This window comes from Lytechinus pictus, chromosome 12, assembly GCF_037042905.1.
Source record: "Lytechinus pictus isolate F3 Inbred chromosome 12, Lp3.0, whole genome shotgun sequence".
In the NCBI taxonomy this organism is placed as follows: Eukaryota; Metazoa; Echinodermata; class Echinoidea; order Temnopleuroida; family Toxopneustidae; genus Lytechinus; species Lytechinus pictus.
Genome location: NC_087256.1, coordinates 1597338 through 1669426, shown reverse-complemented (window position 1 = coordinate 1669426; position 72089 = coordinate 1597338). Strand labels below are relative to the sequence as shown.

Sequence of the window (72089 nt, the reverse complement as noted above, 5' to 3'; positions counted from 1 at the left end):
TGGCTGAAGCTGTGCTTTAGTAATTAGTTTCAGCACTGCCCAACCCAAGCAACTTTGTAATACTGCATAACCCATGGGACAAAGTTTACCACTACTTTTAAAAGCAATTTCTGAACTGAAGGAATGTACAGGTTGTGTAATCTTATCAACCAATTAAAAGGTATCTGATTTAAGAAGTGAAGAAGAAGAAAGAAGATGTAGAAAAAACACCCACCAATCTAAAAAAAAAATCAGAAAATTATTAATTTCCCAAATTTCATTATAGAAAATTATACCAGTAATCCTCTAATTATCAGCACTTAACGCTATTGAAATGGTAAACATTACAGTATGAATTCATAGAGATTAAACCCAAATGAATAAAGGTATAGTATGAAATGCAAAGCTCTTATATAGACACTTCCTATTTGTATTGAACATTAAGAAGATAGCACAGAGTCTAGCCTATTTAACCTAGGTGGAGGATGCAGCTTTTGTTTTTGCCTTTACAGATCTGATGCTGTTATTTCAAACATCAGCAATATGTCTGATGCAGAAGACTATCACTCATGGCTGTGTAGCCACTCCGGTCTTGCGTTACTTCTTGTTGTTTTTTATGGAAGAATGTCCAGTGGCAGGTTTTAGTAATGAAAAAACCTGTAGCAAACCCTAGAAGATAAAACAACAAAAGCTAACGCAAGAGTGTATAGACCAGTAACCATGCTTCGTACTCTTCCACATCAGAAGTATTACTGACGTACCGCGTATCAGCACCAGACTCGTTAAGGCAAAGACAGAAGTGCGCCCTCTGTGTATGTTATAGATTACACAGAATCTAGAATAGCACAATATTTATCGTAGTGGCATTTTTCTCCTTCCATCTACCTAAATGCGTTCAGGGGCAGCATTCGTCCATGACCGCGAATCACCAGGTTCAGTATTTCTCACTACTATGAACTTGTATCAGCACTCAGCACAGATTGCAGTTACATCTAGATTTCATGCACACATTTTATTTTTAGTTGTTGTAAAATACCCACAGGATTTGAGTCTGCCAGCAAGTGTATTTAGAACATCGCATGCCTAAGTTTTCAAAATCCATATCCCAACCTAGTGTGCCCATACCCATGAATTCACAATATTCTATTGGGCTTTATCATCATTCCCTGGCATACCCTTCCCCCTCAGTTATTCCATGATCAGAATTTGGGCTGTGTTTAAAAGCATCAGAGTTTTTTTTTTGGGGGGGGGTTGGGGAAGGGGGCTTGGGTGATTTTTTTAGCTCACCTCCCCAAATTTGTTACATTGTTAATATTCCAGTGGACTCCTTCAATATTTCATGGGCTCTTGTGATTTAATATACCAGGGCTTTTGGGGCAATTTGGGAGTGATTTCACACCGACCCCCATGTAATTTTCCCCATGTTATGCATGCAAGGAATGAACAGACATTCATGATCCAAAATCAATTTACACTATATGTAGTCTACTATTTTGTCAGTTTACGTCCTCCATCCAGACTGTTTACCCTCTTTTAATTACTACACATTATGTTTTATTTTCAAACCTGCATCTCATTGTTCTAGCTTTATTGCCTGTTTGTTTGGCAAGTGTTCCATCAATTGATGTATAAAAATAAGAATTCCCTCCCCTCTCTCTTTCATTTTTCATTTTTAAATTGATTTTCTTTCTGGATCGATTGTTAGTTGGATTGACTTTTATTTTTAATAATAATGGTGTACATTTACTAGAAAATTGAAATAATTTTCAAGTTTGAGATAATAGCAGTAGTGGTGGTAGGGCTAGTAGCAGAACTAGAATTTATCAAAGCCAGCTCTGGGCTGAGTTATAGGTTTATAGCTTATGTAATATTTTGATCGTAGTGGAAGTTTCATTTTACCATTTATGATATGCATCACTACCGTCATTATTTCTTGTTTTTATTACCGGTATCTTTTATAGGTACATCAACGGGCTCTGTTCTTGTGTTTTCTATACCATCCCGAGGTACCAATGTCCAGCTGAGTGAGACGCTAAGCGGTCACTCTTATCCTATTAGTGCTGTAGCTGGTGCAGGGGATATGATGGCTAGTGGTGATGATAGTGGATGTATAATGGTCTGGCAGGCCGGACCAAAGTTCTATCAGCTGACCAGAATCAATGGGGGAGGGTCAGTATACTTACTTTTATTCAAAGATTTACTTAAAGATGCCAAGCTAACTTATGCTTGCAGATTTACAGATACAAATATAAATATTTGTAATGATTTGTGATGAATTAATTATTTTCTTTTTGGATACCTGGAGAGGGTACCTTTTTGATACGCTGAAGGGGAATCTCATGAAACCTGTTTATGAAATCTATTTCTTTATATTTTAAGCCTATTTCTATACTTGTGCAATCTATTCATTTATTTGTGAAATCTATTTCTTTATATTTCTAACAGGGCAACATGTTCATCTCTCTGCCTGTACAAGAACCTTGTGATAGGAGGATATGGAACGGGTCATATTCGTATCTTTGATACTCAGAAAGGAAACCTGATGACTGAAATATGTGCACATGCTAAGTGGATCCATGCCATGGATCTTGCTCCATCAGCTGGACTGGTAAGTTATCCAATTTTTTGTTAGAAATGTATTTTTTTGTGATAATATATGTTCATTTTTAAGATGATAATGTTCTATTAATTACAAGTCTGTAGATAATTGATGCAAATTTGCACTGGAGTGGGAGGTTGTTCAATTTCAATAGACTATGGTAAATATTAAGTATCAGTGCACACATGACATTAATCACATACTGTGCAGAGATGCCAACCGTTACGGATTCGCCGTATTTGTTCCGATTTTATTCCTCCAATTACGGTGTTACGGCAACAATAAAAAGGTTACGGAAAAAACAACTACAATACATGTGTATTGTGTAGTGCTTTGCTGTGCATGTGTATATATGCGTGTATTGTGTATTGTGCATGTATATGCGTGTATTGTGTATACATGTATCGTGCATGCAGCGTGTGTGTGGCCAACGGTAAACCAACGGGAGTTTCTCTACTATAATTTATAAACGCGCGCACTGCCTACTACGTTCATTGAGTTATGCTTTTATCAAGGCTTTCTGATTAGAATTATCGATATCCTGGCCAATCAATGCGAGCGACAAGTTCCGAACGCACGCACATAGACAAGCACAAATCAGCGGCACGAATCGCGGTATAATAGCGACTGGTAAATACGACTGTAAAGATGATGACGTCATCCAAGATGGCAACTTACGATGACCAACGAAGGAATCGAGGATGACTAAGTTTTGATCATCATTTGAAAGGAATTAGCGGTAACTGCGGTCTAAGGTACGATGTTTCTGAATTTTATATATTTTCTCGTAAGTTTGGATGTAATTACTTTTTCATAATGTGACATTTGATGTACCAAAAACGATCCGAAAATCGGGTTTCCGCCGAATGTTAGGTGTAACGTTACTGCTGCATGCTGATACGGAACTCAGGGAGCTCCGGCCCGAAAAGCGGGCCGGAGCTCCTTGGGTTACGTACGTATCAGCTAGCCCAGAGCTCCCTGGGTTAGCTGATACGTTGTCTTAATGTACAGACCAACAACTCTTCAGTCTATGTATTGGTGAGTGGAGCCAACGCGGTTCAGCTGAACAACCAAAATACAGAGACTGAAGCTTTTGGTCTAGCGTTCTATGAGAAACACACAACTAACTACCGTCAGTTTTTCAAACCTAATTGACTTCAAAGTCATCAATCACAACAAGGTAAGAAGCCACTTGGTCCTCCCCCCCCCCTCCCCTAAATTTGAGGTGGGGGCAGACCCCCCCTCCTAATTTTTTTTTTTTTTTTTTTTTTTTTTTTTTTTTTGCTTGTCCAATTTTTTACCTGTGACATGTGTCCATCCCAAAATTAAAGGTGGACCCCCCTAAATTTTTTTTTCTTGTACACTGTCCCGGCCCGAGATGAGTTTCAGTATTTTTGGAGGACACCTAGTGGCATCCCTGTATAAACGATGCTACTTCGCGGGATGTTCCTGAGAAACTCCCATTTGTTCCTGACAAATATGGTAAATGTTCCTGACAACCATCCCTTTAGGTTGGCATCTCTGACTGTGGTTAAGACACCATTATATCTGATTTCAGAAAAGTAAGAAATCATCCATTATATTATTAGTAACAAGCTTAAACCCTAGCATAAGTCTACTATAAGTTCTGCTTAAACATTTTCTCAGAGCTCAAAGGTGAATAAAACGTGTGCATAATGAATATAAACAGTTGAGATGGTGATACTTTGACTTCAGTGAATATCCATATACATGTATTCTGAAACTTGTTTACATTTTCATTGTTGTTTGCAGTTAATGTCAACATCAGAAGACACAATGTTGAGAGTTTGGTCTTTAAAAGCAGATGATAACCAAGCAAAGGTAAGGGCATGAATAACTCCACATTGGGTGGTTTCATACGTTATCCTCTCTCACAATAGATGGCGCTATCACTCACAAGTGGTAGTCATTTACATGTTATCATCACTTGCAATAGGTATCATGTATTATACTCGTCTGCAGCATTGCGATGCATGATGTGTGACTTCTGACATTGTCCATGTTGAACGTCATAATGCAAATAATAGCAACTTTTTTACGCAAGATCTAGGTTCAACTCCTTTCTGAAGTAAGAAAAGTGATAGACCTAATGCAATAAAGGAGTATTTTCATGTGTGATCTATTAGCTAAATCCACCACAATTTGGTGATATTGTTTGAAAGGGGGATTGTTTCATTATTGAGTAGCTTGTAAATACCGGACTTTTGTTATATTTTTATCAGAGCACTACAAACTTTTGACTTTTTACAGATTTTGTAGCAATTGATACTTTACATTAGTAATTTACACAGAGGAAAAATCATATAAAGATCTGACCCCCCCCCCCTAAAAAAAATAGACATATATTATTGGTTGCCTTTCTTAACCCTTAGTTAACTGGGGGAGGGTCAATTTGACCCCCCCTCGACAAATTTTGTCACTACACCATCGCACAAAAAATGTTTGACCGCGCCGCTCACTGACTTTTTATTTTCAAGTCTTGCGCATCTTTTGAGACCAAGTTTGCAATGCCCAGGTATGCGGTTCCGAAATTACGTAACATTTTGTAAGAGCATGTCAGAACCAAAAATAATAAATGCATGATCACTTTCACTTTTGTTGGCTTAAATGGATTTATTTCATGCTATTTATCATCGCAAAAGTGTCCCCGACAAAGTTCATTGGAAAAAACAATAAGAAATGAAGGAATCCATAAGAATTTTAAAAAAACAATGAAATACATAAGAAATTAATTAAATTTTGGCAATTATTTTGTAGATATTTGTTAGAAATGTAAAAAATGATACTCTCACCAATAATTAGCATTCTATTAGCAATATTAAATGAGTTAAAGGCAAAAAAATGCACAAAAAATCAAATCTAGGGCAAATTTCATACGCTTATAATTAATTAAAAAATATATACAATTAATTTTTTGAAAACTTTACATACAGACTTGTAGTTTACATCGGGCTCTATGCAAGTGCAAATTTTCGCTGCGGTCGTGCAATCAGCAGCCGAGATCTGAAGGGGGGGGGGGTGGTCAAATTGACCTCCCTCCCCCAGTATCATCCTGTTCTGTAATAGCCCAGTTAAAATAGGGCTAAACAAGGGAGAGGGGTTGAGTTTTTTGTTGTTGTTGCTGCTTTAGGAATAATACAAAACTAGTAATGTGTTGTTAATTTGTCTCTTTCTCTCTCATTTCTGTACTTACAGGTATCGCTTGCCTACCAAGAATGCATCACAGATATTCAGTTATGTGGAGCTAAATTCCTTGACAAAGAAGGCCATTCTTTCTGTGTGAGTGGATACGATGCCCCTGAGGTTGTATGTTTCACTAAAGGATAGAGGATACTATTCATGTCTGATGATGCTGGTATATCATTATTCCTCTTAATGAATAGTTGGACTTTGATCTCAGATCACATTTCAGGATCACATTTAGGGAAAGAAAGTTAGCACTTAGGAAACTTTTCTTGTGTTAAATCTGATTTTGAGCCAAAGTGGAATATTTAGTTCATATTTAGCAGATGACTAGCGGTAGGTGGAGCATTTCATGAAACTAATGGTTAGTAATGTTCACTGACGATTATTATAAGCTACCAATCCTAGCATGTGATTGGCTCAGAGCAAATTGATCATTTAAATTCACTGACTATTTTGTGTTATGAAACGCTCCACATGAGTGTAAAGTTTTCTTAAAGGGCTGATGTAAGAACAAGAGTCTTTTAAATTATGATTTTATTTAGGTAAGAGGAATAAGTATAATGATGAACATTCCTTTACATTTTGTCTTAAGGTAACTTTGATGCTGCACAACATTAAAGTTTAAGCAATATTTCATTGCATAAATTAGTTTTTATGGGTTACATGAGATTGTCTTTTTGAACTAGTGCATTATCTGGGCCAAACAGCACAAAGATTTGTCAAAGATTACAAACATGAAAGAATAGCTCGGATCGATTTCTGCTCAATATTTGGTTCAAAATGCACATGCAATAACAATCTTGCTAGAGTTTTGTTATTTTGTGATTGATTGCAAATTTTGCAGTGAAAAGCTGAGGAGAGCATTTTATGTAAACACTTGTAGATTTTTTATCCAACAAGTCTCATTTTATCAGACAGTTACCATAGTAACAGTGCTCCTTAGCCAATCATAATAAAGGATAGTTGTCAGATCTGACACCTTGTCTGGCAAAATGTTAGGTCAGATACTTTAATAGTATATACTTGAGTACTTTGAATAGGATGATTATTTGATTTACTGAAAACCATGACACCCCAAGTCAAATGTGTATTCATGTAATTGAGTGTAATTTTTAGCAATGATATTCAACATGTTGTGAAATAATAAATATTATGAAGGCTTGATACATTGCATTTTCTGTTACATATTTGAACAAATATTGCATTGTATGTTAGGTATTTTCATCACCTGAAAACGATTGAAAATGATTCATTTAATTTGTTTAAACTTTACATTTGATTATGTAATGATAAATACAGCATTATTTTATAATTTTCTGTTTTTTTTTCAAGAACTGAGAGAAACAAATTGGTAATTTAAAAAGAAGATTGCATACAATTTTTTTCTATCAAAATTTCAACAAAAGATAATGAAATCACAAATCCTGCAATTGAGCATTGTCCAATGAATAGCTATAGGCATGGAATGTCATGAATAGTACTGAAGGTTTCAAGAGACTTTCTAGATCATGTGGGTGTTTCATAAAGCTGTTTGTAAGTTTGGAGCGACTTTACGTATGACTGTAGTGTAACCATTTCTCGTGCTATATGACATATCCCTATGTCACAGACTTAATATTTAAGATCATGTTTCAGTGATGCATAAAGTCATGGGTAACTTAACCAACAGCTTAATTCAGCGGATATCAATCCCGAATGAATGAAGAGCTGAGTTTCTACTGATATATTATCCTGAAATATGTAGTAGGAATTAATATCTTGCCGACATCATTCAGAATATTATGAAATATTTAAAATTGATCCTAATGAAATGATTGCAAGGTAGTCTAAATGTGAATTTAGTTTGCTTTAGCACTTAATGGTACGTGTGTCGGGTGATGGGCAGTCATGATTAATCATATGGTCGATATGTCGTTGATTAAACGAATCCTTATGTTTTATGAAACAAATTATACAGATCAGTTTGTTCTGCCATTTTAATTACACCAATATGGCTCTTTTAAAGCAGTACAAGTTCCAAACATATTCTGCTTGTAATTGTTTTTATTGCACCTATTGATAACATCTTGTAATTTGCTGAACCAATAGGTCTGACTGTGGTCAATCTCTGACAAACATTGACATACAGTCTTCTTGTAAAGAAATATGCCAGAATGTTATGATGTTAAGGGGATGTGTGCCTTTATTCATGATTATCTCATAATGGTGTCATTTGAATTAAGAAGTAAAGTTTATCAAGGATTTTTGCTATTTGTTATTTTTTTTTGTTTCTGAGAGTAAAACGTTGGATGTAGAACATTGATAGGAAGCAATGGTAATGTTTCTTCATCGTTGCTACGGATACTGGCTTTCGTTTGATTGCCATTTCAGCTACAGAATAGATTTTCAGCTGTATTCATTAGATTTCAAACTATTAGTACTTCTATTATACTTGCACCGTCCTTATTTAAGATTGATATCACCTTGAGATATTGTGTATATTGTATCAAAAGTGAAATTATATTTACATGAACTTATTATTCCAGCAATGGTGATTTAGATGTACTAGATTGTTTATCTGTATATCTGGACTATAGGTGGATTAAAGCGTATATGTGTAGAGGCAGATGTAGCATTGCTTCAATAAGAATGAAAATGAAATGTGTGGAAATGCTATTTAGGATGTTCTAGAAATGGTTCTGAGTAGCTAGCTTTTGAGATGCTTATGAAGTGCTTAATCTTAGTGTAAAAACAGGCACATCAAGTTTATATAAAAATGTTTGGTCCAATAGAGTTGCACAGTTTTCTTTATTGTCATCTCTTGGCTAATTTTACTTGTGGCATTTCTGTTTGAGTAAGTCATGACATGCTTCATGCCATTCCTAAGCAATTTTTTGTTGACATGGAAGAAAATGGATTCATCTAATTTAAATGGATTTTCTTTCTATTGCAAAATATGTCCATTCTTGTACTGTATTCATGTACTTAATGCCCCGTCCTACTTGTATTTTGGAGACGATAGAAAGAAAAGTAAAATATACATCATGCCAAGTTTACTTTACTACCCGAATGAAGTAAGAAAATTATAAGGAATATGTCAACAATGTTTAGAGAAAATTTGATGGAGAAAGTGTAATAAATTGTCTTTATAGTACTACATTCCCCATGTGTTTTTATGAATGATCCCTATCCTGGTCAATTGTTACTTGATTTTTGTTTGGCTCTCCCAACATCCGTCAAAAGATTTCTTTTTCTAAACCACTATTTATCCCTTTTGTTTTCCTGCCAATATGAAAGCAGATTGGAAACCCAATTCTACTGTACATTCCTCTTGCTTATAAATCAATCTTTGTGTGTTGTGCTAGTATAAAAAAATGTGGCATTTTTATTTGCTAGTTATTATTTTTTATATTGCAAGATGTATTCAAATATGTTGTAGTGTTTCTTATTGATGTGCAATGTATGGTATGTGTATTTACCATTTTATTACTTAATAACATCAATGTTTTGACATTTCTTTGTTATTTGATGGTTGTTTTTCAATGTACAAATTGTAGTTTGCTTTTGTAATTCATACTCATTAAAATAATACATGTATATGGATAAGTAGCTATTTCAAGTCAGCTTTACATCAAATGAAGCCAATGTTTTTTTTTTTTTTGGGGGGGGGGGTTAATAGAAACTGTCAAATAGTTCTTCTTCAAAATGGAGAGATGACAAGTTTTCTCACTATCATGATTCTACTTATGAATGAATACGATACTTCAGATCCAGTTTGCATGCAATTGTTGCTATGTCTAGCAGGCCTCAAGCAAGCTTTCAGGTAGAGTGTACATCATGGATGTTAAAGTATTGGATCCAATCAAGTAGAAAACAATGAATAGCAAAAGCCAGTGAAATTCAATGCTTTCAAGATGGTTCAATTTTATGCAACAAGTTTGCAATAAAAGTGTGTTACAGACTTCTTGAGGTCAGAAGTTACTGTGGTAAAGGGGATGCATACATGGCTAGTTATCATTGAAACTCTGAGAATTCAATATTTCTCTTCAAATTTTATACCATATTCATCAAACATTTTAAGATGATAGAGGACAAACAAAGGTTTGAGTTATTTCAATAAAACATATTGTATTCTATGCATTGATTCTCAAATGTATTGTTTGCTGTTTGTGCTTTTCCTGTCATAGTATACAAATAGATTAGGATAATGTTATCACAACCTGTTTGATGTATCAATGTTACAATTCTTATCAAGAACAAAATACAGCACACAATTCATGTGGTATAGCATGATGTATATGTGTAGTATTCATTTTATTGTTTATTGAAATCAAGAAATAATTATTGTCGAAAAGATAAGTATATCTTTATATTTCACATTGTTGCTTGTATAATGTGTTATTAAAGTATGTAAATGTATACTCCGTGTTTTAATACGTTTTCTTTGGTTGTCACATTCTCTAGCTTCTTGTAAATCAGCTTTGCTTGTTAGTGCTAATACTATTATTTACAACAGATTATTCTTCTTCCAAAATGCAACAAATTTACTCCTGCCAAGGATACCAACCATTTTAAGGAACATCTAGCTCCCTCCACTCATTTTAGATTTTTTTTATTAAAAAAACAAATTGGGGGCTCAGTTTAGGAAAAAATGTTACCCATAACCTTAAAATTATTAAAGGAGAATGAAACCCTTGAAACCAGCTGAATCCATATCAAAGAGAAAAATCAAAGAAACATATTGTTGAAAGTTTGAGGAAGATTGAATGAATAATAAGAAAGTTATGAGCATTTGAATATTGAGATCCTCCCATTGGCAATGCGACCAAGATCTGTGATGTCACACACGTACAACTCCCTCATTACTTTAGTACTTATTTCACTTATATTCTCACTTTTATAGAGTCTATCACAAGGTGAGGTGTTCTCTTTATGAGAGGACAAGTACAGAGGTTTCTCAACATTATATAATTGATGAATCGTTTGTCATATGATTAGAATGAGCAAAAAGAGATGTTTTGGGGTATATTTTCAGTGTCCAAAAGGGGAGAGTTGTTCATCTGTGACATCATAGATCTTGGTCGCATTGCCAATGGGAGGATCTCCATAGCATTAGTGATCTCGACATTCAAATGCTCATAACTCTTCTATTGCTAGTCCTATTTTACTCAAACGTTTGATGATCTTATTCTTTGATTTTTCTGCTTTCACAAAAGCTAACTTGCTCCAAGAGTTTCATTCTCCTTTAAGTACTTTCCCCCTTGCCCAATAAAAATGTTTTAATGACGATAGTTTTTCACAAATAATGAAATAAATGTTAGGTTCCTGACTAGTGTTCATTTAAAACCCCCAAACTGCACCTTTCCTTTATCAGGAAGCGGTGAGGGTGTGGGGAGGGGGGGGGGGGTGATCCACGCTAGAGCATATCTTCTAAAGCCTACAATAATGGGGGAGGGAAGATAATTTTGACACCATCCCTGCCATAAGCCTATGATAAAAGGGTTCATATACTCTCCCATTTCCATCCCTACAGGGGGGGCATTTATATTTATCTGGTAAAAATATCAGCTCAAAGACGGGGAGGAAGCAAAATTGTGATAATTCCACAAATTTCTAGATGGCATTAAATATTTAAATTCAACAAAGTCTGGGGGCATGCTGTGGCATAACAACAATTGTGGGTCAGCTACGGCACAAGAACAAAAATCAAACATGTTTCAGATGACTTTCATATCCTTCTTCAAGACTTTTATTGATGTAAATTTCAAGATGTCTGTTCGCACACATATTTTAATGCTGAATATCAGGGCCCCGTCTTACAAAGAGTTACGATTGATTGGATCAATCGTAACTCTATGGAAATCCATCAGTGTCATAATTTTTTCTACAGAAAATTTGCAAAATGTCCTTTGAAAACAAAAGAAAACAAACCAAATTGTCAAGAAATCAATTAATTTATGGATATACATTCATATCTCGAATTTCTTTTTGAACATGCATTTTATATGTTGACTTTGCTGGCTTTCCATAGTTGCGATTGATCGGATCAATCGCAACTCTTTGTAAGACGGGCCCCTGGATCATTCTATCTATACAGTCATCGAATTGATACATGGTTTCATAGGTCAATATTAAAAAAAAATCATATCTTAAGTTCTTGTTCAGACATAGTGCAACAAATTTCATATTCTTTTTAAAATATTGTTCAGACTTGGGCGTTACATTTCCCAACTTATGTTAAAAGCCAATAGAAAGTTGGGTAGTTTCAAAAATAGGAATTTACATATCCATTCTATGATTGAGAAGTGATTTTACATAAAGAAAAACAATTGTATTGGTCAAACCTCTTTTTTTCATTTAGAAATTTCAAAAGTAAACTTTACCAATAGATATCAGATTCTAGATTACTTGCTCTTTCATACAGTATGTTTTATGATATACTCTTTCATTTCATCTGACACTGAATTCATAGTTTCAAATTGAATTATCTTACGACCGGCTTTAATGTGCTTTTAATATGTCATTTCCATTTTTCCAAATTCAGCAGATCCTTAATCTCATATTTTGTGACAACATTAAGAATTCTGTCACCCACTTTTTGTAGCAGAACAGCAAAAGCATGTCCTGCCTTTGCAAAAATTATGTGGTTGTGGGATGTCTCATCAACTTTGTTCACTTACACCATGTCTGAACAAGAAATAAATCTTTTTTAATCAAACAAATAGAGAAAAAGGACATTGGTAGCAAAAGTCTGACAGACACAGATACTAGAAAGCAATAGGATACAAATACATCGAATAAGAGTATCCATAAAATACAGAAGAAATGTCATTTTTATTACAAATGGAAGACATGGAACTGGAATTTTCCACAAAATAAATAAATATGAAGATAAATATAGTACAGAAGGTGTTAAAGGAGTTGGAAAATCTTGCCAGTATATAACATGTTCCTAAATTGTTACTGTGGAAGCCCACCTTGGTTATAAAAAAACAAGGAAAATGAGAGGGAAGCAAATCAATGATAATTCTTATTCAGATGAAATACCAATTATTCAGCTTTTCTAAGTTGAATTATTACGAGACAATATTAAAATTTGGCTCTTTTTCCCAATTCCCTGAAAAACCTTTTGTTATTGCTATTGATCACAAATAAATTTCTTATGTTTAGTCATCATGTTGAGTCAACAACAAATTGTCCAACTAGCTATGAATAGCAATATATATGAAGTAATTATATTTTCTTTTTAATAATAACTACTGGACTTATGAAGGGCTTTTTGCCTGAGGATACAAATGGTGCTATAAGCCAGTTCACGGTTAGCTCATGATCAACTTTTCTCAAATGACCTTTGTGATTTTTCATTAGGATAAGCACTATCATTTTCAAATGTAGATGTTGCGTAACTAAGCTTTACCGGTAGAGTATTCAAATTCTAAGAACAAAAGGCATTGTATAGACCAGGTGACTAGAATAGTACATCAGGGATAAAGTTTGGAAATCTGTTTTATTGTCTGCCTTTGGCACATTTGACTATTGTTTAGGCTACTGTCAAATACCAGTGATTATGAAGGCTCTATTTATTACTCTTCAGCTTGGATGTGATAAATATTTTGAAAGAAATACATGAATAATCATCAAATCACAAATGCCTATGTCAGTGAATTTGAAAGCCACCTTCATGGTTGTCTCCAATGACCTTTTTCTGCTCGTGCGCAGTTTACAACCGTGAACAGGCTTATTATTACCACAGCTTTAGCTGCACTGCCAGTATAGGTGCTCAAGCATTCAAGGAATTTCTTCCTGACAGGTACCCATTCACCTCACATGGGTTGAGTGCAGCACAATGTGGATGAGAATCAAACCCACGACCCTCAGATTGAAACACAAGAGTTTTTGTAGATGAATGATCTAAATACTATTACAACAAAAAGAAGCTTCTTCCCCTTTTTTTCATTGGAGCAAAAATGGTTGGAAATCTCATTAGATACGTTGATCAGAAGATTAAAACGACTGTTTTTTTTAATAATCAAAATTATTTCTAATAATTCTACCTCTGATTTATCTGCTTCCAGCATCAAACACCACATATACAACTTGTCCCTTTAGAGCTACAATGACATGTCATTTATATTACATTCACATAATATCAATTCTTCAACACATATAAACACATATACAGAAGTAAAGTTAGAATTCATAAATAGATATATACTGTAATCTCTGTTACACATAGATTTGAATACACCCTAACTTTGGAAGCACATGTAGATGAAAACATTTCATAGTAGAGAAAGACCAAGGTAGAAGGAAATAAATCTATTCAACATAAACAATAATGACAAATGTTCTAGTACTGCAGCTAGTGAAGATCAGATAAACAGATAATCTAAAGACATGATAAAAGCTTTGGTTTTAAGCACAAACAAGAGAAAATATTCAACAAAGACCAATGAACACATACATTAATTTAAACTGTCCCCTTTCAAGTCAGTTAAAACGAAAGTGAGTTGCAACAAACAAGATAATTAACACTACTATTGTTCATTTGAGTCAAGTTTTCAAAGAAGTCATATTTTATAATGCATTCAAATGATTCAATACTTCATTCCTGTTTTGACATTGCAGAATAATAAGCCAATAATTACTGTTAGTTGACATTGACGGAACAAAGAATTATTTGTGAAGCTTTTCTTAATGCTTATTTAAATGCGTTTAGAGCCAAGACATTACACAAATTCATTATTCACTGTGACAGTCAATCAAAGCTGTTAAAGGAGAATGAAACCCTTGAAACCAGCTGAATCCATATCAAAGAGAAAAATCAAAGAAACATATTGTTGAAAGTTTGAGGAAGATTGAATGAATAATAAGAAAGTAATGAGCATTTGAATATTGAGATCACTAATGCCATGTAGATCCTCCCATTGGCAATGCGACCAAGATCTGTGATGTCACACACGTACAACTCCCTCATTACTTTAGTACTTATTTCACTTATATTCTCATTTTTATAGAGTCTATCACAAGGTGATGTGTTCTCTTTATGAGAGGACAAGTACAGAGGTTTCACAACATTATATCATTGATGAATCGTTTGTCATATGATTAGAATGAGCAAAAAGAGATGTTTTAGGGTATATTTTCAGTGTCCAAAAGGGGAGAGTTGTTCATCTGTGACATCATAGATCTTGGTCGCATTGCCAATGGGAGGATCTCCATAGCATTAGTGATCTCGACATTCAAATGCTCATAACTCTTCTATTGCTAGTCCTATTTTACTCAAACTTTTGTTGATCATATTCTTTGATTTTTCTGCTTTCACAAAAGCTAACTTGCTCCAAGAGTTTCATTCCCCTTTAACTTGAGAGATCATTGTAAAGAACACCATCTACAATTAATCACATGACATACTCTTAACCAATCAACCAGCAACATTCTAAGCATGTGAAATACAATTCATTAACTATAACAAATTCTCTATATAAGACATATAATATAATAATAATTAGATGAACAGGTGACGTATTTAAATATTTTCATATATACATGTACGTACTGTCAGTTGTTATTAGAATGTCATTAACATTGTCAGCATATAGGGAAAAATATAAGAGACTTAATACTTCAGCTAATTCAACCACCCAACACTTATTAATTTCAAAACTCAATATCTCATCTATCGTCTACAGTGACTAAGTTGACATGTTCATATCTAGCGTTTGTTAAAAAACAAAACTGAGCAATTGATCATAATATAAAATCAATCATAATAATCCATCATACTATCAGTCACTAGGCTTTGTGTTATGAACCCAAGAACATGTTAACACCAAGGAGGTAGTGCAATATTGTAAAGCCCCCCTCACACCTAACCGAATTGCCTGAAATATGCCTTGCGATGGCTGGCGAAAGGATATTAAATCATATTTACCCTTCGTGTTTGGGTTCGTACACCTTCTGAACTACAGCTGCTATTATTCAAATTCGCGCGGAAATTTTGAACATGTTTAAAATTTCCAGACGAATTGAAAAATTGTTGGTCATCTGTTTGAATTCGCATCTCTTATTTAGTCTGAGGTAATCGTTCGTTTATCGTTTGTGTGTTATTGTCACGCATAGTCCCTCATCACGCTTTTGATGAGGGACTAGACATACAAGAACGCTCCATGACGAAAACCTCCATTTGAGAACACTATACCCCTGTTTCCCTCTTCATCAATTCTCTTCTCCAAGTACGACAAACCCTAACTGCCCCCAAGCAAGCAATTTAAGTATCAAAACACCTGTTTCTTGACCTCGGTCCGAAGATAACACAACAGCCCGGCATATACAGTCACAGCAGGGGGCCACACACGATGGGATGCATGCGCAGCGCTGAGCGCGGTCCCTGCAAAGCATGCCGTCATTTTTATTCGCTTACTTTCCTTATTTCGAGGTCGATTTTCTTCGTTCGAAATTGAAAATGGACTAACATTGGATTTCTGAATGCAATATGCCTTTGAAAACGTGATTAAATATCGAATACAAAAATTTCATTCCGAAGGTCCTACTACAGGCAGAGAAGTTTTACGTAATAGCACAGCTGTTGTTTATCATTTCGTCCTTGGCTCAACGCTCATATACTGGCCTGTGGAGGTGAAATTGAGACAGCAGGGATTACCTGGTCAAGCAGGGTTTTTCAGGGCTTAGAAATGATTTTTGGGATTTCCAAACGTAAAATGGGGTATAAACCCGCAGTTTGCAATCTGAACTGCGGTCTTTCTCCAAACGGGGGTTTGACGTAATGCAATCTATTACCTCGTCTTCGTTTCTAATCGCACGCCATATCAAACCATTGCTCACTGTTCGTTCATCTTATTTGGTTATATCAACCCTTCGCTCGCCTTCGGCTGCAATTTACTCAAAGGGGTGAACCGAAAGATCAATATCTTTCGCATGTCATATTAATCCTTCGTTTACCTTTCGTTGATAAAATTTGACAATAGTTACTGATCGCATGATTTGACGGAAATTTTATTTGAAATTGTTGAATTTGCGTGCATTTCTCCCATTCGTCACCCTTCGTCAGCCTACATTCGGTCAGGTGTGAGGTGGCTTTTAAAAACAATTTTATTCACAAGGGCATGTATTTAAAGGTCATGTGGTTTATAGGAATGGTCAATAGGAGAGGATGTCCTTAATCCAAAATCATGAAAGAGCTATGACACTCAATTTTAAACTGTTCCACTGAATGAGAACAATAGCTTTATGATAAACCCAATATAAGAGGTACAAAACATCCAATTTCCATTTGAGTGTGTTATGAATTAAATTAATTAGAGTAATCTGGATAATACAGAATTTCACATAAACATGCAATTATTTAGAATGTCTGCATTCTCCACCAAAAGTACCCATTCTTCAGCCTTTAAAATAAATAATTATGCAGCCATATAACATATCACTAACCTGTCACTAAGTATGATGTTACCTAAAACATCTTTGGCACAAATACCTAATTATGAAGTAAAGCACATGCTTTTATACATATATTTAATATCATAATCAATTTATAATGAATATCAAAATTTGAATTGAATGGAGAGAATGGACTCTCACTGGATGTGAGATACATGAAGTTCCATATACCCAGCTTTATTAGGGTTATAAGCTAGTGAAATCATGGCATTTCAATGGCTGATAGAATATCTATACCAGCTTGCACTACTAAGTCCCTGATCCAAACTCTCTTGAACTGAGGTATTATTCTCAAAGGCCACTTACAGACTTACAATGATTTTACATCCATTACTGACAGTAGAGTTTGTTTTTAAGAGCCCCCAATCATTTTTGATACTATTTGAGGTAATTCATCTGGTATTAAAGATCACTGTATTTCTTCATGGTTGCTTCTAGATCTTGAGTACGTCTTGCTAACATCTTGGTAACCAACCGCTGGTGAGCTAAGGCTTCACTTTTATCATTCAGCTAACAATGAGGGAAGAAAAGGACAAGGAATGTTGTCATGAATGTGTATAAAGGTTGTCTTCAAGATACCTTCTTATTCAAGCTGTGACCTGACAAGGATGAATTTTGTTTGTAGTCCTATTCATGCATTTCTATGTGCAGTGAATTTAACTCTTAGCAGACTTGAATTGTTAAAATTGCTTTGGTGATACCCATATCTCCATGCATACACTATCAGAATTTTTCAATTATTATGATAGTTTCTTCCACAATTCAAAGTCACAAATTAGAACAGAAGTTCATCATCAAGAGAGTATCAATAAATGAAATAACCTTTAAGATATTAAGAATTGTAGGCTCCTTTAATAAAATTAAAAAAAACTCATGAAAAACAGTTTGATTTGTCATGCAGGCAATTCAAGTTGCACCTTGAGAACTACTTGACGTAATATATTTCATTTTCATTATTTACCTCTTCATAGGCTATATATTCAAAATTATCATCTGTATAGAGTGTTCTAGCGATAAATTAAAAGCGCGTATTTTGGTCTGCATCAATTGCCGTGCAGTATCAGAGCTCAACAACGCTCGATGACGTCATAATGAACTACATGCAAAGTCGTATGTCAACAACCAAAATTGATCCTATGAATTTTTTTTTTTGGGGGGGTGGGATAGATGATAATAATTATATTGGATGGATTTCATGAAATACCAGACATATAACTCTCGTTAGGGCCAATATTCCACTCATCTGTGATTCGTGGAATATTTTTCCAAACTCTTGGAATATTTCTGGTATTTTATTCTGAGCCATCCAATATAATATAATTATTACCATATTATTATAACATATATTCTAACCTCAACAAATCACTACCAGAAGAAAAAATGGAAGAAGCATGTCAGATTGAAAGCTTGAAAATCACGAAAGAAAAGGTTGATGAGCATTTGATAGATCATCTGATATATTATCCATAATAAATGTGATATAAATAACACTTTCAATATAACTATATCAAATTTATAGAGATTCCTACCAGTTCGGCCATGTTCCTGATGAGATCAGGCATTGGTTGTGAGACTTGAACCCCAACACTTCTCGACCATTCATGATGGATCTCATCTAGTTCACTGACCACTAGAGCTTGTATGTCCAGTGATTCTGCTAGCAGCTTACCAACATCATCCCTTTGACAATGTCCTGAATTGGATTAGTTTCAAAGAATTTATTTATTAAAGTGGTACTCTAGTCTGAAATCTAAATGAATTGAATAACTGGCATAAAATGACACAAGCAAATGCATCAGATACTTGGGCAGAGAGACCATTATGGTTACATAATTTACAAAAAAAAACTTTTATCTACTGTCAAATTTTACAGTCATGTGATTCAACCAAAATTAGAAACAAGGATGTCTTTTACACTGCTTTAGGGGATTGCTGAGACAAGAGTTCAAAAGATCTTACACAGTATGCAAAATATATCATGCTTGCATAAACCTAGATATTATACCACTTTTGAAACTCTTTCCAAAATTCTTCTACATTAGATTAAGTGGTTATATAGATGTTAGTCAGTCTATCCTGTTTAGCTAGTTAAATATACATGTAATCTGAAAAGCTGAGGATCTGCTTTTCCAGACAACAATAACTCTTAATGTGCAAGTGAAAAGTAGTTATATGAAATTCATGTGTATTAACTGGTGTCAATTAGAGACAGCATCAGGTTAAGACTAAAAATAAAACTAGAATTTCTTTTTGGCTGACTTATATTTTTTATTTGGGCAGACCCATATATACAAATCTTCATTACCATTCTTTGACGGCGTCTTCTTCATCCATGGTAGGAGAGGTTTTCTCCTCATTCCATTCTTCTCAACGTCTTTTGCAGCAGAATGAGGAGGGGAGTCGGCAAGCTCTTTGCTCATCGATGAGTTTCGGTTGAGTTGTTCTTCAAAGGCTTTCCGGAAGGCATCGGCTACGAGGTAGGCTTCCTTGAGACTCTCATTTAACTTGAAATTCTGTAATTCATGGAGAAACAGCAAGGGAAGATTAAAAGAAGTTAAAAAAAGCACAAAAGAGGACAAATAGAAACAATGCTTGGTAAACATGGTCACACATGAATAAAAAGTGAACTGTTTCAACATAGAGTCACTCCTTGAATGATACTAAAACATATTTTAGCTTTTTCAGAACCAATTAGCTCAAACAAATAATACCAGTGTATAAAATTTATCATTTAACACGAATAAAGTCATTCTCATTCAAGCTGGCCAAGTTGCTAAAGCAACAGATCTGACACTACTTTCTACAATTACTATAAAATATTACAAGGTAATTTGAAATTTGACAGATATTTGATGTCCTTGATAACAAAAGCAAGAGTGGATCCAAGTATTTGTCTATAATTGCAATGAAATACAGGCTTTTCAAGTTGCAAATGTAATATGCATATACAAATCATTGGCAAAAATGAAAATACTCAATATTATAACAACCTTATTTCCATGAATAAAATACAGGTTGGACACGTGTTCTAGATTTCCTCATATTTCAATTTGCTGAGTAGTATGTAGTATTTCCCCACTACCACTATCTTGTTAATAAAACACAAATTTTTCTCACTACTTACCTCATCTTTGAGCAAACTGTTATCTTTTTTTAGTAAGGCAGCTGTCTTAGCACACCGGCAAGGCTCTGGTTTATTACCACGACACAAGCACGAACCAAGCACGGCCATTTGCTGAGGGAATAAAAAATCATGTGAACGTGGTATAGTCAATTTAACCACTTCAGATACAGGGCACACATATTTAGCATCTGCTATGTATTACAATACAGCAAGAAAAATAAACATTTTCATTTGATTGTTCTATGCAATGACCATGCTAATGTGTGATAATTCAAAATCAGTCATTGTAAAGTTTGTCTTATTTTAAGTCAGCCATCCCTCAATATTGCATATTAGCATGGACATAATAATCAAATTCAGGATCATGAATACATGTACTATGCAAAATGGTACAAGAGGAAGGGTGTATGTGTAGTCAAAATCTTCTAAACATAGTATAGTAAAACTATTCGCATCGAAGGAACATCACATAGTACTATTCTCCCGAGGGCCATCGGCCCGAGGGAGAATAGTACTATGTGATGTTCCTGAGTGCGAATAGTTTTAGCCTGTTCCGAAAATGGGTCATTGTATATTAGTTTTATATCCCTTCCACTCATACTATTTTACTGCGAAACGATTTTTAATAAGTCGATATAGAACAATCGTTGAGAAAATAGTAAGTCTTGCTGTATGGATCGTCTGTTAAGCGAGCGCACCTGGTTAGTGCAGCTCACCGAAAGTTTCCCGTGGCATGCAGTGCAGAGTACCGCTTGGCTGAGCAGCGCTCTGCTCGCATCGCGCTGCACAGCTCTCGAATCGCGAGGTAGGGGGGGTCAAAAAACGTATAGTTCAATTTTTCCCTCGGGAAAAAAATTGACTATGCGTGACGTCAGCAAGGAAAATGAACTATTTCATGGCAAACGTTTTTCGTAGTAAAACTATTCTTTTTCTTCTTGTGTACACTCTCAATACAACAATCTTAAGTAAGGGATATAATACATTATAGTTGTTGATATTTCTTGTCCCTTGACTCAAGAATTAAATAAATCCTAAAGAAACTTCTATGATATAGCCAAAGGGCAATAAATTTGAGTCAAAAGAAGTATCACACACAATAACACAATCTTCTAATAATTTTCAAATTTTGTTTTCAAATAGCTCTCCTTTATTTCAATCAATCACCTCATCTAGAATCAGCTTCATTCTTTTTTTTCCCTTATCACTCTGGTGACCTACCTCAGATATTGAGTTGTTTAAGCAAGCATCATTCTTGGAAGACCAATGTCTGTCGTACTGCAGTCTCTCATTTGCATCCATCATAGCCAATAGTTCATCCCTCTCTCTTTTTAAAGCTGTAAGGTAAAAAAGATCATTCCATAATCAATCCTTCGCTTTAACTAAAAGCAACTTTAAAGACAACCTTGCAGAAAAAATTGACACCTCATAAATCAGTAATTTAAGAAAAAAATGTCGCAAACACATAGTTATTCTATATAGCCTGAAAGAGTATCTTTTCTCAGATAATTTGATATCATATTTATGTTTATGTGCTTACACTTGGACAATGTAAAATTTGATTTATGCCAAAGTAAGGCAATGGCTGCAATGAATGAATCTAGATACCAATGATATCATAATCCTACATGAGTTGCAGCAAACATCATTATTGTAGTATTATGATATCCAACTGTACATGCATTTGAAATTCATTTATTCAGGGAAGAAACTGATGAGATACAGCCTTGGCCTACCACCTGTGTCTCCATCTTTAACCATATAGGCTTAAAAAAGTGTATTAAAAGTGTGGAACTCCATTTTTTATTATGCCTTTTCTTGTGGCTGCTAAAGATGTCCCTTTTTCAAATAAGCCATTTTGAATCAATAAATGAATTAAAACTAAACTCACCCATCTTGTCAGCATGTAATCGTCTGACCTCATCGGACCTGGCCTGTAACGTTGCCATGAGGGCAGTATTTTCAATACTCAGCCTGAAAAAATAACACCTCATGAATTATGTGAAAATTATCTACAAGACTTTTCATTCAACACTAAGTGATAATTGTATAAGGTGATTCCTTTCAAGAATGTAACTAAGGGCACTTGCTGACAATTGCGCCGATGTATCATTCTTCCTCCATTTCCCATTGATATCTTCTTTTCTAAAGCAGCATTGCAATTCCTATCATACACTGTATAAGCTGTTATTTTCGCGGATTTCGCAAATTGCCAATCGGCCGCAAATTTAACAACATGTGAAAATATTGAAACATTTAGTAATTGGTGCCAATGTCCCCAACAGCAAAGCTTTGCTATTGCAAACATCCTATGTAGTGAAAATATGGAGATAAGCACCTAACTTTATTATGTACAAAAAATAAGGTTGAAAAAGTATGGTTTGTAATTCAAAAAGTTAGCTAGAATTTCACTTTTTTATTTCTCAAACAAAATCAGAGCCTTAATTATTTCCTGACAAATGTTTATCAATATTTATTCACTCACTGCAATATTACAATGTATTTTCCATAAAAAAATAGATTTTATTGTCATCTGGTTGACTCTATACACATGCATTGGGAGCTATTTGCATACTCATTAATATTCACAAGTCACATGACCATAGGTTTTGAGGGTGTAAGATTTTGTTCATAAAATTCAACATTTTTGCACTGAAAAACCAACATTTTAACAAATAAATCTAACAAAACACAACTTCCAAAGATTACTCTTACAGATCAAACTGTGACTGAATTTTCAGATCTAAAGATACAAAAAAGTGAAATTCAAGCCACTTTTTTCACACTTTGTAACTGTTTTTTTACAGGGACATATTAACATACAAAAGACACATCAGCTTGGGAGTTTTGAGGAGCATATGTTTTGCACTATTTTTGCTTCTGAAATGCTGTGAAAATATTTGGTAGATCTTCTGATGATCGCAAATTCAACACTCCGCGAACCCCCGCAATTTGCGAAAAATTCTGTACGCGAAAATAACAGCTTATACAATACATGCATGTCTGACTCTGACCACATGACTTGTGTAATTAGTTATACTTTTTGGGTTCATATGAAAATGTATGATGCTTTAAGTAAACATGAGAGTTTTGGGCACAACAATGTTGGTGGCAGGGTATTTTGAATGAGGGGGGGGGGGGTGGGCTGAAGGTGACATATTTCTTTCCTCTCTCAATTACATAATACATGTAAGTGGTATATAGAGTTACAAGAACCAAACCTCACTTCTTGATACTCTTCTTTCTTTTTTTTCTTTTCCCATATCTTTTTCCCTTTTTCAATTCTTGAGAAAAAAGTCATAGGTAGGTTTATCCCCCATCCTCTTTAGTCTTACCTATCAAATCTTTCAGCCCATGTCTGCTCACTGAACATAAATGAACTTGACTTGGCATCCAATTCAAACTGTAACGCATTCACCTCCTACATATAACAAGAAAACATGGAAAATATAAACATGAAACAGGACAAGGAAAAGCAGAAAAAGATAAGTAAAAGAAATAACATCTTTGTGAAAAAAAAAAAAACGGGAACAGCATTATTTAAAAGCTCTGCTTTCAGTTTGTTTCCTTTTTGCCTCATCAATGAATAATGGATAATGAATTTTTATCTGATATATACATTGTTTGTTTTAAAAATTGGGAAAATAAATCTGAATTGAATGGATATTAAACCATAATTAATGAATATATGATAACTGAAATAACAGTAAGTTTCACATTTGAAGTAATACACAGTAGGTTTAATAGCCAGTACAGGTCTTTGAATTTAAAATAATTTTTATTTCTTTTAATAGTATAGAAAAAGTTCTGTTTATTTCGAAAATAACAACAAAAACAACAATGAATTAACAATACAAGCAATATTTAATAACAAAGATGTATGAACAGTGTGGAATTATGTCAATACCTTTTGAAGAACTTTGGCTTGATCTTGTACTGTATTGATATTTCTTTGTTTCTCAGCATTCAATGCAGCCACCTGATGGAGGAAAAAAGAAGAGAGAATCCCTTCTAACTTTTAAATAATAGTTAATTGTTGTTATTGACTAATGTTCTTCTGGATAACAAATAGAATGTAAAAATGATCTTAAGAGCAATAGTCTACCAATTCAATGCAAAAAGAGTGTCATGCAACATTTTTTAAAACATAAAGACAATGAATAAAATAGTAGTGAAATGGTAGAATGACATACACCGTATGGTCACACACGCAGATGTATTGATAATGCAGGCATGATCTGATTACAGAAATAATAAATTTAATTATATAAAATCCTAAATATCATAGATTGCTATACTATTACAATCAGGACAATTTTTTTTTATAGGGGCAGCGCTACATGGGACTACTACACATGATCATAGCCAAAAGGCTGAGAAGCGATGTGACTTTTCTAAGTGGTGAAGTAAATACTGAAGAAATATAAAGTGTGGTAAAAAATAAAGAGGAAAAGGGAAAAAGAATACGGTAAAGAGAAAATAAAAGAATAAAACAGTGGAGGAAAGGAAAAGAGAAGCATATTAACAACAGATGTCTGAAAGAACAATAATTTATGCAATGTTTTGCCCAATATCAAAATACCCAATGTCACTTCCGATAGCGGATAACAAGAATCTAAGAATATTTCATCCTTGCACTGAAGCTTTAAGATCGTCTTACCCTGAAGAAGGAAAAATTATTAAAAATTTACTTTTCAATGTAAATTTTTGCATATTATAAATTATATAATTATATTGTAGGCCTACCCCACACTAGATTTAAGTGCCTAGTACTGACACAAAATCACCTCTAAACCAGTATTAATGTATTTGAAATAGAAATCAGAAAAAAAATCCCATATAATATGGTTAATTTGATAACTCTATGGCCCGTATTCTGAAGTCAGGTTTAACTTAGACCATGGTCTAACTCTGTGCTAAAATTATTGGAAGCCAAAAGTGTCAAAATTTGTATTAAGTTGCATGTTTCTCATGTTTACTCTGCTCTTTCCTGATTCATTGATGGTGAAGACAATCATCTATTTATACTTCCTAGATAATTATGAATTATTTGAGAGCCAAATGAGCTGAAATATGATATCTATACTGTTAGTGATTTATGTATCATTTGGCTATCCATTCTTAAACCACAACTTTAAACCTGAGTTTAAGTTAAACCTGACTTCAGAATACAGGCCAATGAGTCCACAAAGTCACACAAATATTTAATTACAAGAATCTTGAAGATGATCAGAAATATGAACAGATGAATGAAACAAAAAAGCCATGTGTCTCTTTAAAATTCACAAAGAAGAAGGACTGGGCTGTGAATCATTATAGCCATATACCATTTATCCATGCCTGATTTACTACATGAAGTAATATCTCAACATTACAAACATACATGTATAAAAAGAAAACCCTAAACCACAATATGCCACACGACCTAAAGAACAGAATATTGACTAATAGCAAACAAATTAACTGAAAAAATACACTCACACTAAAGTGCACTCAAAGTACAGAATTTCACGCCTCACGTATTTTATATACATGCACATGTAGTACAATGTTTGTAACACTTGCACATTTGTACTTAAACATCTGCTATTTTAACACCTCTCTGTATTTCTCTATATTGAATTCTAGCAAGGAATGTACTTGGTCATGCCACTAATTTGCAAACTGATGTTTGTTTATTGATGAGACCAGAGATCCTCTTGACTCCATCTCTTCTTGCTAGACAGCGGATAATAATAAAATTCATGGGTTTAACGTCAAGAGCTACAAAATGTAGAATTAACATGAAGATGATAAAAAAGGAACTGGTAATAAAGAACTTGTGCCTGGTGTACAAAAGAAAATAGCTCTCATTTCTCTCATAGATATATCAAATTCTAGATCAGCAAATGCACTTGGTCATGCCAATTATTTGCGAGCTGATTCTTGTTTTAATATATGGTGATACAAAATGAAAGGATACATGAAGGTGAGGACAAAGGAACTGGTATCTGGTGCTTACAAAATATGAAGATAGCTCTGAATCCAAACATATAAAGCTTTATGATGTACACTCAGTTCATCAAAATGATGCACTTTGCTTGTCTAAGAGATGCCCATCATTAAATCTAAATGTTTAGATGCACTAATTTAAATTTGGTGGAGTGGGCCGTAGGCGATAGGCAGACTTTATACTCTGAAAGGCTCCTATGAGCCCTTGTAAGAAGATGGTTTATCATCAGCAATACTTTGATTAATTTCATTAATCTAGCTGGCTCAATCATTCCTCCTTGAGAATTTTCTTGATACAGGAGAAACCCTGTTTCTATTATCCCTGCTGAGGAATTAGAAGAAACAAATTCTTACTGAATCAAATTAAGTGTGGAATGTGACCTGGGCCCTCTTGCATAAAAGTTAATATAAATGAAAGTTACTAAAATTATGTTCACTTTATTAACTACCATGGTAAAATTGCTCAATAACCAATCAGAATCAAGGATTCCATGAAAATTACTTATTGGATAGAAAAGTTTAAACCTGGGGGCTGTTTCATATAGCTGTTCGTAAGTTAAGAGCAACTTTAAGAACGACTGGTGATCCTTTCTTACGCGCTAAAACATCGCCAATGAATATGCCAATGAATATACCACATACCATAAGGATCACTAGTCGTTCTTAAAGTCGCTCTTATCTTACGAACAGCTTCATGAAACACTCACCTGGGCCTAATGAGCATGCACAATGTGGGCTCAATGTTTGTATACAGAATGTGACGGCTTAGTGTCATTAATAAATTGTTTTTAATTTAAAAAACTAAGTGCATAAATTTCCCCTTGGAACTTAGATAAAATACTGTCTGGCTTTAATTGAAAATACTGATGATGATGCACAGCATTTGTATACCGCCATATAGCTGTCAAAGACATTCAAAGGCGCATTTTTGGAGGAGCCAGCCAATCTGGGTCGCCTAGAAGGGCGCGCACACAGAACTGTGACCCGCAGGTCTCTCCTCCCCGATATAACTGATTGGGGGGATGCAGGCGGACCACTTCACGGGTGTTTCCCACTACTCTACCCCTAAATACTGGCTCAATATCGATTAATACTTTTATATGTAATCTAGGAAATAACACGGTAACTGCATCTTTGCTAAAATAATCTTCGGATCATTCTAAGAATTTGGGCTGATGTAGACTGGTCTACAGTGATGCATTTTTATTTGCAGGTCATATTAGATCTCTCATGGGTGCACATCATAAATCTTATGTTATGACTCTCGCTTTGACAGTGTTATTTTCAAAGTTAATTAACGTTGAATCTGTTAGTAGAAGAAATCTGAATACACCTTATGGATAAAATCAGAAGGAAAATTTAAGTCACATTGCAAATTTTCATTTTTAACAAGTTAAAATTATTTTCTGAGCTCTTTCAAGATTGTAAATTTTTATACCTGAATTTAGGATTCTTGCCAACAGTAACTGAATTAAATTGACAATTCCAAATTCAATTACAGTGCATTTCCCTTTCTTGAAAATAATGAAGATAAAGAGAGAGGAGGGAACATAAAGCAATAGGTTTTTATAACAGCAGGAACAACAAATTCAATATAAAAGTTTCTATTAATGGTACTTCTTCATGTGAACTTTTTAACATTTTTTTGAAAAGTTGAAGGAAACATGACATGAAGAATCAAATAATACTCACATGTGAAAACTGTTGAGAGTTGTAAAGGAGGAAATTTGCCAGCATTTATAAGAAATGGAAATCAAAATAAATTACTAAAAAAGGGTGATAGTGAGATAGTAATCAAGACTGTATAGTTGGACTCTGAATTTACTCTTGATTTACTTTCTAAGGCAATCCTTTAATTGGTGAAAGTTCAAAGTTAAAGTTTGTTACCCTTCTGTGGGAGAACTCTTAAAACATATTTTCCTTTTTTCCCAAAGAAGTCACATTTATTTTATTCTTGCTACCATGAATCTTCCTTCCTTTTTAGTTCAAATATATGATGTAAAATATGAAATTATGATGATTGCATACACACTGTAGTTAGAACTAATACAAAGCAAAATATATGTTTTTGTGAATAAAATCTCTATTTTTTATTATTATTTTTTTTTGGGGGGGGGAGGGAGGTACATTCTATTGTAATTATTCAGTATATATACTAGTGGTTCTACAATCACGATTCGAAAGGTTCTACTTCTCTCTATTGTAAACCTCTAATAATAATGACTGGTTTACCTGATTTTGAAGAATGCGTATTGCCCTGTACTTGCTGTCTAGTTGAGATTTAGAAGCTTCCAATTCACTTTGTAAAACTATTACTTCCTACGATTGAAAAAAAAAAAAATTAATGTATAATGAGGGAAACGGTATAAATATCTTCTTTGAAAGAAATGATGACATCACTGTAGGTAACTTTACTGCGGCAGCCCGAACACGTACTAAAGACGTCGTGTCGAGGTCCCCGGGGCAATAGGTAACTATACATTGTTAATCACTTTATTCAGGTTTCTTTTTCTTTTGTTTTTAGTAAAATGGTAGGCAGATAGAACACATACATTGCAATATTGATAATCGTTGTCTAGACGACAAGTGTCCATTCCACTGTGTAACAGGGAGAGGCTGGAGGAGGTAGTATAATTTAAAGATAAACAAAGATGGGAGGTTGGAGTTATTGGAAGACTTTTTGCAAAAATAACAGTACTAGAACATATTTAACATCTAACATAAGTTTATGAAAAACACTACACTGTAAATTTCATATGTCTACATGGCTAATGAGCCAAAATTGAAATTCATAGTACATGTACATTAAAATCTGTCCTATTAATAATGCACATATTTTCATGTTCTCTTTAAGGGTAAAATATGTACAATTTGATTAATTCATACATTTAGCAGTTGGCAGGAAAGCTGGTGAATGTAGTGTGTTAAACTATGAATATACACAACTAGGTAAACCCCATCAAAGCATTTAAATGAAACCATAATAATCAACAGTTGCACAGATGGTTAATATCACTCTGATAACAATAGCCCAATCCTGTCCTATATTGATTGATAACACTTGGGAAGTAAAAATAAATAAAATGCATCCTCTTTTTTATTGGCACTTGGTGGTACTGTCAACTAACTTTGTTAAATTTTTGTTTGCATTCCCTAATTTTCTAATAAATGAGATGCACAGAAAAAGCTATATATTCTAAAAGTAGGCCTATATCAAGGCTCGACATTAGCGGTGGCGCGGGGCCACCAGAAATTCACCTCGGGCAACCATTATTGAAAAAATGTTAAGTTTTGGTGGCCGGAATCGGGCAACCAATTATTTTCAAAGTAGCGCAATTTTTCTCCCGATTTTGCATGCATTTATCAACTTTCTACATTTCAAATTGCAAGCCAATTCGTCATGCGCCCTACACACAATTACACACACACAAGGATTGCATAGTCATGGAGGAAAGGAACATCTCAAAGCAGTGGAGATTGTACAACGCCTACTTAGCTTGTTGTATGCGAGCAAATGGGAGTCTGAATGTCAAACATTCCTACCGTTGCACACAAGACATATCATCCAAAATGTACCGTTGCACGGCTTTAGGAGGTGACGTCACAATACGATTTAATTCATTGCGCTCAGTAAAATGAAGGTGCAATACGCGTATAAGCCTGCTGGCTAAATGCGCAATGCTGCCCATGGTCAGGTGCGCTTGTGGGATTTTGCTTTTTGCTTTCTGTTTCGATTTTTTTGCTCCTTTTCATAGATTACTGCAGGGAAAAACTCTTTGTTTTTTCACATTTTTGCTATATTCCGAGGCGTTGTACAACACAAATAGCGAATATTCTTATTCGTGCAATGGTGCGAGATTTTGCATTCGGTGAAAGAAAGAGACGCTCTATTTCTTTCTTTCACCTCATGCGAAATCTCGCACCATCGCACTCATGCCTATTTGCTAAATTTGTATATTGTACAACGTCTACTTAGCTTGTTGTACGCGAGCAAATGGGAGGCTGAATGTCAAACATTCGTACCGTTGCACAAAAGACGTACCATCCAAAATGTACCGTCCAAAATGTACCGTTGCACGGCTTTAGGAGATGACGTCACAATACGATTTCATTAATTGCGCTCAGTAAAAATGAAGGTGCAATACGCGTATAAACCTGCTGGCTAAATGCGCAATGCTGCCCAATTAAGAGCATGTGCACTTGTGGGATTTTCCTTTTGCTTACAATATTTTGCTCCCTTTTCATAGATTACTGCAGGGAAAAACTCTTGTTTTTTCATATTTTCGCTAAATTCCGAGGCGTTGTACAACACAAATAGCGAATATTCTTATTCGTGCAATGGTGCGAGATTTCGCATTCGGTGAAAGAAAGAACGCTCTATTCAACTCGGCTAACGCCTCGTTGAATAGAGCATCTTTCTTTCACCTCATGCGAAATCTCGCACCATCGCACTCATGCCTATTCGCTATTTGTATAATATCCAGCCGGCCGCGCCGGCCGTCTGGCGTTAGCTTTGCATGCATGAAAACACTATTCAGACTCAGGGAGCTACGATACAAAATGTTGCTGCTAAGAAATCTTCCACAGAACTTTGAAAATCTATGTCAAAGTCGCATTTTACACCAATGAAATGCCCTTCTACAGTAATTACTAAAATCTGGTGTAACCTGATTGTTTGCAAGCATGAAAAAGAGGAATTATGACTTCTCTTTTGACTAAAAAAAAACGATTTCCAAATACATTAATACACATAAAACACATAGGTGAGTACATCACAGTCCCACGTGTGCATTTGTATGTATGTTGATACTTGGTTTCTTTCGAAGCTGTGTCTTTTCTACCCAAAAATAAACAGACAGTTTCTTTCTTTCTTGTTTATAAATGACTTCTTAAACCACTCTTGGGGAAGTAAATATTTTTGGAAGGCATTTCATTGATATGAAATGTGAATTTTTCTAGCATTTTGGCAAATATGGGGAAGGACTTTTCTCACTGTTTTTTCCAGATATAACTGTTGCCATTTTCTTATTTTTTTTCCTTTCATTTTTTTGTATAGTGGTTAAACCATTAATACCCCTTCCCATTGAATATGCCTGATTAAAGAATATGTTTCTACTGAAAAATAATAATAAATTTCCCCATTTTTTTATTACTTTTGTTTTATTAATTTTTCTTTCATTTTCTTTTTTTTGTCTAAATTTTTTTTCTTCCTTTTTTTTCCTGTTCTTTGTTTTTTCTTTATTTTCTTTCTTTTGTTTTATTTCACTTATTTATTTTATTATTTTTGTTTTCTTTTTTAATATACTATTCTAAAAATTATTTTTGTTTGTTTCCCCCTTTTATGCATTGTTCTAATAATATGCTATAAGAGAAAATAAACTGTATTTGGGGCCTGCATAATCTCGGGTTTAGGATTCAAAAAGGAAGAAAGGAAAAATCATTGTTTTGTACATCTATCTGAGTTTGCTATGCACTATTTATTTACTTTACCATTATGAGTGTGTGTCTATACAGAGATTTAAAAAAAAGTCCACACAACCTGGGAACAATACAATTCTTTTATTCTCTTTCAATCATTTCATATTTACAATGATAGAACAATTTATATATTACCACAAATCAATTAGCACAGTAAAATAACAGCAAACAAGATAACATACAAGATGTACAAAGTGAAAGTAACTTAGTGGTAGTGGCTGCAGAATTAATATTTCAAGTTTGTTTTATTCATTTTTAATTAATGTTTTTCTTTATATTTTTCGGGCCACCAAAAAAAATTATTTGAAAGTTTTGGTGGCCCGAACGGGCCACCACCAAAAAAAGTTAATGTGGAGCCTTGCCTATATGATAGCAATACTACCACACCTAGTAGAAGTACACTGATTATTACGACTGCAGGCTATAGAACATGTATTTCACAGGTACCAGTATATATTTGTTAAGAGATTAAATGGTATTATCACTTTCCTTGTTTAGATTTAGCATTACAGTGTATGTATAAGAAAACTGTTTAAATTCACAATTCTTCTAAATAAAAATATAACTATAAACTTAAATGCACTGTATATAGCACACCCACATTCATTATAGTTTTTGTAAGTATGACTATATTCATGAATATAACAAAAGGAACCAATGTTTGTCAGTCAACCGATACTTCCACTATTTTCTAAGATGGACAGAAATGATATATGCCAACCACTAGCAGATCCAGGGGGAAGCCGGCCTGTGCCCCCCCCCCCCTTTGAGAGGCACAATTAAAATTTGCAATGTAAAAATGACGTTCAAACAGAAGTGTCCCCCCCCCCCCTTTAAAAGTGAAGACCTTTTTTTTCTTCAAATTTTTACTGGGGAAAATGTGCCCCCCCCCCTTTGGGAAAATCCTAGATCCGCCCCTGATGCCAACTTATAACTTGTTTCAACTAATTCTATCTGACATCACAGGCTCACTACTATCATTGTTAACTTTGCTAATAACAATTTTATAATTTTCCTTTACCCAAATCAGAAAACAGAATATTTTCAGCAGTCAGCATGCTATCCAATTCATAGGTGCATGATGCATCTAATATAATACTCTTCCCCATCAAATGAACTTATTGGAAAATATTGATGAATTCACAAAGCCCTTAAGTTTAAAGCATTTTCCCAGACTATCTGTAGCTTTCAGTTCATATCTCTAATCTTACCTGTTTTATCTTGTGTATACTGTAAGTATTACTGTTTCACATTTTGTTAATGTCTTTATTGTACGTCAATTATGTAAGTTTTTCCTTTCCTGCTTTATATATTTACTATACTAGGGAGTAGGGACCCCTCTGTAAAATAGCCTTGATTATGTTGCTAACACAGAAGGGTGACCCCTCTGTCTTTTTACTGTTTTTAATATCATCTCCGTTTTTAATTGACAGAAAATAAATACAATACAATAAATCAGTGATCCTTTTCCATCAAAAATGTACACATACTTTCAAGGTATTCTGACAAAGAAAATCAAATTGTTGTATGCATACAAAATTGCAGTTGTTTTAAACCAAAATTATACACCAGTTGGTCATGCTGAAATGCAAATTATTTTGTAACAAAGGACAATATAATGAGAACAAAAGAGAAAACAGTATATACATATATCATGCTTTTTATCTAAAAAAAAAGAAACAAGCAAAGAAATGAGCATAAGTTCCTTTTTATAATTGAGTGCATCACATCAGAAATCTACAAAGACAATCTGAGACAGAAAGTATTTTCTATTACTTATATTCTTATTCTAAAAAAATACAGTGTATTTCAAATAAACAAGGTTATACAAATTAAAAGTTATTGCATTATTAAAATAAAAATATTTTAAAGACTTTATTTATAAAGTTTTGTCCAATATCATGATCCAAGAAGTTTTCTTCAAAGTCCTTGTGATCAATGTTCCAAGAAATACTTTAATCAAACTTCATCACAGAATACTTCTTGACATTCATGTCTGATAACAAGTGTGATTAAATATAAATTATGCCACTTGTAATGATTTCAAAATAACTTCAAACAGAATCCAATGGCTGCCAAGTGTCTGTACTCTCTATGTTATTTAATATAAAAAATGTGGCAAAACATTCTGGAGGTAAAAATAAGCTTGTCTTTCAAGCCAGATACTGGGTGTTTTTCCAAGCAATGAGAATACAATGCCCCACATATGCTTCTCTGATTTTGTGATCTTCAATGTGATTGTTTTTCATTTTCACTTAGAAATTCATGATTTCACAAAGTTATGTTGCCAGATCTAGATCTATGATGATGGAGTGACCTTTAATCTTGATTTTAGGGACTTCCAAATAAAATGAGCATTTACTGCGCACAACTAAATTCATTTATTATTAGATAACACTTCTTTCATAATACAGGGGGCCATTTCATAGAGCTGTTAAGAGTTAAGAGTGACTTTAAGAACATAAGAATGACTGGTGATCCTTTCATAAATGGTAAATGATATTATTTAGCGCGTAAGAGAGGATCACCAGTCGCCCTAAGCAAGGATCACCAGTCGTTCAACTTACAAACAGCTTTATGAAACACCCCCTGGCCTAAGACCCACTTTCCATTAGTTTAAAACTGACTTACATTTGATGCTTCTTGGAGTCTGTTAACAATAGATTGCTGGACAGCAAAAAATGAAGCAGGAACAGCAGACCCTGTCAACAAAATGATTAGTAAGATCAGATAAACATCACATGAAAATAACATTTAATCACTTCATGAATTAATAATATTTTTCATTCTAGTGTATCACTCATCTTTATAATGTTAATAAAAGTGCATATTTTTTATCAGACTGTTACAACAATTTCCAAATAGAGAATACTTTGTTTTTATTTGTATGGTATTTATTTAGTTTGATATTTTAATAATTCCTTATCTGATTCATTTAATTTTCCGGGAAATAAAACAATAACTAATAGTTACTATCGCAAAAATCAAGCAATCAATCCTTTATTCATTTTATTTAATTTCAATTCAAATTTGATTTAAAGGAATTCAAAGGAATAATAAAAAATATCAGCTTTGCAGAGATGCTTCTATTTTTTTCTTTTTGGGGGAGGGGGAGGAACTATCACCAAATATACAAAATTTCAGAGAAAATTGCGCCTGAAAGTGTTGGCATACTTTGCGTGCACTTACATATTACCGCCCCCTCCAAAATTAAATCCTGGCTACGCGGTTGCCTGACATTATATATTGGTTTTAACAAAAGCATTTAAATGAGAGGCTTTTGATAGCAAAATCATTTTTGATGAATACACATCATGAATAAATGAATTATGAATCAATTTCAGAATATTGTGATTCCATGCCTCACAAGTTATTAATATATATTCAAGAAATTTCAATTTGTTTCACAATGATTGGTCCTAAAACCATTATGATTTCAGGGTGAACTTCCCCTGTAATGTCATAGATATAAATACTCAAATTGAAAGACAACGTATTCAAGAGAAATTTGAAGGGTAACTGATTGAAATTTGCTTTCAAGTTTGCATGTTCAAATGACTGTAACAGGTATATGACTATGAGAAATTGCTGTATATTTTTACTGTCAAAGATGTGTTTTATCATTTGGTTAATAATTTCCAGCTACATGTATTACTAGAAATGGTGGGACATATTTTCTTAATGACTCACAGCCACCGACTGCAAGATTCTATTAAAAATTCAGAGTAAGAATTTTTCCTGGAATAGCCCCCCCCCCCCAAAAAAAAAGTACTGCAATTAAACAACAATTGCTACCGGGAAATGTCATTCAGAATTTGTGTAGAACGAGAAGGTTAACATTAACTCATGATAGACTGTAGGATGGGGGGTCAGGTGTCCGGACACTTTATATTTCTGAAGCCTTCTTTTTTGTCTTTGGAATACACTAAAAATATGAATTCAATAGTTGTAATCGTCTTCTATTTTGTTCTCTATAATATTTCCTAACATTTTATACTAAAAATTTATGAAACTTTGCTTGTAATTTTTTCCAAATGACTTTCTAAAATTGATCGTCCGGACACACAACCTGTCCGGACACACAACATCTGGGTATACAGAAGTGTTTGAATTAATTTCCAAATGAACTATTATCATATCTATCTATCTATATCACCATTATTCATTTGGAAAAGAAAAGGCAAATAAATAATGAAAAGTCAGGAATACCTTTTACATCAGCAGATAGCTTTATCTTGTCCTTCTTCTTGAGGAAATCTGTGATGTTTTGACTGTATAGAACTTTCTGCTGTCTGAATGATGTTCCCATTGGCACTCCTGCAAACTCAGGAATCTCCTCCCTTTCATTCTCACCATTTCTATCCCTTTTTATTGCTGAACCTAGACTGTTGCTCCTCTTAAGTCTCCTGCTAGAGCCATTGCTTTTTCTTACCACGTCTGGTTCTTGTTCTCTTGATTCTGAATTGATTTGTAGGTCTTGTTGCCGAGGCGATAAGTCCACATCTTCAGTAGATGTAGAAATAGCTCCAGGTTTCAATCCTTGACCAAACCCCAAGTCTCCTTCTTCCATTTTTGAAGTAAAATGTTTCTAAAGCATTTTCAGAAGAAATTATATCCAGTTGTGAGATAGCATCCTCACTCACATGAAACAATATTTTAGGCACTTCCGACTGCTGAATTTAGAGTCCAATTTCGCCTGGAAGATAAAATCTCCATTTCTGGTCATCATTAAGACTTAGACCCTGCATTGATTTAAATAATAAGGAAAAATTAAGAAAATGTTAATGTGGAAACAACAAACAATAATAATTTAAAATCAAATTATTATTAACTAGGTGTAGATCTACACCTCTAAAAGTTATATTGCTACTTGCACATTAACCCAGGGAGCTCCGGCCCGCTGTGCCCAGGGGCTTACCATGTATTTGACCATACTCACGGGACTTGCATGATTTATGGTCTAAATATTTCTCCAAATGAATTGTGAAAACATAAATTATGCACTTACCGCGATTATATGGATGAAGGTCTAACGAGTGGCAGTTTCCTGACATCGAGGCACATACTGGAACTTCAAAAAAACGAAAAGTTCTCTCCTTCTTTTACCCCCGTCTCGATCGGCCATTTTTGTTATGAATCGTAACAAAATGGCCGATCGAGACTGGGGTAGGAGAGAACTTTTCGTTTTTTTTAGTATGGTCAAATACACGGTAAGCCCCTGGGCTCCGGCCCGCTGTGCGGGCCGGAGCTCCCTGGGTTACTTGCACATCAGATATATGCTGGACTGTCTGATGTATCAATTATCATCGTGATATTCATGGTGTGTGTATGTTCCCAAGTCAAAGCAGTTTCCCTTAATCTTTAAAAATGAACAATTGAGAAAACATACAACCCAGCATATAATAACACAACTACAAACTAAAATATTCTGAGTAAAAAAATGATGAAAATGTAATTAAATGTTACATTTCAAGCATTCATGTATAAAAAAAAAGGGCCTCAAAAAGACAATATGGGGCCTGGGGTCATCAACTTCAAGCAGGCTTGCCCCGAAAACATCTCCCGAATTGTGTGATAATATATTTTGCTTTAAAATAGATATCAGGGGATTTTGCCATGATTGCATTGTTAACCCCCTATTATCAGCCTAAAGACAAAGTAATGGCAACTGCACGACCGCGAGCCGTCTGTTTAACTTTAACAAGGAGAAGAAAAAAATGTTTAAAAACTCATCGAAACAGACGGCTGCCAGCTGTCTACAGTAGAGGCGCTGGTCAGAAAATTGGGATCGTCCCAGAATACAGGGACTGTCTCAGTTTATAAGGATTTCTTCACACAAGAAATCTAGGAAAGTTCATTCACCTGTCAAGTGCCGACACCAATCAAGTGTGCTAGTCAATGTAAACATATCAGGTTTCATAACAAGATTATTGGAAGACGGTAAGTCATGAAAAATAGACGGCGAACTGGGGGGAATTGAGGTCACTGAATCTATTTTTAGCACTCTCAATTTCCGTAATTGCTGTCTTTGTCCCGTAGGGAGAAGTGAAAAAAAAACGTCCCCATAAACAAGGACAGTCTCAATTTATCAAGACATGATTTGTCTTGGTTTATGAGGATATCCTTGTTTTCTGGGACAATCCCAGTTTTTGGACCAGCGCCTCTACTGGTCTAGGCAATGCTAATGGCCTGCCTGCCGAATGACTCCTTCATTGTTTCATTTGATAAAAGGAAATTTGCCATTACGATATTCACCTATTCACTTGCTTGCCAAAAAGACACGCACGACGAAGGCCGGCCGAAGGCGCGGCAGGGATAAAGCAGCGGATAGTGGCCTTCTGGAGCACGGGGCTTGCCCGGCGCTGTCATCAGGTACAGTCCGGTGGGTCCCCCAGCAATAGGCGGTGAGCCTTGTGTAGGTAGCGCGAGCAATAACAATAACATGAATGCGATCATCCTGGAAGAAAATCTCTACCATAACGTTAGAGATTTATTTTTTAGACTTAGATCTGTTTAATACTTATATAACAATTTTGTTTTTTATATTATTTTAAATATTTAAAACCTATAAATTATATTTTTACGTGATTATAATCTAGCATGAGTTATTCAGGCCGCATTATATTGATTTGTGAATATAATTTTTAGTTGGCAACTACCCTCAAGTACACAAATTCTAGTGTAGACCTTTAAAATATTATGAGTCATTCAGAATGACGTGTCGACCGCTAGCGCTGCGCCCACGCAAGCGACCAATTAGCGCCCGATCACCACAGAAATATGAAAGAGCTTGTAGTGTGTCTTCAAAAAGGTGCAAAAGACGGGAAATGTCCTCTTTTCTAGATGAGATACTGTCAGATTTGATTTATTTTCTATTGCTTCGCTCACAATGTTCATAATTTAAAAATTTCAATTGCTAAAAATCAAAATGTATCAATATGAGAGCTATGCCTATCATTATGAGGATTTAATGATAACTAACACTCAAGATACATTCATGCGGGATTTCGGTAAAGTGTCCTTCGCATATCGTGAGTTTATTGTCCAACCCCATTTGTAGGAGTGCCTCTGTACATTGCCTCTGTATCATATAGAGGGGGCCTCGCGGGTGGCGTAGGGGGGGGGGGGATTGTGCAATAGGGCCCACGGCAAAAATTATCACCCCTGACAGGGGCGGATCCAGCTTTCGCCAATAGGGGGGGGGGGCCGAAAAATATTTTCATCAACATTTTTCTCGATTGGCCGCTATAATCTGATTTTTTTTTTTTTTTTTTTTTTTTTGGGGGGGGGTTCAGGGGGTAGTCCTAAATAGAGACTGAAGTTTTAAGTATATGTTAGTTTTTATTGTTATAAACTAGATAAGGTATATCATGTGGTCTTAATATATAATGCGAGCGCAAAGCACGAGCTCAAATTCTTTGATATTTTATGTCCTTAGACCTGAAGATTCTGAGGAGATTTTATAATCATGAAAAAGATAAGTATCCAACTAAACAATGCGAGCGCGAAGCGCGAGCCGAAATTTTATCATAGTAACGTGAAAAGGGACTCAATTAGGACTGTTTTTATTGATTAATGAAGAGGATACAAGTATCACCAATTAAATAATGAGAGTGCGAAGCGCGAGCTCAAAATTTTTGATATTCCGACCTGAAAACTGGACAGTCTAAGCGCGTTTTTATTTAAATACAGAAAAAGCTGTGTGTCTCAAACAATAAAATGCGAGCGCGAAGCACAAGCTCAATTTTTTTATATACTGACATGATAAAGGAGCATTTTGACAAATTTTGGTAAGAATTTCCAAAGAGGATAGGTAACTCACAAATCAAACAATGCGAGCGCGCAGCGCGAGCTGAAAATTTTGATATAAACAATTTGTGTAAAACAAACAAAATAATTAAAGCTTGATGTGCGAGCTAAAATATTGTGTGCAAATTGATTTCAGATCTGGATATATAAGTGTCATTTAATCCTCTTGAATGGGATTCATTGGCACAGGCAATGCGAGCGCAAAGCGCGAGCGAAATTTTTTATATAAAGTTCTTTTTTCCAATTCTTCCCCTCACCCTTTTCTTGTTTCCTTTTGGGGTCGGGCCGGCCGTTACGAGGTTGTAAACTACACATCCTGGGTATGATACCTCTTTCCTACTTTTCTTTAGTGCTTTTCCTATAGTACACTTTTTCTGCAGGTTGTCAAAAAATAGGGGGGGGGGGCCGGCTCGGCCCCCTCCTGGATCCGCGCCTGCCTGACGCATTGGGCTCAGGACAAGTCCATCCCAATAAAAAGTTAATAAAGGAAAAAACGAAAAATCCAACAAGCACAACACTAAAAATTTCATCAAAATCGGATGTAAATTAAGAAAGTTACGACATTTTATGATTTTCTTTTAATTTCACAAAATAGTTATATGTGCATTCTGGTCTGTATGCAAATGAGGGAACTGATTGCGTCACTCATTCACTATTTCCTTTGTATTTTTTTATATGAAATATTTTAATTTTCGTCTCATTAATTGTTCTGTGTATCAAATTCCTTCATAAACATGTGGAATTGCCATTGTTTTAACATTTTTATGGTTCAGTCAAGTTACACTCTTAAAACAAATCATGATTGACTAGACCAGTATAGCGGCTGGGTGCAACTGATATGAAAATAAATGATTATCACATTTCTGACATATCGAAATAACTCTGTTCTAGTAATACGACTAGAAAAAACTCAAATATGACTAGAATAACAGTTGCACCCACTGCAGCTGACCCTAAGTCATTTTTGACTGGTTTGTCTTTAGAGACGGTGTGGTCCTTTTTGTCATATCTGTAAATTCAAACAAAAAAAACATTAAAAATGTGATGGACATCATCGACATTCTCATTTGCATATCACTGAGTTGTGCATATAATTAGGAAAAATAAGTGAAACTTTGAAATGTCATAACTTTCTTATTTTACATCCGATTTTGATGAAATTTTCACTGTTACGCCGCTTGTTTGATTTCTCTATTTATTCAAATCAACATTGAGTCCTTCAAACACAGGCTGGACAAACATTGGTCTTGCCATCATCAAATTCTCCCCTACATAAAAAAAAATAAATATCCGTCCACCCTCCACGCAACATGCATGCATGTAATCTACAAGTCATTTAAAATAGTCAAGTTGGAACAAGCACTATCAAAAGGAACGACCGGAAGTCTCGACATCAGGCTTGCCTTCTTCTTCCGTACACTGATGATGATGATGATGATGAACATTTTTCTGGGGTGGACTTTACATTTATCAACTAGACCATAAACTTAAGTCTGTGTACCATTCCCGGGTACCATTGACTGCTCTGCTGAACTACATTAGCTACACTTTCCTAGTTTAGAAGGGTGTGTGAAGTCTAATATCAATACACTTTTTATTATTTTTGTTTGCTCTTTTGTAGACACCATAATATAATAAATCGATTTTTAGGTCTGATATTTTCAGGATTATGCGCTAATGGTCGCTAGAAAAACCGCACAGTACGGCGTAAATGAGTAATCGCTCATAAACGTTGACAGAAGAAGCTACAAATCCATCGTTATCACCGTCCTTCGCTACGAGACCACCCATCTGATTCCAAACAAGAGAAGTGACAGTGAATTGAACGATCTGCGACGTGACGTGCCCAGTGATTAGTCAGAAGAGAAAGAGAAATAGTCAAGTCATTCTAACGTTACGTTAGTTTCTACCTCCACTGCTCAGGCTCCATGGTCAAGTGCAGTGTGAGTGTAAATTGTAATGATGAACGACAACTAACAGAGGCTCTGAGTGAGAGTGGAACAGTACTGTCAGTGGAACGTGAACTGGAGTGGAAGCAGTGACGAGTCAGCTCAGAAGATAAACTGAACTGAACGGAAAAAAAGGTCAGGGTAAGTTTCAGACGGCATGGAGATTGGAGGGGAAGGGGGAGGGGGAGGAGGCGACAGCGTATAAAATAAGACAGTCACTGAGTCAGTTTCGCATCGGCCGGCCTCAACTTCAAAGTTCAAGTTCAATTTTTTTTTTCAACTTTCAATCAAGCAAATTTCCCTACCAGGGGCAGTAGGCAGTCTTCAGGTGAAAATTAGGAAAGGCTGTTCCACTTCCACTTCCAGCATGTTTTTTATGCTCACAATAAATGAGGCTCAATATCTACGATTCACAATCTGTTTGAATTTTCAAATTCCGACTTCTAGAAATCGAGTTATTGTCATCTTTGTGATACAAAATGACTTTTTTGTGGACAAAAGATGATTGCGTAATCCAGGGCCGTAATCTTATTATTCTCTTTGTTTTGGGCATGGCACACTTATATTATAATGCATAGCTTATGGGGAATGTACAAATATTTTGAAAGCTTTTTTGCAATGATTTTGACTACCCCTGGACGATTACCCCCCCCCCCCCCCGGACAACTACACGGTACCCCATCCAAAAATCTACACCTAACCCTATTTCGGGGTACTAATTGTCCTGTGGTACTGGTACTCATTGGTAGGTTTGTGCACAGGGTAAACATGACTTGATATGGATTTCTTTTGCTTGAACATTAGAAATTAAATTTTCAATGAATATAATTTGAAATAAAAAGAAAGAGAATTCAAATAATAATCTCAGAATTTTTAGAGAAAAAAATAAAGTCAGATTAATTTCAATTATTTATTATGATTATCGCATTATTGTTATTATGGTCTCAATAATATTTTAAATATTAGTATTGTCTCATTATCATTGTTTCATCATTGTTGTCAAAATTATTGTTAGAATTATAATTATAATCATAATTATAATATCAATAATTATAATATAATAATAATTATTGTCTAATTAATATTATTCTCAATAATTATTACAATTATAATTACTATCATAATTGTTATCATAATTATTTTATAATTGTTTCAATAATGATAAGGCCTACATAATTATAATTATTTTAATTATAATTATTATAATAATGATTGTTATTGATGTCTCATTAATATTATTGTCTCAATAATTATTACAAAATGTATAATTACTATCATTATTATAATTGTTATAATTATTTATAATAATTATAATTGTAATAATAATTATTATTGTCTCAATAATTATAAGGGCTATGATTATTATAATTATAATTATTTTTATAATAATAATTATTGATGTCTAATTAATAATATTGTCTCAATAATTATTACAATTATAATTATCATTATAATTATAATTGTTATCATTATAATCACTTTCTAATAATAATTACTATTGTAATAGTAATTATTATTGTCTCAATAAAATTGAGCTCTTCATCCACAATGACACCAAGATCATCTTGGTGTCATTGTGGATGAAGAGCTCAATTTTAATCAACAAGTCTCAGCAGCTGTTTTGAAAGCTAACCAAATACTTGGAATAATACACAGAACTTTTTCTCAAATAATCTCTGAAATATTACCAATTTTGTTTATAAGTCTGATTCGACCTCATCTGGAATATGGGAACATTTTATGGCATGTGAGATTCAAAATGGATGCAGACAAAGTAGAGAAGGTGCAAAAGAGAGCTTCTCGCATGATTCCTGGTCTCCAGATTTTAACTATGAGCAACGTCTAGAGAGACTCAACCTTCACTCACTGTTTTATAGAAGATGAAGGGGAGATATGATCACTGTTTATAAACTGTCAAATGGAAAGTTGGGGATCTCTAGTGACACATTCTTCACACCAGCAATGCACTCAGCAACAAGAGGTTACAAGTTCAAGCTTTTCATACGACGATCTCGGTTGGAACTTAGAACTAGAAGTACATTTTTTAGCCAAAGTATAATTTCTGATTGGAACAAACTGCCTACAGAAGTAGTGGAAGCTAAATCAGTGGAATCAGTGAAAAGATTTAAAGATCTGTCGGACAAGTTCTGGTGGGGGGGATTGAAAACCTCTATTTCTCAACGCATGTAAAGATTCATAAGTTCAAGCTGTATAGATATACTTGTAAAATACCCAAAGTAAAGACCAGAAAATCTACAGGAGAAGTCTTCATTTCCGTTCCTGATGTGATGAGAGACTTGCTATGATATTTGCAAAGAATTACTGGTGGGGAAATTTGCTTGAAGTTGGCCGATGCAAAACTGCATTTGCGCAACCCTTAGCCTTGATAAATGTTAATTATATTGAATCAAGCTTAACTAACTATCTTACAAAGGTATAGATCATCATTTTATGATAATTTTTGTTTCTAAAGTGATTCAATTGGTACACCTTACATGTATTTGTATATTGATCATGAACAGTGTTCCCAGGTCCAAGCTGAAGAAAATCCGCAAAAGGCACTCGAAAATTCCACCAATTGGAATCTACATGTATATCCCCAAATTTTTCAAATCACAATAATTTCTGAAAAAGTGAGGACATTTACCATGATTATTGCCCAAAACTAGTTAATATGTGCTTGTTTGTTCACACCATACACAGCAGATTTTTATTATTATTTTTTTATTTTTATTAAAGGTTTCGATGCAAAGTAGATTGGCAACACTACCATTGTATCGTACAACCAACTAAGTTCAATGTATCATTCGAATTGCGTAGGAAATGCGCTGATGTACATTCTATGATCTACAGTAGATCGTATTTTTATTATTAGCATCACATTACTGAAAAATAACAAATCTTAGTGCTTTTTATCAAAACCTTCAAATATCCCCTAAAATGCATGAAATTTCCCCAAATTTATTTTAATCCCCATTCCCCAAATAATTTTTTCCATCCCCAAAGGCTTCTCAAAATCCCCAAATTTTCAAAATTTGGACATGGAAATCCCCAAATGGCAACACTGATTAATCAAAATCCAATTATGAGTTTTCATTCAGAGCAATATCTTTCTGAAAAACAATTTAATCCTATATATAGTTAATTTTCTTTTCTTTTCTTGACAGATTTAGATAACTACAGACACCCAAGTCTCTGAAGCAACATAGGCCAGTTTCTTTTCACATGAGATTATAATCATCACTCCTTTTGTCATCAGAGAGACGTTACAAGAAAAAGTAATCTTCATTCCACCTCCAGAGATTTTCTTCTCGCAGTCCGAACTTCCAGCATCATCATGAAATTATTCAGTATCGTCGTCCTTTACAAAGGTCCCACCAAAGTGACAATTTTGAAGTCAGCAAGTGACTTGTCTTCTTTTGGCTATTTTCAGAAATCAAGGTATTTATGTTTTTGTAATGAGTGAGTTTAGAACTCTATTAAACGATTTATATGTATTCAAACACCACCTGATTTGTTTTTTTAAGTATGTATATCATTGTATTTTGCTAGTTTTAGTTATAGTGAGTAATATTCTATTTAACATACTATACCCTATGCACATAGAGATCAGATATATTTGGAAAAAGATAAATTAAATATGTTGACAGGTTATTTTGTTAATAACTCACATTTTGGAGTAGTTAATTAATTATTCAGGACTTATTAAGTTTTAAAAGTAATGGATTACACTGGTATTACTGACCATATATAGGCTCACATTTTGTTTTCTTTCACATTTGATACATGTTAGCATATTGTGTGTTGCAGATATGCAATTATTTATGTTCTGTAAATTTACATAGCAAATTCACTTGGATTTACAAGTTGAAATTCTATTACTTGTGATCAATCTTAGTAGACCTTGATACTTCTGGTAATCCCTGTTTTTTCTATACTCTCTCTCCAATCCCCATTCTTTTGATACAGTGTTCAAGAGTTCATGAACTTTACAAGCAAAATTGTTGTAGAAAGAACGCAGCAGAAGATGCGCGCATCTGTGAAAGAGCAAGGTATGTTTAATGTATGACATGATATTATAATCAAACCATAAAGAGAAACAGTTTCAGATGGTTTGATCGAGAGGGTGGAGTAAGTGTTACACAATTTAATGAAAAATGCATGTACATACATGAACATGTACTTGTGGAAATATTCTGCTTGTGATACATCCTTTTCCTATGTTCAGGAAATCAAAACTAAAGTCTATTTATGTACAACGTTATCCGGGGGCCGTTTCATAAAGCTGTTCGTAAGTTAAGAGCGACTGGTGAACCTTTCTTATGCGCTTAACCATCGCCAATGAATATACCATTTTCCACAAGTAAGGATCACCAGTCACTCTTAACTTGCAAACAGCTATATGAAACACCCACCTGGGCCCTATTTCACAAAGAGTTTCTTTGATAGCAACACTTGCAGGAAATGTCAACTTTCATTAGAAGAGCCAGTCAGGAAGCATCATTTTCACTTTTATGGTACCGGTAGTTGACATTCCAGCAAGAGTTGCTGTCATCAACCTTTTTTTTAAATGGGGTCCTGTACCTTATCAAAAAGAGAATGATGAAATTTTAGTAGATGAATCCATAGTAGAGTTCTGTATGAAAAATTTGATTAGGAACTATGTTTATTTATTTTGTTCAACATTTTTAGCTTTTTCGTTATTATTGCTTGCTTTGAATAATAATAATAATACCAACATGCTTATATAGCGCATATCACTGCCAAATGCGTCCCTATGCGCTTAATTAGATATTATTACCCTGGCTTTAGCCCCGCAGCCTTTTACAGCGCGGTGGCATTTCAAGGAATAAATTCCTGCCAGCTACCCATTTACCTCACCTGGGTCGAGTGCAGCACAATGTGGATAAATTTCTTGCCGAAGGAAATTACGCCATGGCTGGGATTCGAACCCACGACCCTCTGTTTCAAAGTCAGAAGACTAATCCACTGGGCCACAATGCTCCACTTTGAAGAGTATTTAGTATTCTTGAAAACCTATTTTGAAATTGAATGATTTTTTTTCTTCAAATGAATCATTACAGATTACATTTTCCATGTCATGTGTAAAGAAAGTAATCTTTCAGGAGTTATCATCTCAGATGGGGATTATCCCCCACGCGTTTCATTTACACTCTTGAATAAGGTGAGTTTTTGATGTTACATATTCTTGAAATTGAACTCCATCCCAACAGCAAGTTAAAATGATACTAATAAAACTAGGCCCAGACAGAAATAAAACTCTGAGTTGAGTCATGTTGAATTTCTGTCATTTTACATAATAATGGATGGATTTTTAAAATGGGCATAACATTGAAAGTTCCTACATGTACAAACTTTGATACAATATGTTATAACTCTTTATAAACTTTAATTTGTTCACAAGGGATTGACATGCATATACGAGAGCTAATGATGTCATACCATATCTTTTTTTGTATTCTTATTACATGTACATGTATATGAATTTCAAATATATATTTTAATATTTGTAGATTTTGTTATCAAGGTGTTCATTATTGAATTGTAATAAGTTACAATAATGGTGATTGCACATGTTCGTATCAAAGCAGTGTTTCTGTTACTAGAGGGAAAAAAGGTAATTAGCATACTACCTACTCTCTGTGTTTAACTGTTTCAATGTAAAATTCAGCCAAAAAATGTGTGTTGTTAGGCAGAGCAGCGGTTTGTGACACAGAGTTACCCCTACCAGACGAAATCTAATGGTATGGTAGTACGCTATTAAAACATGTATGTACAGTGGTAATTATATTGTTCTATGCATGAATGCTTTCAGGAGTCATTAAAGCCAAAGAGTATTCCTGTCTGACCTAAATGTTTGCAAATATTACGATAACTACACTACCTGGAAAAGTGATTTTGATTTTTTAATTCTTGACAAAAAAGATGTCTTTAAAACCATTCATACATGAAATTGGGACATATTTTGTTATTGCAAGAAGAGTGCAAATTTGCTAGCCCCAATGATTTATACCCATTCTTGAGTTGACATGTAATTTGAAAGAAAAGAAAATGACCGTGACCCTAATTATTGTAATTTTGTCTTTTCTGCAGATACTAGATGAGTTTGCAAGTGCTGTGTCACCCTCAACATGGGGAACAGTCAAAGAAAATAGTGCAAATTATCAAGGACTTGAATCATATCTTTCCAAGTATCAGGTATTTGTTGCTACAATGACCTTTGATGTACATTTTATGCATGACAACTATTGGTGTACTATAATGCTGCAAGAAGCTGTTTAGTTTGAAACCATTATAAAGGTTGGGTGATTGAGGTCCATTTATGGGAGGGGAATTGGTTAGAGCAGGATGCCTGGATAGGTGGAGAAGGTTGAGCAAGACTCTTTATCACATGCTGTGTTTGCTTAGGGTGTAGCAGAGAATATTGCCCCAAACATTTAGGGGCAGATCAAGGTCCTTTCAGGGTGAATGTTTGTCGGAAATTTTCCTTAAAGTTTTATTGAGGTCATGAGAAGCTTTGTGGGTATTCCACATTTGGCCCAAATTATTGATTTGGTGTAGTTTAATATGAGGGTGAGTGTAGTGCTTGGGGTTTCAGTGTAAACTAAAGTGTTAGGAAAGTTACAGTGTGCCCTACTTATCCATACTTATTGTCCATAGTGGAGGATGGCTTGGTAAGATTTACTTCAATTTCATTCAGTTCAATTCAATCATGGTTTATTTCGTATAAAAACATTACATGTTACACAGCCAAAAGGCTGAAATTAGCATGTTTACAATAACATTAGCAGTGCAAATGTTACAAAAGAGGATGATACATCATAAACGGGTTAGTATTGGAGTACTGTTTTTGCAAATTCAATCAGATGCAAATTCTTAGTACAATATAGATGTCTTTGTTCTCTGATAGTTTGATGTGCCATTGGATTTTATTGCCATTCAAAATGAAATTGCTGAGATGCATACGTAAGCCTGTGACTTTATTCTATTTGATATTACCAGAAGTCCGTACAAGAGATTGTTTTGTGTGATTGGGGTGTTTCTTCACTTCATTTTCTTCTTTTTTTCTTCAAATTTTCATAGAATCCATCAGAAGCAGATCCAATGATGAAAATTCAGAAAGACCTTGATGATACCAAAGTTATAATGGTAAGTTTTGCATTCTCTCAAATTATTGAATGTACCCAAACAACGTAGGAATATCCGGTATATAGTGATTTGCTTCCAATTTTATTACAAAGTAAATGGGAGAGAAATTTGGGAGCTTGAAATGTGCATTTGATTATATACTCAGAGAGGGTGCTGGTTTGGAAGAAAATTGACAAGCCAATAAAAAAAAAAGGTTTTCACTAAAAACGAAAATGATTTTGGTAAGGAAACATTTGACAAGCAAAACAAAAACACAACAACAAACAAACAAATTAAGAACAAAATAAAAAGGTTTTCACTCCAAAATGAAGGAGATTTGGATCAAATTTCTATATTGTAGCAAACCAACCTGATTTACAGGTGGTGCTGCCAATGGTGTATAACATACATACGCCACATACCCCAAAACATCTTTGTGGTACACCCCTAGCACCCCTGCTTCCAGAGGGCCATGTCTCACATCTAATTATGTGGCAATGATGCTGCGTACATTTAAGACTTCAGTTATCTCCACAAAAACACAATTACTTCAGCAGTATAGCACTTGGCATATTAAATTCCTGAAATTGTAATGCAATTGTCACTTTGAAGATCTTTACAGAACCATTATGACACATGTATACTATACTTTGCACATGTATACTATGCATATGTTTACTATGCTATTCTTGTTTGTTTTTGTTTTTGATTGTTTTGTTTTTCATCTGCCTACAAATTTAATTGCTGCTTCATTTTTTTTCTTCTGTCCCTCTTCTCCTCACTTTTGCTATTCTGCCTATATATTTTTTTCCTCCTTATCTTTCATCTCTTGTGTATTCATATATTTAATTTATTCCTTAATTGTATATGATCTGGTACTTTTGTGCATAATTTTTATGTCTCATCTATGACTTTGTATTTTTTGTTTTAGTTCTGTGATTCTTGTAATTGACGTCAACGTCATATTGAACACTTTTTGTCTTGTAATAAGTTTTTTTTTTTTTTTTACCATATTTGTTGTTTTATTGTATTATGTTTTTTTGTTGTTATATGCCACACTTTGCTTATTCCTTATAATTTCAATCTTTTATATTGTAAAAACTTTTTGTAATTCGGCTCTGTGCTGTGATGGAAGTTTTTTATCTGAATAAACCATTTTGAATTGAATTGAATGTATTTGTTTTAATTGTTGCTTCCTTCATAAGCCAATGAAAAATAACGATAATTCTGGTACTGAGACAAAACATTATTGTGTGAGCTGTACAGAAACACATATGACCTGATTTGCGCACACTATATTATCAAGAATATGATATTTTTTATTTAAAAATTTTACCAAAAGTAAGTAAAAGCTTTAGAGGTGTTTACATAAATGTCCAAGGAACAATATTTCCCTATTGACAAGTAGTGGCTTGTGTCTTAATCACTTTATATGTTAATTGTACATGTATATATCGAAATATGCCATTATTTTCTTATTATCAAGAAAAATGTCATTCCTGGATTATTATTCTATTTTAACTTTTTATCACTTTGCCAGCACGATACGATAGAATCAATGCTGACCCGTGGAGAGAAGTTAGATGATCTAGTAGCAAAATCAGATGACTTGAGCGCTCAATCAAAGACATTCTACAAAACGGTAAGCAACCAAAACAAAGTCTTTCTGAAATCATTGTTCATCAATTAATTGAATTAGAAGCACAAAATAAATGTATTGCTTGAATCTAAACTGTGCATGGTTATTATGCTTTGAAGTTGATTGAAGAGAAGAGCCGTGGAAGAGCCGTGGAAGAGCCGTGGTGTAGTGGTTCTGACTCTCGCCTTGTATACAGAGGGTCGTGTGTTCGAATCCCACCGCGGTCTAGCGTCCTTTGGCAAGGCGTTAATCCACACTTTGCCACTCTCGACCCAGGTGCTAAATGGGTACCCGGTAGGATGCGAAAGATAATTATTGTATGTTTGATTTTGCCAGCGCCATAATGAGGCTGCGATGAATGCAAGGAATGCTCCCCAGGGAGTGGAAATTGTGCACTTTTCGTGCGGGATTGAAATGAATCCAATGACCGGGGTAATAATATGCTGTAACGCGCTTTGAGCCATTCTGGGAAAGCGCTTTATAAAAATTGGCTATTATTATTATTATTATTGAAGGATATGGAAGGCTCACCTTTTAAAGTAACTTTTTTTCACCAGTATTGAAATATCAATAAGAAATTACTTGTGATAGAATAGGAGATGTTTTTCTTGTGTTCTGAAAGAACCCCCCTCCCCCCCAAAAAAAATAATGTTCACATCTCATAAAGGTAAAAAACAAATATTTGTTTTCTCTTACACAGGCACGGAAAACAAACTCCTGCTGTGTTATACAGTAAAGAACATTTCTGTGATCAGCGACACCTCATGTAAGCACTCGTCATTATAGATGTTGGACTTATTCAGCAATGCACATGTGGTAAAAAGGCATGGCTTGTATCTCTCTATATAAAAAAGAACATGCCAATGATCTTTGTAAACTGTTGATGATGATGATCTCTGGATGGATATGTGATGAGAGAATCGGATGATGGTAGTGACACTGCATTTATGTACCGAACTTTGAAAAAGCAAGCTTGTGCTTGCCAAGGGACCTACAGCTGTTAAGAATCATTCCTATCTGAGGGACTAGTAAAACTCTGATGAATATCATATGAGATGACAGATGACCACCAAGCTTGTATTGCAATGTCCTAGACACCATTCATATTGCCTCTAGTGCTGGTGTAATTGAATAGTATTATGGAGCTTTTGTTTAAGGCGACAATGAAGTTGATGACGTACATTGTAAAAGCATGTTTTTGGTTGATCCTTTTGTACGTGCTCATGACTGGATGTCCGTCGGTCATCAGAAATCTATTATGGATTTTAGGGTTCTGCCATGATAACACAGCCAAATTTGTTGTTGGACCTATGTATAACTTACAGTATTGTATGCTGTGGTGCCATCAGATTCTGGTCAGAAGATATAGAGATGTAAGCTTAGCTATTTTGTATTAACAATCGTTGGACCCCCTTCCCTTTGCTCAGAATGTTTAGGCACCACTGATGTCATAGAAATTTGATAATCTATACAGATTTAAGACCTTCAGCCATTCATTATGTAAGATTTTTATAGTTTTAGATATGCCATGCAATGGCATGTTTTCTGGAGACTTTGCAAACTTATGCTTTACTATTTGGCTGCCATTGAGAGTATATGCCTGGCCAGTTGCAGTCCTGGGGGGTGTTCCACAAAGATTTAAGTATGACTTAGAGTCGCAATTAAATGCCTACATGTAGTTGCATGAGTTATGAAAGGCATGACCACATTGGTCAGATCATACCAAGAGGACGCACACTACTGCGTATTGATCAACGGGATTGCACGTTGCTTATCCTGTATGCATCAGCATTTAATTGCGACAATAAACACCCCCCTGAATACATAATGTATTCGCAGAATAGAAAATCAATGTCACAGGTTCAAAGCTAAACTTGCTGGTAAAATCGTATGTGATGGGAAAACACATAATTTGAGGCACAAGACCTATTACATTGTGATTGGAGACTGGCTTCAGCCACAGATCTATATTTATTCTTATTAAGATTGTAATTTCCCATGAAACATGAAATATTTTTCTAATGCCTTTGAGTGTAAAATAAAGTAATATTCATCACTAATGTTGCAAAGTAAATGTATGGGATTGAATAAAATATAGTGGATACACATGTCGTTATGTAATTATGAATTCATGGGAAGACATTTTGCAATGACAATTTATTGGACCGTGATGATTGGATCTCTTAATCATTAATTCAGTGCTCTTTTTTTTATAAAGCTGTTTGTAAATTTATAAATCACATTTGACTTGAATATGAACTTTTCATAATATGCTCCCAAATTTCTCTAGCATAAGAAAGAAAGACTATATTTCATTATTTTCATAACCTCATCTAGTTTTTGGTCCCATGTATTTTATTCCAAGGTAATATAAACAATGATGACTGAAAATCTGTAAATCTTTTTCCTTCAGCAAGAAACTGATCCACAGTGTGCTGCACTCAACCCAGGTGAGGTAAATGGGTACCGGTAGGAAGTAATTCCTTAAAAAGCTGTGTGCGCTATGAACGCCTAGCTTAGCCGGGTAATATAGGAGCGCCTTGAGCACCTAACAAGGTGGATATGTGCGCAATATAAATACCCTATATTATTAAATAAATTGTGAGCAATTCTTTCCAGCTTTATTTTTCCCATAAATATTCCTGAATTGTAGCAACCTTTATGAAAAAGGACCTTTATTTTCAACATGCAAGCCTGTTTGCCCATTATTTCCTTTACAATGATTACCAAACTACATGCACATTGCAATTGTCTTGTGTGCTTGTTCAGTGGTTTATATCTTGCAGCTATCAGCAGCTACCCAGAATTTTCACATTTATACAGTATGAATATTGTTTAACATTTCATCATTTTATAATGACTTGAACACAAATTTTGTTTTGCTGCTTTTATTTTTGTATGAAATATTTCACTCAAAGGAAATTGTACTTTGCTATGGTTCTTACTTTTTAAATCAAAGTTATTTTTGCTGTCAAAGCTTGCTGAATATATATTTATTACACAGAAATTACATGATAAATAAACAGGAAGTTGAAGTACAGAATAATCCAAAACAAAACAAGTACTGCTTGTTGCCAGAAGCTGTCATTTGATACATTTTTGTTATAGTTTCAGCCAGGGACTTGATGAATTGATACAAAGTATAAAGAATGACTCAAACAAGAGTCACACTTATCCCTTGTGATTTGGTCCGGGGGGGGGGGGGGGGCAACTACATTGACGAATGGATACCATGCGCGACCAAAAAAACACAAACACGTAAAAGGATGTCTTTTTCAAGATAACGTGATAAGGGTGTCAAACACACAAAAATAATGAAAAAAGGGTATCTATTTCGCTAGAAAAGCTACGTGTTTAGGGTCAAATTTGCGGGGATGATAAACAAAATTAAAATGTTTTATAAAGGATGTCCTTTTTGCCCCAACACTACGTGTTTAGAGTCCGATTTGCGCGAGGTGTGAAAGGTGGGGTCGTACTAACCAAATGGTGTGTAAAGGTAAAACCGACGACCGACGGACCTGTGACATAACGATAAAATATCGCTGTACTTGTTTAGGGGTTCATTTCAGAGAATATACTTGCCAAGAGTATCGTTTTGTTTCCAATACTTGTTAAGGGTAGGGTTTAAGACGCCAATACTTGTTAAGGGGTGCATTTTAAGAGTATGGAAAATATGTGTTTAGGGTGCTTTTCGAGACCCCATGGTCGCGCATGGTATCCACTCGTCAATGGAAGTGGCCCCCCCCCCCCCCACGGGATTTGGTATATACTAGTTTTACTACTGTCATTCATTAATTGGAATATATGTATGATAAAGGAACATTGATAATTTTACTTGAGAGTATTGCACTATGGAAAGTAAAAGTAAAACATTGTGACTAAAAAAAATTGAAAGTAATGTTTTAAGAAGATAATATATTTATAGAGTATGACTGTTGATAAAATATGCAGTATGTATATTTTATTTGCTTCAGTGGTATATTTTCATTACATATTTGATGTATTTTTGTATGTTTTCTTCACCTCCTATGTTGTGTTTTCCTGTTGAAACAGATGAAAAAGAAAAAAAGAAAAAAGAGAGATTTCAATTTTGGAGGGTTCAAAATTATTTTTGATTACCATTCTCTGATGTAGCTCATCTTGTAAGGAAACCATAAAATCAAGTCTTTAGGACTTGTCCATTCCATGTTGTAGACTTGCCATACAGTAAATTTGTGCAGTGATTCAATAGTAATACTAATTATCATAGCCTGTTGATTGGATTGTATTCTATTTCAGTACATTTCATGGATCACAATGTTATGAATCACGATTTTGTCTCATATTTATTAGTTGAGTTCAGTGTCAAAAATTTAGTGATCAAATACATAAATTGAACAGAAACCATTTTTTATGAAAATCGTTCCTTTGCTCAAAGCAACCGATTTACACTCTCCACATATTTTTCCCCTTAACCTTTTTTGTTAAAGTAACAAAATCAAATAATATTGAACCCTACTTTGTCATATATTTGTGATTGGTAGGTGTAAAATTAGGTGACACAACATTTGCTTCTGTGACAATTGCTCCGGTCATATTATCTCAGAAGCCAGGCATAGGATTAGAGTGAGGATTTTAATAGCGTGTTTGGTTCAGAATAATGTAAAGATTAGGATTAGGGTTTATCTAATTTTGGAGGTTAGGTTTTATGTTTCGCTTAATGTGCAGATTTTCCTTCGGAGCAATTGTTGCCAGAGCAAATGTCATGGAACCATAAATTCAAAGTACATTTTTACGAAGATGACCGATAAATCTTTGATAATTTGAATATTGATTTTTAAAAATTCAAAACAATGAAATGATAGAAGACATTCGTGTATGACAGATCATTAAGATGCAGATATATCTACACATTGTGTGTCTATTAAAGTCAATGTGCTGGGATCACAGAAATCTTTTCATCTTGAGAGAAATAGGAATTGGTATAGGGCAACTGGTCTGGTATTTTTTAAAATTTGACTTTCAACTTTTGTGGTCTTAACTGTATTGTTAAGTATCAATAAGCTTGGGGGTTGTTTCATAAAGCCTGTAATTTACGCTTGACTCGAGCATGTTCTTGGGTGCTGAATCAGATTTATTAATTTCATATTCCCATTTTGATTCCCATCACATTAAAGTTCTTGTCGCTAAAATTCAATGATAAAAGGGAAAGAAGTTCAGGCCCATTTTGTCAAAACACTGGGCAATATAGTATCTCATTTAGCTCAAGAAGAGCACACCACTCAGTCCTGCATCAAGTCAGAACTAATGAACAGTTTTATGGAATTCCTTCCCCCTACCCATCTTTTTTGCCATTCTTTTCTGGTGCTTTTCATCTCTCTTCCAAAAACCAACATTTTATTACTAGTGGCCTTTTATTTTTTCCTCTACTTTTAATTAAGCATGAAGCACACTTTCATAATTTTAAGTGTCAGGCATATCTAATGCTCAATGGGTTATACTGTTATTTCTACTCAATTTGCATTTTTTGACTGTATTTTATGAAAATTTGTTTGGGGCTACATGTATTTTTTTTCTTGGTTAGCTATAAAGCACCCTTTTGAGGAGATATATCTATATTTTTTTTCATCCAAAATCAACACTATGTGTGTATTTTTTCCCCTTCAAAATGTTGTCTAAATTTGCAGACTAAAGAAGCTGTCTGGGACTGGTTTATGGGAAATGTGTAGTTGAAATGGATACAATAGGAGGCTTGTGAATCAGGGTCTTGTTTTTGAAGACTATTTTACACTCGACTCCCTAGCACTCACAATTTAATATATAATACAGGAATTAATTGAATGAAACAGATGTTATGAAATTTTACAGGCATGTCTTAATTGTCCTATAGGATATGCTTTGCACATGGTGGTTTATGTGAACATGTATGTGTGTATAAAGTGATGAAGGTATGCCCAGTCAATAATATTGTAATAATGATGAAGCCAATCATATGATTCTATGAATTTACAAACAAATGTGAAAATAAATTTATGTACATGTATTATGAATCTCAGTCTACATGTTTTGATTTTCATTTCTCATTTTTGTTGAATCTTTTTACAAATAGTGATCAAAACAAAGCATCATAAACATACAACTCTTCAGATAGTTATACAATGTACTAGAAACTTTATTTACATTTATACAAATTTTACATCAAGGAATCTAGTGCATCAAAACATATTCACTGACATACTCAAGTATACAACACATGAAATTTACAGCGTATGTGAAGCAAAACAAAAAGGCTAATATTCTCAAAATAGGTTTCAATTTTACCAAGGTACAAAATCACAAACTTTGCCGATTTCTTGTATTATCGCGCATAAATTTAGCACCCTTTGCTAAATGCCCGCATTCATTATTGGACTACCATATACTTGCTGCTTGCGATGAAATAAGATTACGTACACAAAATCTGCATATTCCATAATTTTGTACCATGGTACAATTGAGGATACACACTAAAGGGTACAATGAAGAAATGGGAAGAAAAAAAAGACTGATTTATACAAAGTAAAGTCTGTTGAGCAATTGTGTGGAGGCCAAGATTTCATTTTTTGTGACAGGTGGAAATTTCTTCAGCAACTGCTGTAATTCTTCAAGAAGTATTTTACATGTACTTTACAGTAGGATTACGAAGAATGTATTTTCTATGTTTTGTATGTGGTTGCAAAGTTAGTATGAACTTCCATTTCCATATCATATAGTTGGCAAAGGAAGAATCATCTAAACATGACCACTGCTGACTTATTTCAATTTCTTTCACAGTGCAGAAATTAGCTATGCATCATTGATTTAGAACAATTATTATGGAGAATGGCATCTAAAATTTTGACAAAATTAATTCATATTTGAATCAAAATAATATTTTGAAAACCACCTTCTTCACATGATCCATTTCAATGTTTGGTTCCAGATGAAGCATATAGAATAAATCCAAATCTACCAACAGTAATTGAACCATACTTATTTACAAACAATTCAAGTTGTAATATAGGGATCATAATTAGACTATAAACAGAGTACATGGGTGAGACACGCATTACTGGTGGATGAAGCTAAAATTACCTGATCTTTTGGCCTCTTGCAAAGAAAAAAATTTGAGCACTAACTGGAACTTGTGCAAAGTTAAAAAAAAAAAAATCTGAAGTTAATAGATTTTTAATTGCATTTGATTTCAATTGCAATTCTATCTGCAACAAATCCCAGACTGTGTTCATAAAATCATTCATGAAGTAATATGCATGACTTTGCAAACAAATGGAATATGCAGTATCTCAGTGCGAGCCTTACCGGTACTTGAAATTTAACCTGATTTAATATAGGTATGACTCTTGAAAATATCTATATTTTAGCCCCAAAAATGCACTTTGTAGAAAAATGTACATTAAAGTGAATTAACACTAGATTCTGTTTTTATAAACTTGCAATACAACTTATTTAATGCGATCAAATACAGTTGAAAATCCCACATCCATACCCCATGCCCATAAAGTCAGTTTGTCTGAGAAAAATCTGTGAAATCTGTGAAAAACTAAATCAGCGATGCATATCTCTAACTTTAGCTGTGCTTTTTAGCCATAAATTGATTTATATCTTTGATGGATAGGGCAAATTATAAGGAAAACATATAAGTATATGCAACATTATTTCTATGACAGATATATATGTTGTTAAAATTATGTTAATTCATATATTTTCACTGTAAAATATGTTTTTCAAAATCAAATTTTGCCGAATGAAATTTAGGTAAGATACTAATGGTGAAATCTAGATTCAAATATGACATACTGTTGTCGTGAAATTTGTTTTCCTTATCGCTAGCCATACTCGTTTTGAGGTCATTTCACATATTTATCGAATGTTTCATAAATCATCTCATTAATTTTCAGTGAAAAATAAGCTATTAGTTAATCAGATGCAACGATTTTGGTAGTCTTTAATACCCTTTTTGTGAAAATCACAGACTATTAAGAACTCCATATTTGATTTGACCGATGTAAAGCAGACAATACACTTATTATTAAAAGTTAACCCACTGAATTCTGAGATTCCTAATGGCTTTGAACTGGGATCATCTTGTTTCAATAGGTAATGGTTTAACATTAGAGAAGAAGGCGTGTGACTTCCACCAAATAGTACAGTGATTTGTTACAATCTAAAAATGTTACCATCTAAAGCGAATGTGCCCTCTCAACTCTTTGGTTTAGTTTCTTGGTCAGATACTTTCCTGATGAAAACCGAATCTTCTGGATGATCTATATCCCCTTCCTCATATGTATAAGATGATGCTATAGCAAGCACTGAACCATCATTACTGCAACAGAAAAATCAAAGAAACAAGGACATTTAAACTTAATTCTTGGTAAGATAAAATGAATATACAGTCATATATAACAATTATAGCTGGATTTATAGTGCTTTTTTAGATGATAAAATGTGTAAAATCTTCATGCATAATTTTCCTTGCTATAGCTCAAGCAGCTTTTTAATTCTGGTGCTCGGTGGTACAGTAAACATGACAAGTTTGATTTCCCTTGAACAATTTCCCTCCATTGATACATATTTTAAATGAACCTGTCTATAATGACGACCTGCTCATGAAGACTCACATATGTGGTCTTTATAATAGAGGTTTCACTTTGTTAGGTTCAATACGAGTCTCTACATGATGTAAGATGATGTTATTGCAGGCACTGAGCAATCATACTGTAAAAGACACAAAATATATATTACTATTCACTAAAAGGTAAAAGAGAATTATAAATGTAATTTCACCCTATGGGCTAAGTGAGCTATATGGTATATCAAAAAGTTAACTTCACACACACCAACTCAATTTTTTTCAACAGATGACTTAGATTAAATTCTCAGAAAGGACTTATTGAACGAACCTGAATGCCAGAGAGCTGACACTTGTAGGATAACAATGGAACTGACACAGACGTTTCTTGTTGAAACCATCCCAGATGTTAACAAATCCATCACAACCTCCTGTTGCAAATGTGTTGTGTCTGTTGTGGAAAGCAATTGCATTGACTGGATATATCTGCTCCACACCATCAACCTAAGAAGGTATATGATAAAGACAGGTGGAGAAAGGGCAGATGAAAACATGGTTAAGTTAGGCAAAGGTAACTCTTTTTTTTTTCTTTACTTATATAGGGAATAACATTGCTGAAAAGCAGGTGACCAGGACAAGACACGAGTTAATACATGTAATAACAAGTAGTTTCCAAAGAAAATGCTGTATCAAATAATGATTAACTACATATTATTTCAATTTGATTTAAATTCAAATTATTGAATATTATTGAAATATTACAATTTTCAATTTTGCACATGATTATCAAATAAAGGAGTGTAAACTGACAAAATTAAGAAATGGTGGATACAGAGCTGTTGGTTTCAGGTTATAACTGATTCATACAATCATCTGGTCATCAAGTCCAAAGGAGAAAAACATTTTCAAAAGACCAAAATTACCATAAACCCAATGTGGTAATACTGCGGCGGGTATTATATCATTTTGAATACTTTAATCTTCAAAATCAAATCACTCAAATATCCAGTCACCAATGGATGCAAAAAACTTTAATCAGTTTTCATGGGGAGATTTTCCACATTAAACTCACCTTTAATCTATGACACTTGAAAGCATATTTCTTCTTCTGGACATCTGGACTTGGGTCAAGGTACTCCACAGCGACCCTACCCTCAATGCTGCTCAATACATAGCCTTGACCATTAGGGAAGGCTCGTATGCATCGGGTCTGGTACTTGAGACTAGACTCTCTCCTCTGCTGGACATAGCCCATGTTGCGGAGATCCCAGACGAGAACCTTGCGGCCTGCGGTACCCACTACTAGCCGGTCGCCTGTTACAGCCATTGTGTAGACCTTAAATAAAATCATCAAAATCAGAAAAATTCTTTTAAAAGAACAGTTCCAACATCATACCATAGCTTAGGATAATATGAGCTGGCTCTCTCATGACATATAGTAAGGTAATATTACTGGTATATGCTTTTGGCATAGGGGTGGTGATGCCCTCCTCTTGAACAATAAGATGAATGGAGCAACAACAATTGAGTATATGCTAAACCATAATAATAATCAGAAAAGCTTGCTAAAGTAGTTGTGATGAGATGGCATGCTCAGTGTGGGAGAGAGTTATACTTTGTTGGGATGAGAGTTCAAATGATACAAGTGATTATACGTCAGCCACAGAAATCTTTTGACTGAGGAAAAATTTGACTTAAAAATTGTATTAACACATGTTGGCATATTCTGGTCGGAAATAATTCTTTGAGTAAATAGATTTTTTTCACTCATGCTGAGTCTACAGTATATCTCATATATCATATTTTGTTAATCTCAACTTTGAAAAAAAAAACCTGTCCTATTCTTAGACCAGTCCTATACTTAAGGAAGAGCAAAAATATGTAGGAGGAAATGGAGACTCTTGGGACTATACTCCCACCCGACCTTGACTGTGTAACATAAAGATGCAAATTAATTGTAGGCCTTCTATTAAGAGTAACTGTATGTACAAAAAGTTACAATCAGCTCTAATTATTAAGCCTAATTCTTGATGTTCCACCTACCTTGTCTGGTTGTGAGAATGATCCAGTTGATCTGCCTATCCTTGGATCCCATAGCTTGACAGTCTGATCCCAGCTACCTGTTACAACCACATTGACATCTGTACAGAACTCTACACACTTCACAGCATCCTCATGGTTTCCAAGTACATTCTCTGGAAGTTGAAAAGAGAGGATGGGATGTCAGTCATCAAGGTTTTAAATCTACCTTTGTCCTCAACTATGGGGGTTGCCGGATTCACCTCATAATCCTCATCCTCCTTTCCTATGGACCTAGGCTCAAGTGAGGAATGGCCAACCTGGCTATGTCTTAATCGCCTATGGACTGGGACAGGACGGTGCAAAGTCCTTATACAGAAATGAGGCTACAACATAGATGGGGACACTGCGAGTGTGGGGAGGATCAGACGATGCAACACCTTCTGGTCTGCCCCCTCCTACCAGAGCCATGCACTCCCGTAGATCTGGAGTCCTTTAACCCCAAAGTCAGATCTTGTACCCTCCACTGGACAGGTCTTGTGTAGTGACCCGACAAGAAGAAGACCTCATACAGAGATACCCCCCATCCCTCCAATCTACTCTAATGGTGCATCCTCCATCCTCAACCCAACCTACATACAATGTGAAATGAATAATGATGTTTACTGTCTTTATACATTTACTGACTATAAGCACACAACTGTGAAGATGGTCATTTTAAAAAAGCAAGTCCAAACGATTTACCCCATAGTATTTGAGAAGAAATAATGAAGAAATCAAATACCTTACCTGTGCTTGTGTTGATATCATACAGCTTTAGCATATTGTCTAATCCACCACTGTATACATGTGTTTGATCCTGGAGAAAACAAAACAAAACAAAAAATTAAATATTAATATCAGAGTTCAATGTCTGACAAGAATGAAATTAATGTGGTTTTATTTCGACATATTGAAAAAACAAACAAAGTTAATGGGAAAATTACATGAATTCATTAAACAGTTGGCAATACCAAGTGACACACTCCTTAATTAACAAAACATGTCCATCACTATTTTGTCAATGATACAGCAACTCCATTCGTCTACTCAACAAGAAATTAATCATTATGTATAGAAATTACGGACAGATGTCATCGCATCTACAAGTATTTTGCATAGGCCTAAATGTTTTCTTAGTGTTGATCTCTTTAAAGGGGAATAAAGAATTGTCAATAAAGTGATTTCCATGAAAGGAAAAGAATAGGGAACCAAGAATGGTGCAAAATTGAAGAAACAGGACAAGGTATAAAAGCTACTTATAACCATTCATTCAAGTTTTAACAGATACTATGCATACCGGAAGAAATCTTAATGGCAAGGTGGTAAACATGCTACGTTGCAACATGACCTTCACAATTTTCTTTTGTATATAACTTGATATGAATGACCGCTGGCGCTTAGTCTGTTAAACTAAGGAAAATCCTCTCTGACCTAAAAATTCTACCACGGGTACTTACACAAAAGCAGCAATCAAGTACAGGCCTGTCATGCTTGTACTTTGCCCTGAGTTGGTTGGCTTGGACATCATAGAGCCTCACTGTCTCATCCCAGGAAGACACCAGTAAGAATTGAGAGGACTTGGGTCCAAATTTGACGGCTGAGATCCCATCTTCTGGAGGCTGTTCAAGCTTAAATTCATTCACTGATTCACCCATGTTTTAAGACACACTGCCAAAAGGAAAAGAGAGAAAGAATTTCATAATAGAGGTCACGACTCACAAATCAGTGTTGTAGCTATGCTCAGCGATGCCTGGCAGGTGCTCCGAATTTGCACCTAGCACTCGTGGTAAAAAAAAAACATTTTGCAGCCCAGCATACATTCCCCCTAAATTGCTTGAGAATGGGCAAAAAAAATGAGCTCAATCTACCCCTCCAATGTGATGATTGTATCCTGACCGAAATAGACTGATTTTTTGGTTTACAGTCTAACATTACATTTTTATGTGACCTCCCTAGACCTAATCTAACTGGCAACTAACATAGTAACAAAACAGCATCACCTTTCTGGTGCTAAAGCTGTTTTGCACCGGCCGACTTCAAAAGAATTTCCCCACCAGTAATTGTTCGCAAATGTCATAGCAATTCTCTCTCTCAATCTTATTTTAAGGTCAATATGCTGACCGCTTTCCCAATAATTGCGATCAGGAATGGCTGTCGGCCCCTAGGCCTATTTTGGCTTTGAGTCGTTATTGTTCAAATTCTCAGTTAGACATAGCTTAGATTCGCCGTAATTTTTATATGCAGTGAAGTTCGTGACCAAAATCATGCAAAATCGGCGAACAAACAGGTGAGTTGCAGCAGGCGCAGGCCCAGGGCAATGCAGATCTTTCGGTCGCTAACTTGGTTTATGACGTAACTTTTGTTAGATCTGTCTGTTTTCTGGGACAACCCAAATTTTTGGACCAGCCCCTCTACTGTATATAGACGCTTGATATAGCCATAGCTACATAGCTAAGCTTGGCACTGGCACTAGATTTGTGCTGTAGACATGTGCCTAAAAGTAAATACGTGAGTTGGCCCCAACTGTTCTTTTACATTTTGAGTGAACCATGAACATGTAGTTACATGTAGCGACATCTTCACATTTTCTAACAGCCAAGTTGATATTGATGTCACATGTTTCCACGGCTCCTCTCAGAGTCACTCACAGTCCTAGGTCAGCATAGAGACTTTAAAATGCCTTTTTTAGTCACTAGCCTACACAGTATAGGGACCATTATGCATACATGCATTTCCAGCACATTCTATGGAGTATCTAAGTCTTATTTTTCACTGTTGTACAGACAGGCACTAATCTTAAGTATTATGTGAACACTTCCTTTAATCTAGATTGGATGCTGTGTGAACACAGCCTCTACTATGATTATAGACATTCCTCTCTCTTGGCTACAAGTATGTTAATGACAATGCATCCCTTTCTATTATGTTAGCCTTAAGCTGCTGCATTGGGCAATTTATAGGGTGAAAAGTGCAAGATCGCGAGCCATCTGTGTACGAGGAGAAATTTAAAAAAAATGTTAAAAATCTCCTCGAAACAGACGGCTGCCAGCTGTCTAACATAAACATAGCTGCCTAGACTAGTATCAGATTCTTACTCTTAGTAATATGTAACCCAGGGAGCTTCAACCAATGAACTAGAAATACGTGGAAGTCATGTTCACCCAACCAAAACATCGCCGGCGAACTCGATAAGTCACGTGACCGCCGCCATTTTGCTAGGTCAATTGTTCGAGAACGCGCCGTAGAAGGCAATTGAAAGATATATTTTCTCTATGTATTTCTAGTTCAGTGGTTGAAGCGGGACATTTTAGCACTTTTTAATCTAGCACCGCTCATGATTTTGCCGCCCTCTATACGCGTCACGTAACTAGGTTGCATTAACAAAGGATCAAAGATGGCGATGTCAACAAGTGTAAGTAAACTCTCTTCTACTTTTATTACTTCATGTCATTTTGGCGTCATTTTGTAACCATAACTATCCATTTTTTGCCAAACGTTGCCAACCAATATTTTTACCCATTTACAGAAGTTTTAACTTCAGATTCTAAACATAACTAGCAGTTTGGCGCATTTTTAAAGTTGCATTTTTCTTCGGTGTGTGGGAGCCTATATGTACAAACGCCAGGCGTTCGGGGAGTGACCATACGTAGAGTATATTACTTTCACTCCCCAGACGCCTCCAGGCTAGGCCAAGGTAAGCGATTTTGCTCTTTTTTGCATGCTTTTTCCATGAATTTAATTTGTAAAATTGGAAATGGAACGCTTTTCACCAGAAACATGAGAAAAAGCCCTGGTGAGTAGCGGAATGAGCTTCGGCTAACATTATTCACGTTATGAAGCGATGTTAACCGACAACTCTAAAATCCATACTGTAAACACGTACTTGGTGCGAGGTAGGTTCGTATAACATACTAACCTCGCAATACGTGTGAGTGGGTAAGACTGCGTGCAAGGCTGCAAGCAGAATGGGTGATTTCAAGTACGGTGTTGTAGCTGGTGTTGGTGTTGTCCCAACGCCAACACCAGCTACAACACCGAACTTGAAATCACGCTGGTGTTGGGATTGACCTCGGAAAATATGACGTATTTCCGGCAGTTTGTGTTGAGCTCTGGTGTTGAATGTCGTCTGCTGAACCGAGCATTACAGCTGGTGTTGACGATCTACGTGCAATTTCCCTATTCACCAACACCAACCCCCAGGGATTGGGAAAATCTTGATTTCAAGTTCGGTGTTGGTGTTGATGAACTGTAGTTCACGAACAGGAGGCGAACACGATGAAACACCCCCGTAAAATTACCTATTACAGTTAAGATGAGCGCAAATCATTAGACTAGAGTTTTACACATTTTAATGAAAAATAATATTTATGCTTTCTGATTATTGCAGTGATTTTAACCTGTGCATTCTGTACAATAAGATTTTACTGCAATTTCTTCCCGATTTCACTTTCGTCGTGGAGAATTTATCGCGTAAAGTTGAGATGATCAGCAGCGCAGCGCAGAGGCGTGACGTCATAGGATATCGATAACGCGATCGGTATCGCTCCCCTGAAACTAGACAGGAATAACCGTCGTTTCTGGGGATTTATTCAACAATTTCTGACATTTTACTGTAATCCCCATTTACCGACGGTAGGGTGTACGTGTGGGCTCGCATGTGTTCTCATTCCCTCCCTTTTGTCAATTCACAGTCCAAAGTTTGATGTAATTTTACACATCGAATTTACAATCTAAGGATGTATAAACAAAAAACTTTTAAAACTGGATAATTCAATGTTTAAATACTTTAAACGATATAGATGAAAAAGGCATGAAAAATATACTTTACCGATGTTTAATTGGGTTGAACACGATAAAAATGGTCAAAATGGCAGCCAAACTATAAAATATTTACAAACGAACGTCAACAATCACGAATGTGATATCGATATTGCTTTCGATATTATACGATCTGCTCCATATGCGAACGAAACCGAAGATAAATGATACTAGTTATACTAGTACTAGTACTAGTTATAATCGCGATATATCGATTCGAGACATTAAGTTAATAACGATAATGACGTCATTCAAGATGGCAACTTGCAAGAAAAACCGTCAGGTCAGGTGAAAATGTCTTAGATGACAGATTTCTCAATCATCCAGAGGATTTTTTTCAATAACTCCGGCCCAAGGTATGCAATTACTTAAGTTATTTATATTTCCCTGATAATGGAAACCATGAAACTTTCAATTTTGCTTATAAAACAGTTTTAAATCGCGATCTATAAAACGCTAGTTCACTATACGTTGGCTGTAGGTACGGGGCCCCATCCCCTTCAGTCTATGTATGGTGAGTGGAGCCAACGTACTACGTAGTTCAGCGGAACAACCAAAATACAGAGACTGAAGCTTTTGGTCTACCCTGAAACTAACCCAGAGAGCTCCGGCCCGCGTAGCGGGCCGGAGCCCAGACGCTCAGTGTGCAAACAGGCATTCAGGTGAGAGTACCGTGAAGTTTGGTCAAAATAATTTTGATAATAAATAATTAAAACAGAAATTAAGCACTTACCACGATTGTATGGATGATAGTCTAACGAGTGGCAGTTTCCTGACATCGAGGCACAGACTGGAACCTCAAAAAACGATCAGTTCTGTCGCGGTGGCTCTCCTTCTTTCAAAATTCATAGCAAAATGGCCGTTCGAGAGGGTGTAGGGCGCATGCGCGAATTTGACAAAGTCTATATGCGCTAGTGCTATACTAGCCTCGGTCTCGATCGGCCATTTTGTGTTGAATTCTGAAAGAGGAGAGCTACCGCGACAGAACTGATCGTTTTTTGAGGTTCCAGTCTGTGCCTCGATGTCAGGAAACTGCCACTCGTTAGACTATCATCCATACAATCGTGGTAAGTGCTTAATTTCTGTTTTAATTATTTATTATCAAAATTATTTTGACCAAACTTCACGGTACTCTCACCTGAATGCCCGTTTGCACACTGAGCGTCTGGGCTCCGGCCCGCTACGCGGGCCGGAGCTCTCTGGGTTACCCTGAAACCAGCTCGGTGTTGGGGCTCGGTTCAGCAGCCTTTTCACGCTCTCAACACCAACACCAACACCGAACACTGTACTTGAAATCACCCAATGTGTTCATGTTCGGGATTCAAATTCACTCGGCTCACGCCGGAACTCCCCCGCTACGCCCCGGCATTGCGGGTGAGGGGGAACTCCTTGCCCGCGCCGCTCGGCTTGACTGGACTCTGGAGTCAGTGCAAGAAATGCAAAGTGCCGGGGAAAAGTGCAAGGACAGGTAACGAAGAAGAAAATTAATTAATTTTCAATTATAAGATGATATAAAAAATACTTAAATTATTTAGTAGATTTGTTCTCAGAGACCGTATCAATGGAAGTCAATATCTTCTCTGAAAAACGGATGAATTTACCTTTATACTCTCGGCGCGGCGTTGGAGCTCCAAATTTCGTTTTTCCACTTATGATCCAAGTTTGAAAGGAGACTCGTAAAATGACGTCAGTCTCGCCGATGAATATTCATTAGATCGTGGTCGTGCGTGTTCAATACACACTGCGTGCAGGCATGCAGATAGTTAAACTTTGGCTCCAGAGACAAGTTGTCAAATAACGTGTGTGTGTGTGCGTGTGTGTACCATCGGCTGGTAGTATGCCATGCTGTCTAAGACTTCAAACGCGTCGGAGAGAGTGCATGGCAATTCGGTAAAACGAAGTTTCCGATATAAAGAGATAATAAAATAACACTATGTACAGTACGCCCGGGGGGGCCACTTACATTGACGAGTGGATACCATGCGCGACCAAAAAAACACGTAAAAAGGATGTCTTTTTCAAGAGAGGGCACGTTACGTACGTAACGTGATAAGGGTGTCAAAAATACAAAAATATTGAAAAAAGGGTATATTTCCAGTACGTTGAGAGGCAAATGTCAGATCAGGGGAGGCAGGAGTACAATCAGGTTTTTTTTAAGGGAAGAATAGTGTAGAATAAAAGGTATTATATATAGCCAAATGATCTAGGTGAGGGAAGTGAACAATGATGTTTTTTAAAATAAGAATGAATATACCTTACCTGAATATTATGGTGAAGCCAATTTAAAAGGAGGTGAGACAAGTTTCAATGGAGGTTTTAAAAAAGAATAAACCGGCTGTATTATGGTGAAGCCAATTTAAAAGGAGGTGAGGCAAGTTTTAATGGAGGTTTTTAAAAAGAATAAACTGTATTATGGTGAAGCCAATTTAAAAGGAGGTGAGGCAAGTTTCAATGGAGGTTTTTAAAAAGAATAAACTGTACTACAAATTATGGTGAAGCCAATTTAAAAGGAGGTGAGGCAAGTTTCAATTGAGGTTTTTAAAAAGAATAAACTGTACTACAAATTTAAAAGGAGGCGAGGCAAGTTTCAATGGAGGTTTTTAAAAAAGAATAAACTGTACTACAAATTATGGTGAAGCCAATTCAAAAGGAGGTGAGGCAAGTTTCAATGGAGGTTTTAAAAAAAGAATAAACTGTACTACAAATTATGGTGAAGCCAATTTAAAAGGAGGTGAGGCAAGTTTCAATTGAGGTTTTTAAAAAGAATAAACTGTACTACAAATTTAAAAGGAGGCGAGGCAAGTTTCAATGGAGGTTTTTAAAAAAGAATTCTGTACTACAAATTATGGTGAAGCCAATTCAAAAGGAGGTGAGGCAAGTTTCAATGGAGGTTTTAAAAAAAGAATAAACTGTACTACAAATTATGGTGAAGCCAATTTAAAAGGAGGTGAGGCAAGTTTCAATGGAGGTTTTAAAAAAAGAATAAACTGTACTACAAATTATGGTGAAGCCAATTCAAAAGGAGGTGAGGCTAGTTTCAATGGAGGTTTAAAAAAATAAACTGTATTATGGTGAAGCCAATTTAAAAGGAGGTGAGGCAAGTTTCAATTGTCGAGGTTTTTTTAAAAGAATAAACTGTACTACAAATTTGAAAGGAGGTGAGGCAAGTTTCAATGGAGGTTTTTAAAAAGAATAAACTGTATTCCAAGTTATGGTGAAGCCAATTTAAAAGGAGGTGAGGCAAGCCTCAATGGAGGTTTTTGAAAAGAATAAACTGTATTATGGTGAAGCCAATTTAAAAGGAGGTGAGACAAGTTTCAATGGAGGTTTTAAAAAAGAATAAACTGTATTATGGTGAAGCCAATTTAAAAGGAGGTGAGGCAAGTTTCAATTGAGGTTTTTAAAAAGAATAAACTGTACTACAAATTTAAAAGGAGGCGAGGCAAGTTTCAATGGAGGTTTTTAAAAAAGAATAAACTGTACTATAAATTATGGTGAAGCCAATTCAAAAGGAGGTGAGGCAAGTTTCAATGGAGGTTTTAAAAAAAGAATAAACTGTACTACAAATTATGGTGAAGCCAATTTAAAAGGAGGTGAGGCAAGTTTCAATGGAGGTTTTTAAAAAAGAATAAACTGTACTACAAATTATGGTGAAGCCAAATTCAAAAGGAGGTGAGGCAAGTTTCAATGGAGGTTTAAAAAAATAAACTGTATTATATATGGTGAAGCCAATTTAAAAGGAGGTGAGGCAAGTTTCAATTGAGGTTTTTTAAAAGAATAAACTGTACTACAAATTTGAAAGGAGGTGAGGCAAGTTTCAATGGAGGTTTTTAAAAAGAATAAACTGTATTACATGTTATGGTGAAGCCAATTTAAAAGGAGGTGAGGCAAGTTTCAATGGAGGTTTTTAAAAAGAATAAACTGTATTACAAGTTATGGTGAAGGCAATTTAAAAGGAGGCGAGGCAAGTCCGTTTTTAAAAAGAATAAACTACTACAAATTATGGTGAAGCCAATTTAAAAGGAGGTGAGGCAAGTTTTAATGGAGATTTTTAAAAAGAATAAACTGTACTACAAATTTGAAAGGAGGTGAGGCAAGTTTCAATTGAGGTTTTTAAAAAGAATAAACTGTACTACAAATTTGAAAGGAGGTGAGGCAAGTTTCAATGGAGGTTTTTAAAAAGAATAAACTGTACTACAAATTATGGTGAAGCCAATTTAAAAGGAGGTGAGGCAAGCCTCAATGGAGGTATTTAAAAAGAATAAACTGTATTATGGTGAAGCCAATTTAAAAGGAGGTGAGGCAAGTTTAAATGGAGGTTTTAAAATGTCATAACTTTCTTATTTTACATCCGATTTTGATGAAATTTTCAGTGTTATGCTTGTTGATTTTTTCTCTTTTTATTCAAATCAACTTTTTGTTGGGGTGGACTTGTCCTTTAATGTAATTGTTGTAAAACAGTACTAAATTACTCCATAACAGTATCTCTTGTGAAAAAATTATTTGATTTGTATTAGGTCTACTCTGTGATTGTGTAGTTATACCTTGTTTCAATAAGTTCATTACAAGTTGAACATTAAACTACATCACACCAATGACAAAAGGGGTAGAAGCATAGTTTTGCAACCTTTACTTAAAAGTTCAGCTCTTTCAAGAAAAAGCTAATCTTCACCATACAAAATGTGAATATGGATTGTTTAACAACTATATACAAGATTATGTTCTGCCTTCTTGAAATGGTTGCAGGAGGCTTATTCCAGCTTGTGTGGCTAATTTTATCTCCCGACAACTTAACCTTAACTAGGCCGGGCTTTTAGGGCTGTTCAGTGGCCAGGGGGGGGGGGTTGATTCCATCCCCCCCCCCCCCAAGACCTCGGTCGCCGATGGCGCGAGTGCCGCAAAAATTTGCACGCTGGTAGTGTGCGATGTGATCTACAAGGCTGTATGATAACATTTTCAAAAATAATGAGATTTTATTTGATATGAGTTAATTATGCTAATTTATGCATAAATCATACTTTTTGTTCTAATTCACTAAATAAAGCTCCTAGAATGCAAATTTTTTGTAAAATTATTCTTTGTAGCATTCTTAACAATCTCAATTGAAAAAAAATTGTTTTGGAAATCAATTTCTTATGTATTTCATTGTTTTATAAATTTCTTATGAATTTCTTTGTTTTTCAACCTTTTGTTTTTCTTTGTTTTTTTTCACCAGATTTATTGCACAACCTTTTTTAAGCATAATTATGCTAAAATCAATTGATTTCAGCTGTTTAAAGTAAAAATAATCATATCTTTATGACTAAGATGAGAAAACTCAATTCGCATTGACTTTGTATATAAAATCACGTTTAGGAACAATTTTTGGTCAGATATGCACTTACAAAATGTTGCGTAATTTCAGAACCGTGTACATGGGGTCGTAAATTTGGTCTCAAAAGATGCGCAAGACTTTTTTTTGCAAGTGGTGCAGTCAAAAAAATTTGCGCGGCGGAATGATCGCAGAAAATGTTGAGGGGGGAGTTGATTCAACCCCCCCCCCCGGCCTGTTTAGGGTTAAGAATAGTTGGTCTAATCAACTTTAGACTTGGTCTAAGTGTGTATAATTGAGTAGAGACGATCTGATCAGATTTTGGGGTTAAAAGTCAATGACTCATCAAATACATAATATATCCTGTTCTTGCCGTAACTCAGTAAAGAATCATGGATGGGATCAACTTCATATTCAAAGTTTAGCTAAGGATCTGATTATATTGCAAGATTACAGATATGCAGTCGTTATATAAATTCAAATAGTTCATTTTCATATTAACTGTACAGTTGTCAATAGGGTGAAATTCAAGCTTGGTTCCTGAATGCACATTTAAGGCAGATAATCTCAGTAAATAGTAGTAGTTCAAGTTCATATAGGTCACAGACATCAATATACATGTATACCCAAAATATCTCCTATTCCCAAGTCTTATAGAATCATTTGAGGGTTCTACTTCCAATATGGCTTATCTGTGCATATGACTGGTGAAATGTTAGCCCATGAGGTCAAAGTGCATGGTATATCAGTATGTCCTCAAAAAGCGTATTCTTTCTTCCAAGTGATATTTGTGACTACAGATGTTTTGCATATGTAATGAGCTTGATGAAGACCAAAACACAAGCCACGAGAGGATTAGGATGAATCGGCACTCTGACTGATAACTTTTTAATCTCCTGAATTCTTTGAAAGGATCAATTTGAAAATTACCTCTTGTGTGAGTGAAGATTTT

The 72089-nt window shown here is 35.0% G+C and overlaps 4 protein-coding genes and 1 non-coding gene across 8 annotated transcripts in view; 2 read left to right on the top strand and 3 right to left on the bottom strand.

The window, feature by feature from the left end:
- LOC129273344 (WD repeat-containing protein 54-like) overlaps window positions 1-10182 on the top strand; it is a 19526-nt gene extending 9344 nt beyond the window's left edge. Inside the window, exons 5-9 of one of the 2 annotated variants that reach the window (XM_054910366.2) lie at window positions 879-911; window positions 1941-2148; window positions 2425-2587; window positions 4352-4420; window positions 5795-10182. In XM_054910366.2, coding sequence (XP_054766341.1) covers window positions 879-911; window positions 1941-2148; window positions 2425-2587; window positions 4352-4420; window positions 5795-5926 — 605 coding nt within the window. In that variant the 3' untranslated portion in view covers window positions 5927-10182. The remainder of the gene's footprint in view (window positions 1-878; window positions 912-1940; window positions 2149-2424; window positions 2588-4351; window positions 4421-5794) is intronic. The other variant, XM_054910367.2, reaches the window with a different exon arrangement.
- A 4150-nt stretch (window positions 10183-14332) lies between these two features.
- On the bottom strand, window positions 14333-38268 carry LOC129273343 (coiled-coil domain-containing protein 125-like). The gene is made up of 12 exons (XM_054910365.2): window positions 38070-38268; window positions 36024-36556; window positions 34446-34516; window positions 28569-28655; window positions 24253-24324; window positions 23681-23766; window positions 22237-22319; window positions 21567-21682; window positions 20349-20459; window positions 19530-19737; window positions 18754-18917; window positions 14333-17734 (listed from the first exon to the last, which is right to left on the bottom strand). Exons 2-12 carry the CDS (start codon window positions 36382-36384, stop codon window positions 17627-17629), a joined length of 1467 nt encoding a protein of 488 aa, XP_054766340.2. The 5' UTR covers window positions 36385-36556; window positions 38070-38268; the 3' UTR covers window positions 14333-17626.
- On the bottom strand, window positions 24542-24730 carry LOC129273711 (U2 spliceosomal RNA). Its single transcript, XR_010295384.1, has one exon. It is a non-coding gene; the product is annotated as a U2 spliceosomal RNA (small nuclear RNA).
- A 3028-nt stretch (window positions 38269-41296) lies between the features above and the next one.
- On the top strand, window positions 41297-54059 carry LOC129273339 (synaptobrevin homolog YKT6-like). 3 transcript variants are annotated; one of them, XM_064108065.1, is made up of 8 exons: window positions 41297-41713; window positions 44740-45013; window positions 45542-45624; window positions 46657-46757; window positions 47687-47791; window positions 48677-48742; window positions 50262-50363; window positions 51061-54059. In XM_064108065.1, the coding sequence occupies exons 2-8, from the start codon at window positions 44910-44912 to the stop codon at window positions 51094-51096; spliced, it is 597 nt and encodes a 198-aa protein (XP_063964135.1). In that variant the 5' UTR covers window positions 41297-41713; window positions 44740-44909; the 3' UTR covers window positions 51097-54059. The 3 variants fall into 3 exon arrangements, with proteins under 3 accessions (XP_063964135.1, XP_054766336.2, XP_063964136.1); XM_054910361.2 differs by having other exon boundaries at window positions 41310-41707; window positions 51061-52960; XM_064108066.1 differs by having other exon boundaries at window positions 41319-41566; window positions 51061-52960.
- Window positions 54060-56490: 2431 nt separating this feature from the next.
- On the bottom strand, window positions 56491-67705 carry LOC129273338 (mitotic checkpoint protein BUB3-like). Its single transcript, XM_064108064.1, has 7 exons — window positions 67428-67705; window positions 62466-62676; window positions 61756-61825; window positions 60991-61142; window positions 60020-60283; window positions 59279-59451; window positions 56491-58701 (listed from the first exon to the last, which is right to left on the bottom strand). The coding sequence occupies exons 2-7, from the start codon at window positions 62661-62663 to the stop codon at window positions 58578-58580; spliced, it is 981 nt and encodes a 326-aa protein (XP_063964134.1). The 5' UTR covers window positions 62664-62676; window positions 67428-67705; the 3' UTR covers window positions 56491-58577.
- Window positions 67706-72089: the final 4384 nt, after the last annotated feature.

What these genes read in the sequence shown, in the direction of transcription:
- LOC129273343 (XM_054910365.2), bottom strand. Translation starts at nt 36,384, where the DNA reads ATGGAAGAAGGAGACTTGGGGTTTGGTCAAGGATTGAAACCTGGAGCT. An exon ending in GACTCCAAGAAGCATCAAAT is followed by an intron (nt 28,656 to 34,445) that starts GTAAGTCAGTTT and finishes TTTCAATCGTAG; the next exon opens with GAAGTAATAGTTTTACAAAG. An exon ending in GAAGACGCCGTCAAAGAATG is followed by an intron (nt 18,918 to 19,529) that starts GTAATGAAGATT and finishes AATCCAATTCAG; the next exon opens with GACATTGTCAAAGGGATGAT.
- LOC129273339 (XM_064108065.1), top strand. Translation starts at nt 44,910, where the DNA reads ATGAAATTATTCAGTATCGTCGTCCTTTACAAAGGTCCCACCAAAGTG. An exon ending in ATGATACCAAAGTTATAATG is followed by an intron (nt 48,743 to 50,261) that starts GTAAGTTTTGCA and finishes TCACTTTGCCAG; the next exon opens with CACGATACGATAGAATCAAT. An exon ending in CAAAGACATTCTACAAAACG is followed by an intron (nt 50,364 to 51,060) that starts GTAAGCAACCAA and finishes TCTCTTACACAG; the next exon opens with GCACGGAAAACAAACTCCTG.
- LOC129273338 (XM_064108064.1), bottom strand. Translation starts at nt 62,663, where the DNA reads ATGGGTGAATCAGTGAATGAATTTAAGCTTGAACAGCCTCCAGAAGAT. An exon ending in CATTCTCACAACCAGACAAG is followed by an intron (nt 60,284 to 60,990) that starts GTAGGTGGAACA and finishes ATTTTATTTAAG; the next exon opens with GTCTACACAATGGCTGTAAC. An exon ending in GTCAGCTCTCTGGCATTCAG is followed by an intron (nt 58,702 to 59,278) that starts GTTCGTTCAATA and finishes TTTCTGTTGCAG; the next exon opens with TAATGATGGTTCAGTGCTTG.